Source organism: Ischnura elegans, chromosome 7 (genome assembly GCF_921293095.1).
Source record: "Ischnura elegans chromosome 7, ioIscEleg1.1, whole genome shotgun sequence".
Classification (NCBI taxonomy): Eukaryota; Metazoa; Arthropoda; class Insecta; order Odonata; family Coenagrionidae; genus Ischnura; species Ischnura elegans.
The window spans coordinates 106,540,803-106,601,750 of record NC_060252.1 but is presented as its reverse complement, the minus strand read 5'-3'; the positions used below and the strand labels follow the sequence as shown (position 1 = coordinate 106,601,750).

The following is a 60,948-nucleotide window of genomic DNA, read 5'->3' as shown; positions in this document are numbered from 1 at the left end:
CCATATGTATATCCATTGAAGTATCACATGATTTTACATGGTAGCTACTTCAGTTACCTTATGTATGAAGAATTAAAATTGGGCAAAAACCAAAAAGCCACTATCTACGCAGTTTCTCATTGAATTTATTCAAGGTTATGAAGGTAGAAGCAAGGTTTGCAGATTTTCAAAAAATGAAATGAACTTACATAAATGCCCAGGAAGGAGTCTGCATTGGTGTCACCAGCAATCATTAATGGAAAAAAACAGCACCATCACAGCATGGCATCCAAAAACTCTTAAGGATTTTCTATTAGAAGACAGCAAAAAACTGATAGAGAATGGAGACATCTTCCGAACTACATGAAAGCTAATAAAACCATTGCTCCAGAATGGGTCTTTGAGCAATATGTAAAGCAATCCTGATTTGGTCTTGTTTTTAATTGAAATTAGGTATTTGAGCTGGAATGCCTTAAGAAATTAAAACATGAATAAACCGAAAGTTGTTTGAAAATAGTCATTGTGCACCAACCAAGATTACAGCCTTGGTTGGCAGAGTAGTAAGTGACCGCAGGGATTTACCACAGCCTCTTAACAGGGAAACCACAAACCTCACTCACACAAACAGGCTAAACTGCTGGGAGAATGAGCACCAAAGCAGCATTGTCAGGATAAGTTAACCCTTTCAATGCTGTGAGCGTGATTTTTCTTCCTCCCGGTCATGCACTTTCGCCGAAGCACTTTGATTGAAGGGTCCCTAATCCAGGACCCTTTCCTCGACGAGCTCACCCTCACCAGCCCCTCTCTTCGAACCTCCGAGCGGGGAGACTCCATCCTCAAAAGTGACCGCTCTGACTGCATTCTATGAAAATCTATCAATCAATCCGATCATCAAAAAATGATTGTTTCCATCGCACTCCTGCCAATCAAGAAATCAAATACGTCTTTGAACCGTGTTTCTGCGATGAGAAATAACGATTTTGTTAACTTTGCTAAAATGGCCAATTTCCAGTGGTCTGCAGCCACATTTTTAGCAAAGTTAAAAAATCGTTATTTTTCATCGCAGAAACACGGTTCAAAGATGTATTTGATTTCTTGATTGGCAGGAGTGCGATTCAAACAATCATTTATTGATAATCGGATTGATTGGTTGATTTTCAAAATTGCCGTCAGAGCGGTCACTTTTCAGGAGGGAGGCCCCCCCCACTCGGAGGGTCCAAGAGACGGGCCAGCGAGGGTGAGCTCGTCGAGGGAAGTGTCCCGGATTTGCGACCTTACAAGAGTGTACCACGCCCATCCTGGAAGTACCTGCTCCATGGACCAACGAAACGTATTTTAACCTTTTTGCCGCGTGTGAGGAGAAGGTTTTCGGAGATTGAACAGCAGTGGAAGGGTTAATAGTGATGCATTGATGGAAAAATCTTCATAAAACCATCTGCTCTTACCCCAACTTAACTTCCATATTTATCCTGTAAATGCCCTTGCCGGTTCATTACTTTGACTCTGAATTGTTGTGAAGATTTTTCCTCCAATGTGTTCAAAGAACCTCATGGAGGTTTAAATAGCATTATTCACAATTAACTTGTCTCAATTTGCGACGCGACCTCACTCTTTTGGAGATTTTTCTCCTGGAAGTTTTGCTTCCCACTCAAGAGACTGTTGGGTCCCTCATGTTACGTGCTCCTTCCCTGCAAATCAAGGCACCAATCTTGATCAGTCCAAAACGAAGAGTTTCAAAAATTAAAGCTTTTGCAGCAATTTAAATTTCTAATTCATTTAAAATATCCGATACTCACCAAAAAAAGGCACCATCACCTTCCTCATGCAATAAGAAAGTAGACATATTTCACTCATGCTTGTCGTCTTTTCGAAGTTAGAGGTGATAGTTATGACTGAAACAGTATCTCATCAAACTCACAGCTGTCCTTGACTTTAAGGAAAAACCCTCGTCATTAACGATTCATTGGTGATTAATGGTACCTAGTCGCTCCTAAAATAGTCTGTCAAAAAACAGTGCATCTTCGAATGATATTGTACTCAGTTTCTTGATCTACTGTACATCATCTATCCCTTTCTCATTGTCACAGCCTAAAAAGCAATCTCAAAGATAACTGTCTGCAGGAGAGGTGCTCTGTAAACGATTGGCTGGAGCAGGATTCCCTGATGTAAACAGTAGTTTACATATGCAGAGGCAATTGAATTTCTTATACAGTGGAACTTGATTATAACGGCATCGGCTGTAACGTCAACTCGGGTTTAATGTCAAATTTTATACAGACCAGCCAAAATTGAACATTTTATGTTACACGAAAACCCGTTTATATCGTCAACAAATATTGCGACGCTCTGGTATAGCATCAAACATTTTGCGATTCTTAGGTTGCAATAGTGGTAGTGTGATTGTATTATGTCCCAAAGTTCATAGAAACCGTATATCGAAACATCAAAAGCAAAAACAGGTCACAAGGTGGACTTTGAGCTGGTGACGGGATGCAACTCTTGTTTAATTGGTGTCTGGAGGGAGTGGGGGGCTGTCCCGCATACCTGGGTCTTATCCCTTCCCACCCCTACATTCTACAAGGTTACTGACACAGGCACACTGTATTGTTCGTTTCGTTAGTTATGGTAAATCATCAGTCACATCACTACCTACCTCCGCGTGAGCATTGCGTATGTTGACAGTTGTTTTACACGTCGTTAGTTGTGTTTTGTTTGTGCAATGTCAAGTTGTGGTGTCAAACGGAATGTGCTTCCTATCAAGGAAAAAGTGCGGGTGATCAGAGCGATGGAAAGTGGAAGAAAAATCGCTGAAGTGTGTCCTGAGTTTGGTCTGGTAAATTCTACAGTAGATTCAACTTTAAAAGACTAAATTTTAACCACGTTTATGGAAGACAGAGAAAACGTTAAAAAATAAGAAAGTGCATACATAGTGATGTGGATGAGGCGTTGCTGAAATGGTATAAGCAATGCCGTAGAGGCAAAATTCCTATTGCACTCAGCGCGCTTCAAGATGTTTGTTGCACAGCGGAGAGAATTTTTATTTCTGAAAGGACCGTTCAAAAGATCACAGATTTTTTTCGACAGAAAAGTAAGATTTTTATTAGGCTATAAAATATTTAATTGTGAATATCATTTTTTTATTAATGTTTTTTTATTATACATATTCCAATGTACGAGTTGATTCCAATGAACAGTGTTGTATATAGCAGAACATTTGCGTCTTTACTTTGTCCTTTCACTCAGATTTAAGGCTGCTTTTTTTATAGTGTCACTCGGATACATATAACGTTAAAAATCTTCTGGTCCCTTTGATGACGTTATAACTAAGTTCCACTGTATATGCATACACATGGGAGGCATTTACCATAATATCATTGAGCTACCATGCAATTGAAATTTATCAGTTTTGTGTCGTTTCACAAACTTTTAATAACCGACAGCCTGTCAGGGTTGATCAACTGCTCTACAGTCATTATCAGCCTGATAATCCTGGGTTTGCTTATTACAAAATCTACAAAAATCACAAAGCCTATTGCTTCAATATTATTTTAAATGGAGTTTCGCCAAGTAGTGGTAACCACAGTGAAATCTACCATGCTAAGTTTATAAACGCCATGTATTAGTTGAATCTACATATAAAAATGAGAAGGAAGATTATAACTGTATTTATAAAGAGCCTAAACAAAAAATATATAAATTATTTGAACCTTTTATTTAATTACAAAAAGGTATTATTAACAATATAAACACATATACTAAGTGTCTGCAGGGTATTCCATACTGATAATCAATTATGTCAAACATATAACAGGCATTTTACACACCATTTTATATTGCAGAAGATATTATGCCCATTCATTTGAGTTTAACTAAAGCAAAACACTAAGTCTGCAAATTGTTTCTTAGTGGTGGACTTCAAAAAAGACAGGGAAAGGAATGATGTAATAATACCATGAAATAATGCATGGAAACTTTTTGTTACTGTAATACACCTAAAAAGAAATCTTAATCCATACCAAGACCTAGTATGAACATGCACATCAAATGCCAAAAGCACAAAGAGCTACCACAAACACATTTTGTGAACTTACCGATACCAACTCTGGTCTTGTTGAAATGAGAAATCAAGTATGCATGCACATGAGAATACAATGAAACTCATCAATACAAAAGAAGAATAAGCAGGGGAGAATGTTCAGCATTTCCTGAGTCAAAGTAAAGATTATCAATGGAATCTTCAGTTCAGGTACACTGAAAAAAAGATAAAAGCAACAAGTATGTGCAAATACTTACCTTATTGCTCCATCATGGGTGGGCCCTAAGGATTGGCATCTCTGTAAGAGACTGAAAATTTGCTATGGCAATCTGCATGGGAAAGCATTCACAAAGACCATAAATCAACTGCAAGAAGTAATTCCTGAAACAATTTGTATATTACTTTGTTGTCTGCAGCCTCCATCCAAGTACTGAAAGCTGATATTAAACACTAACAAATATATATAATTTAAGCAGTGAAATTTGCTGCCATGTAATGCACGAGTCATCTGTTTAAAATTGAAAAATTATTAGTTACACTCATTACTAGTTGAAGACAACAGGAATTAAGACACTACCTATAAATGGAAAGGGTCAATCATAAAAGGAGTTATATCATGACATGACATTGGGAAGGAAGAAAAAGATTTCATGCACTAAATTTGCTCACTTTGTGACACATGCACTATTAAAACTAAATGAACATGCAATTTATCCTTTCGGATTTACTTCCCAGCCCTCCCCCAAATCCAAAGGACAAACTAATCTTCTGGTAACCCCAAATAATTTGTTTTTCAGACCCCCCTGAAATGCTAATTTGGGCTACAACAGCATTATGATACTGCCCAGTGACAATTCTGAATGTCTACAAATGAACATTGCCAAATTTTGTGTAGTTTGAAAATAAAAATTCCATCGAAACTGAACAAACTCTTTTTAACAAGGGATGGTCAAAACAATTAATTTGTTTATAATTTTCCACATTAATTATTTGTAATCTTGACATTGCATTGGATTTTGTAAGTAAGGTTCAATTTACAACAGAAACTGGAGAAATATAGAGCAAATATAATGACACACACTGGTCTTGGGTGTATTGGGATGACTGAAGGATTTTCTCAGGATATTTTCATGAAGAACATCAGGACACTGCATTCACAAACTGGTGACTCTAGGCTGAACACACACGCAAACACACATGTCTTTTAGATTGTTCACAGAAGAATTTTTGTCCAACATATTAACAATTTGTTGGATACCAGGTAAATCTTCCTAATGGCAACAAAGCTACCATATAAAACTCCCTCAGCGCATCAAATGTTCAAGTATCTGATCAGTCTCCCCAGGGAGACCACTACCGGCATGAAGCATTCAGTCTCGATATCCTCTCCTCCAGCCTCTGTTTCCACGGGAACTGAATCCTCCCCGAGGACCTCCTCTCCCACGCCCCCTTCGCGGAGCTGTAAATAAAAAATTACAAGACAGTTCAGTAACAACATAAATGACTTAGATACAACAAAATGAAGTCATCAGGATCCTATTGATCCTATCCTAATAATAGCATAAGATGTAGAAACCCGGGTCGTGCTACAAAGTAATTTATTTTATTATGAAGCAGTTCCACAAAGTAATGCCTGAGACCATGTCTTATACTGATGATTAAGAGTGTGGTTGCTTGAGAGGACGTACGAGCAAGTAAGAGAATTGAAGAGACGAGACCAGTTGGCGTGCGGAGAAAGACGAGGCAAGCCGGACCATACGACAAGCTACGACATCCTGAAGTGGTCGCCAGGAAGGTTTTAGGGGCAGCCAGGCCACAGAAATAATAGCAGTTTTCACGAAAGAAGGACACCGCACCAAATAGACAAGTCTGCATCCAGCCCAAACCACGGCACCAAGGAAGGAATCATCCAGGTCACGTAACCTTATATTGCCCTGACCCCAGTTTCATAACACCCCGAACAATGGCCCCGTCCCGAACAATACGTAACTGTTAAGGCGGCTTGAATACTGCACCGACGCCTCATTGATTTGTCTTCAACCTCATTATAATTTATGTTCAGAATTAATCAGCATTAGCAAGAAGCAATCAGTTAGATGTGTTGTAGGGACCGACTTTACTAACTCCCAAATGTTGAATGTGTAACTAAGTGTAGTAATTGAGATGAGTCCGCTTAACAGCATGAATTTTGGTTTCTATTTAAATATTTTTTTTTTAAATATCGTAAGTTAAATTGCAAATTACATGACCAATTCAGCATTCATCTACTCATCACTAACCGCATCATTTTCACTCATCAGGGTAAAATTGCATGTAAGGTATTCTTGAATCTTGAATATGTTTTTGATAGGTTGTTGAATGAAAGGTCCTTTTTATTCTTTGGTGTCCCTACGAAGCCTGTTTCCCCACCCTCACCTGCCGCCGAGTCGGCACTCGCCCTATTTCAGCTCAGGATCTCTTCACCACAAGATAAACTCCAAACAGGAATCCCCCGCATTTTATTTTATTAAAATAAATCTTTTCGTAAATCGTCCTTTGTGGCAACTAGTCAAGAAGGTGATTTATTGCTTATGGATGGTTATCACGGTCTTCATCCGGGTGACCGACGGTTAACTATTACAATATAACACTCATGACACTGATGCTATTCCACAGCAAGACTACAAGAACGGCATATTGAAGAGACAAGGAATTTCGGCTAGGTATGTTTTTTTTGCAATGATTCCTAAAAGATACGCTCTCACAAAGTTTTAATACATTTAGCAGGGAATTGTAAACATGCCATTCATTGTCAGAAAAAACTTATTTCTTCAAAAATGTCCCAACAGGAGTCCAGCGACCTGTCTTTCATTCACGAGCATTCTATGCTCATCCTGTTAAAACATAGGTACAAAGCACATTCGCGTGCCTAACCTCCTCGAATTGAAGCCTCCATTTCACCAGTAGAGTCCAAATCATTGCATGGAAGTTTTCCTAATAATGAAAATAAAATATAAAATGATGCAAGCATGCAGCTAAATAGCGGCTTGAACTATCTTCTTTCAATCCTAAAAAGCATTTTACAACTTGAAAAACTCCAGCAATCTCTTTCTTGACGGCATCATGAGAAGAGGCTGGTAAGGGGCATCAATGAATGGAGAAGTTAATGGACAAACACTTGCAATGTATGTGAGATACAACTTGTTTTTCAGAGAGGAAAATATGAGAACATGAAGTTCCGACATGACATCACTTCACAATTCGTTTCCCTGATGGTGCAAAATTCGAATGACACAATCATGAAGGTGTGATAACATTGTCTGTATAAAGGTAAATGAAATACAAATAAGCAATAGTTGTCTGACAAGAATGTAAGATGAAGTTAAATAGGGATAAGAAAATCTAACTGATAACTTCAGGCTTTACTTTGTGAAACTCTCCATATTGGAAATAAAGTAATAAAAACCTGACAATGTAACCAAGTTACGAAACCCGGGTCGTGCCCATAATTAAATAACAGTGAACCTTACAAAGGGATAAGAAATTCTCATGATAGTGGCCTAATCCAGGGGGAGCTACAACTCATACACAGAACAACTATTCGGTGGAACCACTGAATGAGTGATACATTAAATTCATATACACAGACCTTGCTGCCACAGGTTTCTAATGCAGATATGGTCATATCAAGATACTCGTATATTTTATTTGGTAGCTATTGAATTCACTTCTATAGTTCTACACCATTTATCGACTCACAATGATATCACGCAAATGATAAGTAAAAACTAGAAAGCATTGGAAAGGAAACTTACTGTAGCTTGAGACTTTGTTGCTGTACTTTCCACTTGGTGGTTGGTATATTTCTCGCTCACTTTTCAGGTGCTTTGAATTTTGTGAATCTCCAAAGGTTATGGGAGTGTGTCTTTTCTGACCAGGAGATGGATTGCTCTTCTGCTGTAAACAGTTCCAATGGTGTGACACCAAAATTAAAAAAAACATAAGCAATAATTCATTCAATGCTTCAAGCAGAACATAAATATCGACATAACAGTTTTAAATGCATACTTACACTGACTGGAAGTGTTGGTTTCCAGGAAAGGCTAATGACACTTTTGTAACTTGGGGGGCTATGAAACAGATCCTTGATTAATATGTTAATATTTGACGTAGTTTTCAGAGCTACAACCTTAATTCTATTTTCATCTGTCTTCAGCTCGTCGCCTTGTTTCCCTTGCAAAGCCTCGCGAAGTTTTTTTATGTAACCTTGGATTCCACGGGCAAAGTACTGGAGACTGTAAGTGAAATATAGAGTATGGGTATAATGTTTTTGGGACATGCAGCAGAACTGATAGCAAAATTATTATAACAGACTTACCGAAAACGGAAATCTTTCAGCTGGTCTGGGTTGCTAGTTAGGAATTCAGGGCAATGCCGGGCTAAACGATGAAATGAATACATGAGGCATTCTACCTGAGAGAACTCCAGTGGTGGCTCAGTAGTCCCATTGACACCCTCAGCATCGTCAGGCGGTAAGGGCATGTTAGACTGAAAATGTATAGGCACAAAAATTGTCACTACTTGGCACACTCAAACCACACAATTTCATTCTATAACCTAAATAAAAGTTCATAATGCACGTATATAGACACACAATAATATAGGAGGAAATGAGAAAAACAAGAGATTCCCTACAATCATTCACTGCAAAGGAACTTTGACCACTGTTCAGTTTCTTTACTTTTGCTGCTATAAGTGGACTCTTGTTATTACGAAGCTTATGGAACCGAAAACCTGAAGCTCGTAGTTGCGCTGCTTTAGAGCTATGTGTATGATATATGCAATTATGTACCAATATTTTAAAGAAACAAGCATTTAGTTTGATTTTTATCAATAAAAGAATATGGCTGAAATCGGATGTCATTCCTCATTAATCCCAGCACTTCCTCAATCATGATATATCATTGATCTCTGCATTTCTCCAGGGTTTTCTTCCGCGTCAGATTGTTGGTTGACGTCAACCAACAATCTGAGGCGGAAGAAAACCCTGGAGAAATGCAGAGATCAAACCATCGCCGCGGAAACCTACGCACTAACATGATACATCATTTATGAAAAACTAAATAATATGTAACTGTTATTAAACTGTAAAACAATCACATCTACCAGGTATAGGTTGATGGAGATCAAACTGACAAAAGATGGATCTGAAATGACAATAGTTTCTCTTCAAAATACAATGGTTTCCATATGAAATTAAGCATCAATGGCACTCTCTAGAATTTTTTGTGATTTAAGACTTAAATGATATCTTCTAGTATTTTGGTTTGACATTGAAGTCATCTGCTTGAAAAGCGATCCTAAGAAAACAATTATCATAGAATAAAATAACTTTGTTTTATTCCAGAATGCAGTGCTGCATTAAAATTTTGCATTAACTCATGATCTATCTGCATGTGTGACGCAACTGGAGCCTAAAAAAAATTTGCCATCTGCGGAAAGTACCAACAGGAAAAATGCTGAACTGTTCCCAACTTTACAATGGATTAATTGATACTTTGTTCAGACTGTGCCCAAAGCGCGAGTTCTCTATGCCTCACTGTGTCGTACCAACCAACTACATAGGTGCCAAATTTGAAATTTCTGGCACGTTTGCAATGTTCGTATCTCTGAGTTCGTAAGGAGAGGAATTGCTGTACGGCAAATATACGAGCAGTAATGTGTTGGTCTCAGGAATGAAATGATGTTGCCTGGATACTGAAGAAAGAACCATCATTGACGCTCTTGGGCAATGCACACTAATAGAACTTAAACATAGCACAATAACGTAGTAGTGTAGTGTATATCCACCTCAATGACTGTTGTTCATCCATGGAACTTCGCAGTTAAGTTCCTTTTGCAACTGCCATGACTGGGACTGGGGCTCATCATTTCGTAATAACGTTTCTTTTACTATTGATTGGGTTTTCCTTTTCGCTGAGACCAAAACTTTTGCTTTGTAAAAATGAGAACTTTGTAATAAGGTTGTTTATATTAATGTGAGTCGACTGTAGTGCTTAGGTCACCATAAACCTTGTGAAAATGCAACTGACTATGCTGAGTGACATTCATGCCCTACAAGTTCACAAATCTATCTCTGAAAGACACCAGGGAATGGGCCTGGTTAAGTGTTCGTAGCACTACAAACCAGGCAAATAAATGATAAAATTTTCATCCACCTACCTCACTGATGTGATCACAAAGCCAATATATTCATATGATAACGCCACAAAGAATTTTGCTTTATAAAGCATAACTTTATTGAATCTTCCGCTGCTAAGTGATCTGTTATCGCAATGCCTCAAGAGCTCTCATTTGCTCCTGAGACCTTAGGGTTAATACAGTGAAACCTCTATACAACGAACCCCTATACAACGAAATTTTAAGAAAACCCCTCTATTTCGAAGTTAATGGCCCGGTCCCGGTTCCTTCCAATGGTTAATGCACGCAAAAAAACCTCGCGTAACGAACCTCTCTAACTACGAAAACTCCGTACAACGAAGTCCACACTTGGGCCCAAAACAGGAAAAGTGCCCCTCTAGAACGAATTATTGAGAATAAACGCAGTATTTTACATTTTATAATTTTTCCTTAGATATTTACGTAATAAGCAGGAAGTAGAACTACAGCGGAGGGTGCCGTTGACGTGTCTGCTAAGGCAATGAAGATAGTATCGACGGCAACATCGGAAAAGGCGCAAGCTCAAACGAGCCCTTGGATTTACATGCATATTTTCTAAACGCGTGAGAGTGTAACACGGCCCCGATAAGTCATACTATGTAGAACTGGCTCGCCACCATCTGCTTGTCTCGTATCAACTCACTCTGCGACCCCTGTTCCGAAAGTACGTATCAAATGTCTCTTCGGAGTTGTTGCCAGCGAAGTTGGGAGGGGAGTTGCCTTTTTCTACGTATCAAATATCTCTTCGGAGTTGTTGCGAGCGAAGTTGGGAGGGGAGTTGCCTTTTTCTCCCCCTCCCCCCCAGGTAGCTGGAGGGTGAGAGCGGGTCGGATGACTAATGGACCGAGAGGGGCGGGGGCGTAACAGTGGCAGCCGGCCAGCTGTAACCCAGTACAGAAAGGTAACCTGAGAAGATTTCTACGTAATGTGATCTTGCTCGGTGAAGGCCATAGTCAACTAAGATAACTACTGATTACTCATCCACTCCTCTATCACCCTTCTCAGCTAACGGGGAGCGAAGCATTGGCTTTATTTGTACCTACTTTTTCTTATTGTCGGAGTTGACAATGTATGTTTACTATGGCGAAGTATTCAAAACTTCATTGGTTGGTGTTCAACCAATGAGCGCAAATTTTTGTCTACTCTGTCCCCATCCCAGAGGAAAATCTGGAGAATCCCCTCCACCAAATATATATATATATAACCGTCTTTTCCTTGATGGATGTAGTCTGTTAACCTGCAAGTGGTGCGTTTGCTCGAGATCGTACATATATTTGCTCGATTGCGTGAGGATACCATCTTCATTGTGTTTATGGAACGCCCATAATTCGACGGGGATCTGGTCCAACAGGAAGAATTTCGAAGCTGATTTGGATTCCACGCCGATCGCCAAGAAATTTAATACTTGTGACACGGATTGGGCGAATACGTTGCGGAAGACAGGTAAGACTGAAAGCATTTTATTTGATGATTCTCTACCAATTTTTCTATTACGTCATGAAATTATTTTGCCCTTTAAAATCACTGATGTTTTGAAGTATTGCATCTCGTAAAGTAATTCATCTGTTGCAATTGTATAATAATTAAAGGCAATTTATTTCACAATTTTGAATAAAATTATCAGTGATCCTTCAAGATATAGCATTTTAACTACGTTTTTGATAACAAAATATTGGTACTCAAAAACTGCAGCTCCACTTTCACGGCTAATTATTACGTTCTAGCGCTTTATCCTATTCCCTTCCGTAAATTCCCATCACCTTTGGCAATAAACCTCTCCGTACCTTTACCCTACCCTTTCTCCTAGTGACATGGTATGACGAATGGCCTGAGGTGCCTTGCCTATCACATCATACCTTTCCTCTTCCCGTCCCCCCTTCCAACCCGCCACGTCCCTCCAGCGCACCCGTTCCCCACTTGACCAGTCACTAACTCCGACCAACCAAATTTTCATGCATGGTACATACCTGATGGTATCGCTAAGCAATGTCAAGTAACGTAAAAGAATTTATCTTTTACGTTACTTGACATCTTTTACGTTTTGCTCAAAACCAAATATTTTTTATCTATCGAGGAATCACTGATGATATAAAAAATTTGGCTAGTCTTCAACTTATTTTATCTTCATCGCAATGGATTCAGTAGTAACAAAGATGCGACTCTTCAGACTCGAATATCTTTCCTGTGTGCGAGGACAATTGAAGTCTGGAACTCATTCCCTGTTCGCTTTACTGATTATTAGGAGCTGAGAAAATATAGGAATAGTCTGTCCTAGTCTGCTTTAGTCATTACCTGTGGAAACGGCTGCACGAGTTGATTGTGACAACAGGACTTGCTTCTACGGTACGAACTGGAAAATATTTTGAGATTATTCTTTCTTAATTTTTCTATAAATTGAGTATTTTTCGGTTATTTTTATTCCTTCCTTATTATTATAATTATTCCTTTACAGTAAAATGGCCAATACCACCAAAAAACGCCGACAACTCTCCATTGAAACGAAGTTGCAAATTTTGGAATCGGTCGACACTGGAGAGAAAAAAACGGCAATTGCGGAGAGATTTAACATTCCGGCATCCACACTTTCCACAATTATTGCCAACAGGCACAAGATGGGAAATGGTATTGAGAAATTTGGTCCGGAAAGGAAGAGGTCTCGGTCATGCAAAAATGACGAATTAGACAGGAAAGTATTTGAGTGGTTTACGGAAGTGAGAAGTGCCAATATCCCGTTATCTGGGTCCATCCTACAGGACCGGGCGAAAACAATAGCCCTAAAATTAGGGATAGATGATTTCCACGCCTCTAATGGATGGCTCTCAAGATTTAAGCGTCGGTGGAATTTGACGACTCTCAGGGTATGTGGGGAGGAAGCAGCAGTCGACGTGGCCGTGGTGGAGGAGTGGAAGAAAAATTTGCCTTCCTTGGTGGCTGGGTATGATCCCAAAGACATTTTTAACGCCGATGAGTCTGGCTTCTTCTATAATCTCCTTCCGGACTCCACGTTAGCTACCAAGGGAGAAATTTGCCATGGGGGCAAACGAAGTAAAGAAAGATTGACCGTTCTTTTCTGCACTAACAGTGACGGGTCAGAAAAGTTGAAGCCTTTCGTGATTGGTAAATTTGCTAGTCCGAGGTGCTTCAAGCATGTTAAAAAATTGCCATGCCGTTATGGGAATAACAAAAGTGCGTGGATGACGGCAATTTTATTTAGAGAGTGGCTCGCATCACTTGACGCAGTCATGGGGGGTAAAAATAGAAAAATTCTTCTTTTCCTTGACGGCTGCACCGCTCACAAAACATCAGATATGAAACTGAGAAACGTGAAAGTCGTACATTTTCCCCCTAATTGCACGAGCAAAGTGCAACCACTCGATCAGGGGATTATTTCCCTCGTGAAGAGGGCATATAGAAGGCAGCTGGTTGAATATCTTCTACCTAGAATAGGAAACACGGAAGACATCAAGTCACTGAAGTGGAACATCCTGCAAGCCATTCAGCGTCTCTGTGTTGCATGGGATGGAGTAGAGAAGAGCGCAATCACGAATTGCTTCAGGAGGGCAGGCTTTCCCGGAGAGATGGACGTCCAAGACGACCCACAGCCGGAGGAGAGGGAGGAATGGGGCGAAGTCGCACAATTGCTAAACATTGAAGGGGTATCTTTCGAAGACTTTGCAAACATTGATGATGATCTCGCTGTTTTTGGCAAGAATGAGGATCCTGAAATAATCACAGAGACGCAGGATGTGAGCGATGAAGAGAGAGAAGAGTCCAGCAATTGCGTAGTGCGCCCCAGTTGGAAGGAAGTGGTGGACGCAGTAGATGTTTTGGAGCGAGTTTTTATTACTTCAGAAGATGGAATAGAAAATTTGAAAATTCTGCGGCAGGTTGAGCAAGCAGCCAGTAAAGAAATGAGAAAAAGGATGAGGCAGACAACTTTGCAAAACTATTTTAAATAGAATAATTTTGGATTAAAAAACTTAAAAACAGATACCGTCTCTTATTTATTAAAAATATTATTTAAACCCATTTTTTTCGAAATTTGTTTAAACTTCCTAAAATGTACTCATTTGAAAAGAATATGGAATGTTTCGGCTGAGGTAAGTCTCAAGAGAGCTGTCTGTATATACAGCGAGGACAGTAGACGATGTTGTATTTATATTTGTGAGGAGGTAAGTGAAGGAGAGATAAATCGAAAGGCAGATTACTAATACATGAATTTTGTCCTCCTTCTGCGTGTGTGTCAAATAAGTTGGGTTACTTGAAGAGCGGCAGACCACAGGGTCACGCACTGTCGGAGACGCATGAGATTTTGGTTAGGGGAAGGGGAATCACTGAGGAGAGGGATGGCTCCCCGAAGAAACGTGGAAGGGGAGGGGAGATAACAGCAGCATTGTAGAGAAAGTCGCCTAAGTGCGTAGTTCTTCTTCCTTTCAGAGGGGAAATGTTATTGAATAATAGACATTTTGGTATGAAATGTTTGGGAGTGGTTAGTTGTAAATCCACTCCTTTCCTCCTCATTTCAGTGCGTGCGTGGGGTTAGACTTCTTGCTGTGTCCAACTGGAAACATCTCCATTCCAAATTGTTAGCATGAAATATTACCAGTGCAACTAGAGTTTTCAGATTATCGATCTTCGCCTGGTTTGGGCTGAAGTCCTTCAAGTGTCATAAAAGACGCGAAAAAGAGTGGGATCAGGTTCTTTCACGTGTTTTTATTCTCTGCTAACGTAAGTCGTATTGAATTGGTTAGATAGTGCTTTAGTGACTAATTATCCCAGTTTAATAGTTATGGCCTGCAAATGGCACATACGAGAGATACGTTCGGTAAAGGACTTAAAAACCACAAACCTCGCTTAAAATTGACTAACAATAAGTATGAAGAGGTGAACTGGATGAATTCCCAGCGATTCCAACTGTCCTTATACTCGGGGAATACTTAGTTGTTGTTTTTTGTCTATCAGTGGGTAAAGTAATTGCGTAAGCTTGGTTTCGCTGAGCGTATGACTGAAGACGGTTCCGGGATTTCCTTCCTTACCTTCCCATTCTATCCTCTCCCGAGGGCGTCGGCGGGCTCCTTTGTCGCGACGACCCCCTCCTTTTCCCTACCTTTTTACCACCCCCTCCTTAGGTAACTCGGGCGTATAAGTCTCGGACTTGGTTCTCGGGCTAAAGTTGAAACCGTATGGAGATTTTTAGTCTCTCCTAAACACTGGATGAAAGGCGACAAAGCGTGGATTCAAATATTATCCTGGCTTACTCGAGGATAGTACTGCGTTTTGGCACCGAGGAATGGGTGTACCAGCGGAATACTGATCGTGTCCAGCTTCTATTAAGTTATACCTGAGAGGAGTATCGGTCATACTGAATGCATTATCATCTGAGATTGCCATTGTTACTTCGATTGCCGACTTCCACGATTTTACTCGTGGTAACTAACACGCCCCACCTAACTTCCATCGTCGTTTATAGATATTAGTACATACCGGTCACGAACATAGATATTTACCGGAATTTCAATAGGATGCCAACAATGCACTTTATTTCGTAAGTCTTTGGGCAATATTGCTCTTTCAGGCAAATTTGCTGCACAAAACTGCCATTTGATATCGACTTCAATTATTACACTCAAAGAATAATGCCGACTAGATACTCAGGAAAATTATGGATCACTCTTTAAGACGTGATCCTTTGACATTAATTTAAAAAAAAATTGTTTATCATCACTCTAGGGAAGGTTTTAATGGCGAATGAAGCAAGATTGATAAATTTACTCGACTTGCATCGTAAAGCACACGGAACACTTTGTGCCCCTGCGAAGACGCAACCCGCTCGTTACCCCTATACAACGAAACCCTCTACAGCGAAGTCATGATTTTCCCGGTCCCCTCAAATTCGTTGTACGGAGGTTTTACTGTAGTAGCTTATGATAATACAGCAACAACTGCATATAATGTGTCCCACTAAACCACAGTTTCAGATAAAACATGAGTCTCGGCATGTCCTGTAAGTCATAATATGTATGTACTATGATTTAGATTTCTAGTTTTTGGTACAACGGATCTGCCAACTTTTCTGCATTGTACTGCCTTCGGTGTTCTTTGAGTCTAGTGGATATTACTTGCCCAGCCTCTCCCACACAGACATCACCACACTCACAAGGGATTTTATAAACTCCTGGAGTCATAAGGCCAATCCAATCATTCACACAAATGAGGCGGTCTCTTAAACTTGACATACGTTGATGGATGACTTTGATGTTATACCTCCTCAAAACCCAAGAAATTTTGCCTGATATCACAAAAACATTGGACACAAAGGCCCTGGCTGTTGGTTTTGGTTGGTCCTTCTTCATATCCGAGATCTTCGTTGTTTCAGAGGAGTTTTGGAAGGTCAACGAGATTCGCTGCTCTCCATTCCCATTATGCCAGAAGGTATTCTTGAGATCAGGAAGACTATCCACGTTGGAAATTGCTCTTGCATGATGTATCAGAGAGGGAAGAACAGCTCGCATTGAGAGGGATGAAGGTGACTACGGCCATTGAGGCACACATCTGTCAGTGTGGGTTTCCGAAAGACGCTGTGACTCAAGCTTTTCCCCAATCCCCACAAAATGCGATGAGTTTTTTATTTTGTAGTGTTCATAACCACCTACAAATGGAGACAAAATACCAGTATTTATCCAAGATATACGTAGGAGATTCAATGGCACTCAAAATAGGTCGTAGAGGAACACCTTCCTTGCGTATTTTGGGCAGTCCATGCAGTCTTGGAAGAGCCGGAGCATTAGGACAGATAATTTTGGCTACTCCTTCCTAAACGCCTGTCTTTTTAATTAAGGATATGGTCTTCCTTGTGATTGAGTCCGTAGGATCACCATTCAACTTTCGGTATGTCTGATATTTAAGGATTTCTCCAATTTTTTTGTTGGTATTCAGAAGTTTTCACTGGAACAGAGGCATTTTCCTTATCTGCACTTAAGACCGTGACTAATTTGTTTTCTCGATGAGATTGAAGCATAGAAAGCTCTTCCCTCGAAATGTTTGACTATGGAACTACAGCAATCTTTAAAATAATAGAAATTTTGTCTCTCATCACCTCCGCCAAATCCCTGGGAAGTTTCCGAACAGTTTGTTACACTCCACCAATAAATTCCACGAAAGGAATGCATCTAGGAGTTGGCGTAAAATTAAGACCTCTGAATAGAACTGAAAAAGTAGGTTCAGAAGCACTCACTGGTTTGATTGATAACCACATGTTTGCGAGGAAACATTTTTGAATTTGCCTGTTTGGATGGAAGATTATGAATTTGAATGAACTTACATTTTTGCTTTTTGGTACGAGTGTACCATACATGAGTCAATGATTAAATTTACGATGCAGTATCTCTAAGGAACAAAACTAGAGGTGTGCGAATAGTATCCACGAATACTCGAATACCTCTGATACTAGAAAGTATTTGACAGGTGAGATCTCGAATAATTATGCCTAAAGAATGATCTCGAACACCTCGAATACTTTGAATTTTGCGCCATACATTGTCCAATGCACGTCGTTTGCAGTTGACTAGAAATAACGTAGAAGACTGTAGTTGTTTAGTGCATGCAGCGCCATTTTAGGCAAGTTGACGAACTACATCAAATTTTCGGATAAGGCCCGTTTCACAAGGACGCGGACGGCCTGTGGTCCGCGCTACGTGTGCGTGGGATGGAGAGTGGTCGCCATTGTTCACATAGGTGCGGACGTTATTCACATAGGCACAATGCTAGCCGTGTGTAGCCTGCCAAGGTAGAGGTATGTCACTCAGCCAAGATCAATTCATGCTGTATACCAGGTTAGAAAACACAGAAGAAAAGTGCCGGTCAAAGGAGGTTTTGGGAGCCCCTATTGTGGCACAAAGAACATTAAAACCTGCTTTAGTGACCACATTTACTGAACTATATGCTGATGAAAATAATTTTTTCAATTACAGTAAAACCTCACCTTAATGAATTCCGCTTAACAAACAAATGCTATTGGTCCGGCCAATTGTCTATGTAAACACAGTAGTGAGAAACCTCAACGAACGAACTCTTTTACGAAAACTCCCGATCAACAAAATGAAATTTTGGCACGATCGAATGAAATTCACCTCTCAATAACCAATTTTTCCAGTTAAATTTTCATTTTCATATGAATCCCATCTATATACAGCCCTTGTGGTGACTGACTCACTCATGGATACAAATTCCCGACCACTTCTAGAATTGCTGGAGAGCTGAAATTTGGCACGCGTGCGGGGAACCCGAAATGATCCGGAGGAAAAATCCGAAAACAGGAAGTTTCCGCCACGTGTCGTCGCTAGGACGACAAAATGGCCGAATTCGGGCTTTTTCCGGGGACCGTCTTTCGGTTTTTATTTTACTGCACGTGAATCGTGCGTGCCACACGAGTCGTTAATGCATTTTTTGAAAGCTGATGAACGAAGGCACGTAATTAGGTAAATTTATTAGTTTTCATTTGAGAAAATTACAGCCAAAATGGCGTCCAAAAATTGATTTTTCGAATAAAATTTCAAACTTTCCCCTCCCCTCGACTTAATTTAAGGTGTTGGGTAACGAAAATGATTATTATATATGCTCATAACATCATCTACGAAATGTAGGTAACAATTATCTTTCATCGTGCTTGGTTACTCAGAAACAAATTAAAGTATTCCGAAAATCACCGAAAATTACGATTTCCAAAAGATTAACACAAGGTTTTGTCAATTTTTACCCGACTGATTTCTTTCAAACTTTGTAGTTACATACAACTATGCATTGTCTTTCAGAAAACATTAACATCTAATAAATGATTTAATGGATTTAACCGCGAAAAAATAAAAATGGCGGGCACTACTCACTTTTTTCGGGGACTGGTTTCCTTTTTTTTGTATTACTCCTGAAATATGGATGTCATAGGGCACACTACTGTTAGGTATGACAGTAAATGAATGTGACCATATGGTATCGTCATCTTTAACCCCCCCGAAACCCCCTAAAAATTAAAATTTGCATATAAGTAGACTTTTCGGGTATTTTTCGCTACTCCATTTTTCGGATGCTCAAGCGGCGCAGCCGCTGTGGACTCCCCCCATCTCTGGGCGGCAAAGCCGCCCCTCAAACGAAAAACGGTGAAACAGTTCCGAAATGCCTTCGCCCTCTGGGCGGCTATGGCGACCTTAGACGAGTATTAAGCGGGGTGGGGCACACTCAACCCCTGGGCGGCGAAGCCGCCCTCAGCGAGGAACGGCGAAGCCGTTCCAAGGAATGAGTGGGGTGCCTCCCCACCCCCTGGCCGGCGAAGCCGGCCCCTAGCTGAGGTGTAATTATTCGAACTTCAAAAGTCTTCGAATGACCACAAAAGTAGACGGCGAAGCCGGAACCGGGGTTTTCAAGGGGCGGAGCCCCTTAACGAGCGCGCGGAGCGCAGCGAGTAATTTAATATACGTAGCGATTGATGGTCAATCAGAGACTTCCACTGAATAAACCAATTAGAATCATCATTATTAACCAAAACCTTCATTGTGGTGTGTTTCGGCCAACCCTAACTCGCGGCGAATTGCCAAAAATGCTAATGCTGAATTTCGTAAAATAACTCAATTTCCCAATATTTACACTCTCAAAGATATGAAATCTAGAGCCACGTACTTCGATCGCATTCTTTTGACCGTTGTTTAAGATACTTTACAGAATTGCAACGCATAAATTCCGATCAGCTTTTTTTTTCACTCTTCGCTATCTTGGATAACTTTATTAAAATACGGAAGATACAATGTGCGCGCCAGAAGATGAAAGCCAAAATTTGCCTCTCTTAACTATCTTGAATATAACTCAGTAGTAACTCTTGTTTCATTCTAATTGTTTATTTCAATATCATCTCAAAACTAGGACCAATGTTTGCCTTTGCCACAATCTTGGATAAATTCTCGAAAATAAAAAAATATTCGGACTTCAGTGATGAAAGTTAACATTTTACCATTGATCTAGACCCTTCGGCACCCCCCTGCCGCCCCCTTGTCACTTTTCGCCCCCCCAGGGGACGGTGGAACCCACTTTGGGAACCACTGCCTTAGACTAATGGACACTTACCACAAGCCTCTTGAAGATCTTTTCGACCTTAGATTCTGGATTTTCAATTGTATTGCAATGTGAACACAGCTCCGCTAGGAGCTTAAGTATTTCCAACTGCGGGTCATTGCCTTCATCTTCACCAGCAGGAATTTCAGAGAGCACTGGAAGAACATGCTCACACACGTAGGACACAAACTGTGAAGAATCTACTTGTGCCTGAAATACAAATGTTACACATAAAATAAACAATTACCTTGCAACTATAAAATTGGCGCAGCAAAGTAAACAACAGCCATACACTAAGCCATGAAAACAGCATGACAGAATATAGTAAGAAAATTTTGACTCCTTTTGAATTTTTTAACTGGGCACCTTTTATGAAAGACTGGTGAGAGGATATTTAATCTCCAATAAACTATTCAACCATGCCAGAACTTTCTCTTAAACTAGCATTGCGTTCAAGGCCTTAGGGGTCTATTACATGAATACGCACTGCACATTTCTTTAAAGTAAATAAATAAATATCAGGGATTCCATTCTAACTAAATTATAAAATTCACGGTTTTTTCCAGGTTTTCACGGCCTAAATTGTGTCAAATGCACAGTGTCGATAAGCCATTTTAGGAAGAAATATTGATCACATAAAAATCACTGGCCGCACGTTAACTAAAAATAAAGCAAACGCAATAAACACCGGGAATGCAAAACGCAGCAATGAAAGTGCTATTATGACGTCGCCAATCGTTAGCAAAATTTTGGGCCGGCTAAAGGTTGTGAGTGGGGAACGGAGGGTGAAAGGGAAGTGAAGAGGTGTGCGATTTCTCGCCAGGGTTAATGATCGCTTTGGTTAAAGGTCGTCGAATCACAGCCTTAAGGTCTGTGCATCGTCATGACACACGGACCAATATTTGCACTTCGAATATACGTGTGCAGATTAATGTGTGTATCAGTATCTGCGAGTGACTGTCCTATTTTTCTTTTGATCCGTCAATCGTAGATCTAAAATCAAGTTTGAGAGGTTTTTTAAGGTTTTACGACAAATTTCACGGCTATTTCCAGGTTTTTTCACAGTAGATGAAATTCACGGCTTATTCACGGTTTCAAGGTTTTCACGGTTGAGTGGGAACCCTGTAAATATTCAACATTTCTGGCAAAATAAATACTAACCGAAAAATATGGCAAGGCATATCTCAGGCATAGCAACAGCCTTTCAACATTTTCTCCATCTGCATCAGTAGGATTGAAGGATTCCCTTTCAAGCTCGGCCTGTTCAGCAATCAAGTTCACCAACTCTTGCTGACCAGAAGATGTCTTCCCAAGCCGCGTCATTCCAAGAATTTCCATAATCTGGCGGAATTCATCAGCAGTCACATCCTATAAAAAACAAGTTGACATTGCTTCGGTAAGTCATGAAAGACCACCACATTCTAACCAACACATTGGCCTAAAAAAGCATTCTGCACAAGAATGCAATCCAAATAAAACTGACAGAACGTTAAAATCCCAAAAAATACACAGCAAAAGATCAATGAATTATCAGACCTTAATTGAGTTAGTTTTGGTGCTTACCTGCAAAACTTTCTTGCACTCAGCAATTAAATAGTCTTCTGCTTCCTTTGTCATAATCTCAGAGGATAAAACCTTAAACTTTGTGCTGAGAAATTTGAGACACCTTTCACGGACCACATCCTCACCAGTTAGAACTTGAGAAAATATACCCACCAGGGCACCTGCTCAATAAGATTAAAGTTTTAGCATGGATTCGATTTTCAAGAAAATTATTAGAAACTAATTCTATAGTTGCAACACTTACTCTTTGCATCTATCTTGAAAATTGACATCAAAGAATTATGTACAACACTGAGTTCAGTAGGATCTTCTGCTTGCAACAATTGAGCAAGGATATCAGCAATTTTTTGAGTGTACTCCTTCATATCTTTACAAAGATTCGGCAAATCCTTGATAGCCTGTTTACGAATCTGTAATAATAAATAAGCATGGCAATTAATTAAAACAACTCCCTTGAGCAGGAAGCTAAAATGACATAGGGGGTACATTGAGAAGGTCAATTCAAATTCGATCAAGGACCTTATATTCTAGAAGTCATTATGTATTAAAGATTTAAAAACGTTTACGGAACGGGCAGGGAAAAATTAATGTCTATATGTATGCTTCGAGTACAAACAGACACTGGTCATTGCCACATCACGAAGACAAGGAGAGAGAAAAATATTGAGGTACGCCATAAAGCCTTTCACCAACTAATAGTAACGGCTGAAGAAAGTGGATACACATGTATCAAGAAATGTACATTTCTTTCATACGTAAGTAAATGAAACATATAAGGATCGTGAGCCTGAAATAAAGCCGACTGGACATCATTAATATAAGAGAATACGAAGAAACTATAGAAAACTTACTACACTGCAGAATGGCACGAGGGCGTAGAAAACGAAAACGGCACGACAATACGGTAACGAACAATGATTAAAAATATGCAAGCACGCGTAGCAGCATATATTCTGCTCTTATTGAATAACAAATACATAGGAATCATTAACGAGAGTAGGTAACGTACGCTAGGATATTCTTGAAGCTAAAGGCTATTAAAGGGAAAGGGTTGCATTATGATAGTATAATAATAACTGCATCATAAATCAATGCAAATTAATAAAAGGTTCGGTCATGAATGCAGGAAAGGATCTTTACGTTCAGAAATGAATTAAATACAGAAAATTGGAACGAGAGTGGAAATAAGTTTTTCCTTGTCGTGTAGAATTTATACCCGTTAATTTCAGATAATAGAAACGGAAAATTCTCCCGGAGTACTTACAGAAACATCTTCATCTTCACAAAGATCGAGCTGAGCTTCAATTGCTTGAGCCGACAGTTCAGGAAAATGCTTGAAAAACCGGGCTATAAACTGAGATGCTAATCTTTTCTCCTTATCCGATCCTTTCACGGCAGTTAATATTTCTAAATACTCCTTTTCATGCTGAAATAAAAGATTTTCATAAATATAAACACCAAGAAATGTCCACAGCAGAGGAATAGCAAAAAGTACAAACAGCAAAGAAAACATACCTCTCCGATCTTGTCTTTGGCGTCAGCCAATATACCGAAATTCTTGTACAATTTTTCAATATTGTCGGAAGACATTGTTGAAATTTGAGAGCCTAAAAAGACCTAATTCAAATAATTTCTACTATAATTTCCTGTAGCAGTCTCTATATCCACCAAATACTACAGTTTATCTAACCACGCTCCACAGAATTACTTCCTCACACGCTTGGAAACTTGCATTAAATACAATGGCGCCGACTTCTCCAGTTCCAACGGAATCCACCCGTTCCTCCAATTCATAAAGTGTTCCCCTCGTTTCAACCGTTCCCTCGAGTCAACAATTGATTCCATTTGCTTCGTTCCTTTGTCAAACATCATTCCGGAAAATATCCCATGCCCGGTCCCTAATTCAAAATTATTCGATCGATTCATGAGGACTGAACAGAAGCAACAGGGGCTTCATAATTTGATTTTCATGTGAAGAAATGGATGAAAGTGGCTTGGAATGTTTGGAGAGTAAAGATGTGGCTGCAGTGGGAAAAGTTTTGAAGGCATTTGTCGAAAAAGTAAGTATGCTTGTTGTTTTTATCACATGAACTAGTCGTTGTTGTCATTTTTCTGTAATGCAATGTATTGTGTAGATCATGGATTTTGTCATGTTTGGCTTTTTTATTAAAGGCTCTAATTGGAATTTTTTTAAAGAACCGTGCATAGCATGAAACGGTATTAACGAGAATAACTATATCTTTCAGAATTCACAAGTATTTACATTTCCAACTTTGAACGAAAACAGTTCAAGACGTCGCCTCTGGTCGAGTCTTTTTAAAATACTCGTGGATTCCAATGCTGCTCCCAACTATGCAGTGTGCCTGGAATCTATTAGAATATTGAGGTTTGCTCTAAAATTTATGGATACCTTTGGTGTTATGACACTAAGTACATCCTCTCAATTTACATTCACTCTATCATATTTTTCGTGAATTTTCATTTCTATTTTTGGTTTACAGCCGCGATAAAACGGAATTGAATGATTTAGTTTGCGAAGAGTGGCTTAATATCCTGTTGCAGCACGCTGGTTTGATGTCTCAAGAGGAGGCACTCCAGAGAATCAATCAGCCATTAGTGGAGTACCATGGTATGATCAAAAACTGTTTAGTATTAAGTCACTTAGTGCGTATTCAGGCATAGGCGTGAATTGTTTTTCGATTCTCACCTCTGATAATCATAATTGGTATTTTATGTGATTGATGTTATTTGATAAAATAATAAAAATAATACCTCGATTTTTCATGTGAAAATGTCTGGTTAAGCTTAAGTTTTGCTATCTGTTCTCCTTTTCAGTGATGCTGGAAGCGCAGAAATGTCTTTGTAATCTGATATTTAATAGCACAACTGCTCAAAAAGTCTGTGCAACAAACCATGCTGTCGAGGGAGTAGTAATGCGTTTGAGAACTTACAGAGATCCTGATTTACCTCATGACATAAAATATTTTGATATGAAGATGTTGTTTCTCATAACAGCATTGTGTGCTGATGTTAGGTATGCAGTTATATTTTGTTTCTTTTCATGAAAGTTTTAAGATTGGCACTTACACGTCAATTTATTTTAAAGATTAGTCTTTATGGCAGCTCTCTTTGTGGATCTAAATATTAAAAAAAAAATACTTTGTAATTGGTTCAATCTCTGTGGAAATCGATTTTCTATTGCTGTGTTATTTATGTATACACAGTATGGGAAGAGCAACCTTATGTATGAAGTGCCTCCCTGAATGTTTAGCATTAAAAGTACTCTGATGCTAATCCTGTGGGGGTCATGTTGAAGCTGGGGGTGGTGTCGGGTTCACTTTAATTATAATGAGAAAAAAATTCACCTACATAGTAATCACGCAGTGAACATCTTTATCTTTGGGCAACTGCACCTACCAGATCTATAATTCTCTTGTAATTTTAGCTTCTGAGCAGCTGCACCTCTTGGCAAAACTCGAGAAGTTGCACTGAATGAGATGTGCCAGTGCTAATTTTGTAAATAATTTTTCTAAAAATGCCTTTTGAACTACTAATACTTATCTATACTGCAATACCTTTTAGCTAATCGGTAGTTATATGAGACATTTGCTATATTTTCACATTAAACATTCAAATAATATTAAGAGCTTCCACTGCGTTGTGCTGCGTATCACACAAGATATCTTTAAGCAATCATAAACTATATCAATCAAGTGATAATACATTGGAAATAATTTCACTTATTTTTTTATCTTTTTATTACTATTATAAGTTTTTAAATATGTGTATGAAGCCAGAGGGAAGCTTACAAGGCAAAAGTGAATGCACATTTGCCTTAAGAATTCTCTTTTTTGCTATATTCACCACAGTAGCACCATTTTAAACCTTATAACAGCATTTTGTCAAAACGTTGTCATTATTATTTTTTTAGCATTTCTACAACACTGTTTAAATGACAAGTTACATTATACATTTACAAATGTGCAAATGTGTGAACCTGAGAATTAACATTGAAATGCATTCAGCTTGTGCGAATGGATGAACGGAGCAGCATACATGTTTGGTTCTGATCTACCAAAAAAACATTCACGCATGAACTTATGCTTGTTAATATATCATATAATAGATAAATGGCACTGTCAATTCACGCCATCCAAATAAGGAATTATATAGTCAACTTTGTCCTCATAATTTGAAAATGAGGCACTTGGAACACTATTCAAACATAGAAAACATGAAATGCAATCATTTGATGCTAGGTGCATGGAAGCGTGGTCAAATGGTCTCATGCTTTTTCACCCCAGCAATGAAACTGATGCACTCTAAGTGCCATTGCAACTGTGGTTTTAGAAAGTAGACCTATTTGCCATAGTTTGAATCCCATGAATATAAGGGCCCAATTCATACTTGGTAGGATAATTTTAAGAAAACTAGAGGAAGGCTGGAAAGTTCTTATAGTTAAATTTACGAGTGAATCACAGGTGTGACATTACATTAATTTTCAATTATATTTCTGTGTGTCATGGATGAAAAACATGCAGCTGAGAAAAAAAAACCCAAAGGCATCACAGAAAATATGTACTTAAACATCGAGGTGGTCTACTTGTTGAATATGCACACTATAACTTGTTGAGATGAAAATGCATTCATGTCACTCTCAGGCCTCACTTGAAGGAAGAGCTCCATGGACTGACCTACTTAATGGAGACATTGGATCTCATTGTAAAAGAAGCTGTGGGGACTGGTCATGACTCTGCGTCAACTAGAGAAAATAGTGAGGAAGTAATACAGGATCACCACCATCAGATAAGCAGTGGAAGCCAGCATCCAACCCTTTCTGTGAGTATGACCAACAAAATGACTAATACATACTGTTTGGCTGCTGGGAATATTAAATGCCTCTAATGATGCATAAATTTCTGATAACCAGTGGGTGTGTTTGTTTGTGTTTCCAACCAAATTTAGAGAAAGTTTTTGTTGGTTGTTTTTATCGTCCCTGTGCAAGTGATATTTGTGTGCTTGAAAACTGTCTCGACTCTGTATTAAGGGCTATTGATCTCACCCAATTATCTTGGTGGGTGATTTGTCTATTCACTGGGAGTCCTCAATGTCCGGCCATTCTCTCAACGTAGACGATAACTTTTTCAGCACTTTGGATGGAACACTTGATCCATGCTCTTTGCCTACCTTAACATAACCTCCAAAACACCTGTGACCTGGCAACGTTGGACCTACTCCTTTCTACCGTAACCCCTGAGGCTATCACCCCCAAACGAAATATTTCCGACTCGGACCACAAGTCCCTGGGTGTGACTTTCCTTTTTAAATGTTCTCGGAAGCTCCGCAGTTCAACCCACGACCCCTGCCCAGTCTGGGCAAAGGCTTGCTGGGAGGACATAACCACTGTGTCAACTTAATACCCTGGGGTGTTGTTTCCTCTTTGTCCCCTGAAGAAGATTTTCTGGATTTCCTCTACGCTGTCCTTGAGATCATCACAAAAGACTTTGTCCCGATCGCCAGCCCCAAGACGAAAAAATTCCCATTCTGATTTAAAACTGATACAATCCACATTTTAAAAAACAAGAACCGTGCCTGGTATCTTTTTAAGTCCTTTCCCAATGCCCACACTCGCCGTTCCTTTTCCGACCTTTGCGGTTATTCAAAAACCCTGATCCGTCGAGATTATGAAGAATATGCCCAAACCCACTGCTCATCCGTTACATCCAATCCAAAGAAATTCTGGTCCTTTGTCAATCGTCGTCGTAACCAGCCTCCTATTCTGAATACCAATTCATACAATGAACTCAGCGCAGTAGATTCAGAGAGATCTAATCTATTTCTTAGATTCTTTTCTGAATGCCTTAAACCCCCATCTAGTTACCCTCTAACCCATGATCAAGCCCTTGCACCGATCAAGCACTTCCGAGCACCAATCACTGCCTATCCCAAATTCCAACCGACCCTTGGGAAGTCTACTCTTATCTTTACAAGATTTCCCCCATCGTTACCCTGGTCCCGATGGTCAGCCTTATTCTCATACGAAACTGTGCTTTCTCCCTCGCACTACCCTTATCTATAATATTTAACTGTTGTTTTTCTCGTGGTGTTTTGCCACCGCAATTTAAATTTGCAAATGTCACTCCAATTCACAAATCAGGGTCGAAAGGCAATGTCTCCAATTACCATCCCATTTCTCTACTTCCAATTCTCTCATCAGTTTATGAGAGAATTATTCTAAATAGACTGTATTATTTCACGTCCCCTTTTCTCTCCTCCTGCCAACACGGCTTTCTCCCTGGGCAATCATGCTTAACTAATTTGTCAGTTCTCCAACACCATGCTGTTGCCTCAATATCTAAGAAAGCCCAACTTGATGCAGTATTTCTTGTCTTCTCAAAGGCTTTTGATTCCCTCAACCATAGTCTCCTCCTTCATAAAATAAGTAATAGGTTAAATATCCTTGGTGATTTTTTTCAGCCTCTAGTCTAGCTTTATTAATGACAGAAACCAGTGCGTCATTCTTTCTGGTGTCTCATCTAGTTGGTCTCCTGTAACATCAGAAGTTCCCCAAGGCAGGATGACTTAGCCTCCCTTATTCCCACCTCACAAGCCCACATGCTGTTTTACGCTGACGACTGCAAAGTTTTCAAAACCATCCACACTCCCTCTGACTGCCACGAACTGCAAAACGCTGTAAATACCATTTCACGGTGGTGTCTTACCTGGGAAGTAAAGCTCAATGAGCGTAAGTGCAATACCATGTCAATCAGCCTAAAAAAAATTCCCCTTAACTTCAATTACACTTTAAACTCAATACCCGTGAATCGCAAGTCGACAGTGAAGGATCTTTCAGGGGAAAGAGAACTTGCTATTCCTATTCATTCTGCCAAATAGTATCTATCTCATTCTATCATCTCTTTTGGGCATGGAAGCATAGTGGGGTTGTAAGGTGATGTTTTGTGCTGCTCTAAGTGATTCTCTTTATTATGTCCCCGAAAATTGTTCACCTGGATCCTTCAGGAACAGTGGTGAAGTGACTTTCCTCCTTGCTTCAATCTAACTCCTTTCCTTATTTTATTTTCCTCTGTAGGACAGCCAAGTGGATCTTGCATGTGAAGTTCTGAAGGTGTTGTTTAATTTGACTGTTGGCAAGAGCAAACAGGACGTTGGGGGCCCAATGGAAATGAGACGAGCCGGCGTGGATGAGGAGGAAGAAGCGCACTTCCTGCGTCTGACCACTGTCCTTCATGACCTGTTGCTCTGTGATGCAGTCTCTCTTTCCAAGAGGGATGAATTGCGAAAGTAAGTGTCGAGCCAGTTCTACCAAATGTTAAATAAACCTCAATCCCTCAGGGAAGAATGCGTGAGTTTTCTTGTGCAGGGGCTCGGCCAAACTGACACACTGGTTCCGAGAAGATCACTGTGTTAACCTGCAGACCAGGCCTTGACTAGGGCTTGATGGATCATTCTGAACTGTCTTTCTATGGTATCTAGCGATTTGATCGATGGATTTTTCTTCCTTATAGGAAAATCCTCTAAAATTGCTGGCACATTAATGGCTTTGCCTGGTTTCGCTATTTAGTTGGGCCCTCTTCGCTTCTATGGCGTTGAGGTGTTTTTTCCTGTCCCATCCCTTCCAAACCTATCCTACCCCAGAGGCGTTGACAGGCTCCTATAGCGGCGGCGCCTCTTTCCTTTTTCCTTCCTCTCCTCCCGGGCTGATTGGGTGTTTATGTCTCTGACTTGGTTCCTGGCCCTGGTGGGTTGTATCCCTGAAGGGCTCCCCTTGAGCCCTTAATCCGTTTGTCTTTCTATAGTCTTGAGTCTGTAAGTGGCAACCAGGTTTATCATGGGGCTGCCACAATGGATCACAAAGATCTATAGACCTGGTTACATGAATCACAGGCATTTACAAGTTGATGTTTAAAAAATATAAATGCAAAAATGCAGTGTGACCACCAAAATTGTTTTGAGCATGAACAGTGTATAGTACCTTATTCTAATTTGGTTCATGCATTTGTACATGTTCTATTCCATATCACATCACATCCAGATCACAAGCCAACATTGCTCATTCATTCACACATTAACTAGTGCATTTTATTGCCTCATGTAGCCAGGCCTTATGAGTCAGGGCACTTGTGTGAATCCTCTCTCATCAATTCAATCTATCAATATTTACTTTTCACATGATCAATTGATCCATTACTACTTATCTTACTAAGGTTGAGTCTTCTACCATCATCTTTATTACGATGAGTATGGCTTAGGATGAGTAGAGGCATGGCAGATGTGGCCCAGACAACTCAGCCATTGAAATGTTGGCCATGATAAAAGACCCAGGCCTTCACCATCATAACTTGGTGTCACATCTTCGGATATTTTCTGGTTCAAATGTTTTTTTAATTTCCTGCTATTGAATGAAGTAATTATTCAAGTTTCTTGAGCATGCATACAATAGAAGGAATGCTATTTTGATTGCCATACACATTTTAATATTTTCAAATTTTCCTCGCATATTTACCGTCAATTTTGCCACTTTCTTATTGCATGCTGACTTGTGTTTCAGAGGCAGGTGCTCCGGTAGTGGTGAGGTGGATTTTGCACTTCCTCACGATAGTTTCACGCCACAGTGCATGCACATGGCATATACATACATATTGAGTTCTCCCTATCAAAATAAAATGTTTCCACACTGTGAAAGACATTTTTATAAGTATAGTCATTCAAAAATTAAATTGCATTTGTGCAAACTGCAACACAATTAAGAGTGATATAGACGTCAACTGCGGTTAACTTAAACAGAACGAGACAACCACTCAATGAGTGGTTTAGCAGCAGAAGCACGTGCAGGAGAAGTGGAGGGGAAGGAATGCACTCCCTCTGTCTTTCAAGCAATGAGTCCATGAACAAGATGGTGAGGGGACCGACATGTCTGATCTTGCAACTTTGTGATGCCTTAGGCTTCAAGGCGAAGCCAGGCGAGCTACGTGATATACGCAGTTTAAGTTTCCAGTCTGCCTCATCTTGTGTGAGTGTGCTCATGCAACGCTTGTTTCTTTGAAAATTGTGCTGTTTGGACAGTTTTGAGTATTGATATAGCCTTGTTGTAACTAGAAAACTTTGTTTCTATCAATTGGAGCATTGGAAATCTAAATACTGTCAGTAATGCATCCAGTTTGGTCTTATTCTTTTTTGAATCTTGATCATGTCATCCAATTGCCAAAAGCTATTGTTAGAGACCATTGGGTCCAATAGGTGACTCATGTAACTTGATATTTTCCTTCAAAGCTAATGATTTATGGTCTGTTCGCTCTCAGAGAGGAAAAAAAGTTGGAGGCTTGGGCCGAGGGAGGGGGTCAGTGATTTTGTGAAATCTGCTACATAGTTACTTTAGTAGTGACTATTATCCTGCCGGGCTGAACCTCCCCCAATGGTTATCCAATCTCTTGGGAAGTTTCACGCTAAGTGCCTGTCATATTTTGCCTTAAAATTTTCCACAGCTGAAATTTTTCTACGTGGAGAGAGCTGCAAAAGCTTTTAAACAAAATGGTTCATGAGTAGGACAGGCATCGCAGTGTATTGGCACTTGTGAAGAGAGAAGCAGAACTCTTTTCCACTTGAATAGGGCATTGCATTCGCTGAAGCTATAATTTATAATTTCAGATCCAAATTCGATGTCTTCCGCGACTTCAGATCCAATAAATCGGATGAGGGGCAATATCCGCCGTTATTTGAATCCAATGTATCCAATCCGACCATCCCTTCTTATTTTCATGACTAGTTTTCTACTGACTGTGGTGGGATTTATTGTTCAAAAGTAGATTTGGTTTTTTTCTCAAAAATCACTCATCTACTTATCACGTCATCAAGTGATCCAATTAGCAAGGTTGAAAATTGCTGCATTTTATTGTTTATTAAGCATTGGGGATGGTCGGATCGGATACCACAAATCCAAATATCTGCGCATATTGCCATTCACCGGATACTTCGGATCCAAATTTGCTGAAGGCATCGGATCTGGATCCGAAATTTTAAATTAATGCTTCATTGAATGCAGGGACCCATAAGAGAGAATGGAAAGAGTTCCGATCCTCTCTTCGCTTGCACCATCGTACTATGATGCTTGCCCTACTTATGAACCATTTTGTTTAAAATCTCCCGTAGGGGTTATGCAATAGAATGTCAGCTTTAGAAAATTTTAATGAAAAATACAATAGGCATATAGTGTGACTCTTCCCAAGAGATTGAACTGGGGAATCTCAGCATTGGAGAATACCACATCAAAAGTAACTATGTACGTCGCAGATTTCAGAAAACCACCCTCGGCCCTCCATCAGCCTGTGCCTCAGACTTTTTTTTTCATTTCTGAGATCACACAGGCATTGTCTTTGAGGGAAAATATCAAGTTTCGCAAGAACAATAGAAGCATGTTTCATCCCTACCCTGTCTTACCAACGGACCTTTTTCAGCCTATCTGCTTCAATTCTCTGTTTCTGGAGGACAAATTCTAGGTGAGTGACTTTCTGGGCCTGAAGATGTCTCAATAGCTTAAAAAATTGGATGACATACAGGAGATAAAAAAGAATGAGACAAACGTGATGCATTTCTGATGATATTTTAGTTTTTTTTCAGCTCTAATTGATAGTCACTAAGTTTTCTACAACTAGACTACTAATACATATTTAAAATTGTGAAAACAGCCCAATTTTAAAGTAGCAAGCTGAACATTAGCCCCCTCAAGTGGAGACGGACTGGAAACACCAACTGCCTCTATCACATAGCTCGCCCGGCTTAGCCTTGAAGGCAAGGCATCACAAAATAGCAAGATCTGACATGTTCATCCTTGACTCCCTCATTCGTAGTCTCGTTGTTTGAAAGATGAAAGGATCGCACTCCTTCCCCTCCACCTTTCCTTTATACGCTTCTGCTACCCACCCCTTCCTCTCGAGATCGCTGAGTGGTTGTCTTGTTCTGTTCCCGCACCTCGTCACACGTGAAGTCAATGCTGTTCTAAATATTGTCAATTATGTCACAGACTGCGCAGTTGCAATTTAAATTTTTATTGAGATACAGAGAACTCAACGTATGCCATGTGCGTGCACAGTGGCATGTAACTCATCGCGAGGAAGTGAAAAATCCACCTCACCACAACTGAAGCATTTGAGGGTGGAATACAAGTCAGCATTTGATGAGAAAGCGACAAATTTAGGAGGAAACATGCGTGAGGAAAATTTGAATAATGTCAATCAACTTGAAAGCTTATAAAAATGCTTTTTAAAATGTTAAAATATTAGAATGTCAATGGAAATCCAAGTAGCATTCCTTTGATCGCACATACCCAGAAGAAACTTGAATAATTATTTCATTTTATAGCAGGCAATTAAAAATACATTTGCATCCAAAAATATCTGAAGATCTGACACTTGAAATCAAGTATCCGAATCCAAAAAAAAATCCTGAATCTATCCATCCCCATTAAGCATTATTATCATATTTTCTATTTCCTGGTCCATTTGGCATGAGTCTATTGGGCTGTATCTAAAGTTCCTATTGAATCTTAATCTGTTTAAAAAAATCTCATTTTTTTATTCATGATATCATTACAAGTTTCTTCTTCTGTATTGTAGTCACACAGTGAATCTTCTAGTCAACATTCCGAGTAATTGCTACGAAGAGTTGATGACAACTATCCCTAAAGATGCAAGGGACATCCCAAAAGATGCTGAATATGAAGGATTGAATATGCAAGCTGTTGCAGTTTTGTATGACTTCCTAAGTGACAGATTAAAGGAAGCTCAGGTACAAACAACCAATTCGTACCTATTGAGTTATTTGTAATTCACTGAAAAATATGCACTAAAAACAATTAATCTACATATTTTGAAGCTTTGCTCCATTGCTATTGTGCTTTTCTTTACAATTTTAGCTTTGATAGCCAATGCAGGATATATATTCAAGAAAAATATTCCTGAAGTTGCATCCTGCAATTGCTAAGAAAGCATGAACTATCCCGAAAGGTACAATTGACAATGTTTGCCTACTTTAGAAGCCTATGGTCCAATTTTTTCAATGTACAATGAAACTCCCCTATACTCAACCTCTGTATGACAAAATTTAATGAAAACCTCCTCATAGCAAAGTTTTAGTGCACGACCTAGGCCATCCCTATGCATAATCCATGAAGAAAAATCACCCGTCAAGAATTATCTTTGGGAAACCTCCGTACAAAGAAGTCTAACTTGGGGTCTCAAATATGAAACGGGTGTCTTTATAGCCAAATTTTTCACTTTTAAATTATTTGGCCATGTAATTATGTATAATTTCACTGTCAGATGCCATAGTATTCGTGGAATTTCTCCTTATTGTGGCCTATACCCTTGGTTTTATATACTGTTAAACCCCTCTTTTGCACTTTTGAGGGGGCATAGGGGAAAAAAGTGTAAATCGAGGGTTGGCATAATTTAATGAAAATAATCCCTCAAAGTATGGCTAAATGTTCTATTTTTCAAGTGAACCCTGTCTTAAACGAATAGTAAGTATCAAACTTGTAATAATGACAGCAAAAAAAAAAAATTAATGTAATTTCTCCTAACTTGGCCTTAACTTTTAACTACCATTAGCATTAGCACCTAATGATACTGTCAGATGAGCTTTACTATGTTTTCCCTCATTGCAATATTCTCTATTAAAGTCTTATTAGGAAGCACATTGAAAAAAGACCTGTCTCATCTAAATTGTAAACAGCTTTTGGTGCATACCCTTCTGTATGCTGACTTGCAGAATAAGACCTCCTTCCAATGTACAACTGTCTGCGGATCAGCATTGTATGACTCATCACAAATTGATTTGTGCACAACACTGTACCTAGTTTTAAGCTGGCTTAACCATCTATTTGAAGCCTTTAAGTCAATTCCTGACCTTATTGTCACCTGTTTTGCCTCTTCCTTAGGCGGAAAAGTGCATATTGTCCCTTCATTTCACTCAATTACACTCAAATTCTTCCCGGAATATAATAGGGTAGTTTCCTTCATCTAAGAAAATGAAAGGCATTGATTGTGATTCCTTACCCACCATTAGTGTATTCATACGAGGGTTATTCAGAAAGTAGGTTACGTTTTTGTCTAGCGTCGCAAGGGGCGGCCATCTTGGTGTGTGAGCATTCGGCAGCTCAGTGGGCATCTAGTTGTTCAAAGGGGAAAGATCGTAGTGTCGCTCGTTTCATTGCTGCAGGCTTTTGTAATGTGCGCCGCCATTGAAAACCCCGCCAGTTGTGAGGTGTGGTCGGATATAAGGTTTTTGTGTGCAAAAAAACTTAAACCCATAGAAATTTATCGGCAACTGTGTGAAGTTTACGGGAACAACGTGATCAGTGAAGGTGGCGTTCGTCAATGGTGCATACGTTTCAAGAATGGACGAAGTAATGTTCACGATGAAGAGAAGAGTGGGCGGCCAAGCATTGTGACCGATGAACTGGTGGAAAAGGTCAATGAAAAAATTAGAGGATACCGTCGTTTCACCATAACCAAACTTTCCTTCAATTTTCCGCAAATTTCATGCACTTTATTGTACGAAATTGTTTCTCAGAAGCTAGGCTACAATAAGTTTTGTGCCAGGTGGGTACCAAAGCTTCTGACAGACCATCACAAGGGTCAGCGAATGGCTGCCTCTTTGTCATTTTTGGAGGCCTACCACGATGATGGTGATTCATTCCTTGATCGAATCGTAACGGGAGACGAGACTTGGGTGAAACACGTGACGTGTGAGACAAAATTGCAGTCTATGGAGTGGGGGCACGCACATTCTCCCAAAAAACCATGAAAGTGTTTGCAAACGTTGTCTGCCAGGAAGTTGATGGCAACAGTGTTCTGGGACAGAAAAGGTGTGATTCTTGTCGATTTTCTGGAACGTGGTGCAACAATAAAATCTGTTAGGTATTGCCAAACATTGCGAACCTTCAGAAGGGCAATTCAAAACAAGCGAAGAGGAAAACTCAGCTCAAAAGTATTGTTTTTGCACGACAATGCGCGACCTCATACGGCAAATGTCACTCACAATCTCCTTCAGACCTTCAAGTGGGAGATTTTTCCTCATCCGCCGTACAGCCCAGATCTTGCACCAAGTGACTTCCACTTGTTTCCGAAGATAAAGACCTGGCTTGCAACGCTGCGTTTTGATGACGACGACGATCTCTGCGCGGGCGTGACTGACTGGCTCAACAATCAGGCGGCGGATTTCTATGAGGAAGGAATTTCGAAGCTCGTTCATCACTACGATAAATGTCTCAACTTGTTTGGTGATTATGTTGAAAAATAGTATTTTAGTTGCTCTTTCAAATGTATATAATAAAAACATTTTCCTGTGCATAGTTTTTTCTTAATTCCAAAACGTAATCTACTTTCTGAACAACCCTCGTAATGTACAAATTATTTGGTTTTAGAAATCCCAGTTTAGATGAATGTTAATGGTCAATTTTAACCGCATTTGAAAAAGGCCAGATTGGCACCCAGGCGATGCCACTCCACGTGATGACGTCACAGGGACCTAGGTGCTGTACTAGTTGTTGAGAGTTTAACATCATTTGAGAATACCAATGCATGCATGAGGCACAGAGCTCAGGGAAACGTATCTTAATATTCACCTATTAAAACTGCCTATAGTCGGAAAGTTTCCTACGTTTGATAGGGTATTAATATTCATTATTTAAGCCAAATGCTACCTGCTAGTAGGGTACTCTACGATACCGCAATGCTCGGCAGCAAGCAGCCTGCATCGTAGCGGTGCTCATAGCCGGCACCCAGGTAGCCTCACACAGCAGCAGCCAGACATCACAGGGGCTTTTCCCAGCATTCATATGTAGCCATCTTGTTTTCGCGCGCTTGAAAATTTTCACTTTTCATTTAATCGCGAAAAATATATATCGTCATTTAAAAACCTAAAAGAATGAAAGACATACTCCAGGAGTAATAATCTTTTGATTTAGGCAGTAAAAAAATAATAGGAAACCACCCTATTTTACGACAGAAAACAGATCCTTTACGATTTTACTGCATAAATGCCACTTGTAAAATAATTTTTAAGGCATTTGGGGAACTAGTGCTAGAGTTGAGGACCTCAAATCTGCAATCCAGAAACCTGGAAAACCAGAAATCTGGAACGTTTGAAAATTCCTCTGCGTTGCGTTTCGACTTGCCACCTCGTGGCACCACTTGCCGAGTCTTGTTCTGGGACAAGAAGGAAGTTAGCACACATTATGAACATGCGCTAACAACCTAGGCTGGGATACTTAGGGATCTCAAATATTGAGTGCCACAGCCTGAATACATTTATAAATTCATTAATTAACAAAATATAGAAGCATTTGCACAGATTTACTGTCCGACTAAGGAAGGTATCGATATACTTCGCAACGTCTGCTAGCGAATGCTATCAACAAAAGCTATTAGGCATGAAGAAAAAGATGCACTTATTGCTCGTACTCATGATGAAAAGTAGGAAAAAAAGTTCTCTTGCCACTGTTATCCTGGCACATAAACAAACTTATCAAAATCCCAAGGTAACCCAAATCATGGGTAACCTGGACTAAAATACGAGGCGTGTTTTTAAAGTAAGTACCGTTTTGACATAAAAAAATAACAAGTCATTTTTTTTCAAAAACAGTAAATTCACTTGAAAGGCCATACTTTACTCTACTTTTCCACATAATTCCCATTACTATTGAGGCATTTATCGTATCTTGGGACCAGCTTTTGTATGCCATCGTCAAAGAAGCTTGTCGCCTGATTAGACAACCACTGCTTCACGGTCGTTTTCACTTCGTCATTTTTGGCACCCAGCGTGAACACAATTTCCGATAATTTAAACGTTCGGACACAATTTCGTAAAGAAGACTTCTTGAGACAGCAGGAAACTTTTCAGCTGAGGACGAAATCGTGAATCGTCTGTTCTCTTTCACTTTACAGTCCACTTTTTGAATCAGTTCATCGGTAATGACTGAAGGTCTACCACTTCGTTCCTCGCCATGAATTTTTGTGCGGCCATCTTTAAAGGCCCTAACCCATTTCCGCACCATTCCATCACTCATAATGTTTTCACCATACACTTCACTGATTTGGTGATGAATGTGAAGCACTGGTTGTCTAATCAGGCGGCAAGCCTCTTTGACGATGGCATACAAAAGCTGGTCCCAAGATATGATAAATGCCTCAATAGTAATGGGAATTATGTAGAAAAGTAAAGTATGGCCTTTCAGGTGAATTTATTATTTTTGGAAAAAATTTACTTGTTGTTTTTTTATGTCAAAACGGTACTTACTTTAAAAACACGCCTCGTACATTTCTTGGATGGACATATTGTCTTTTTATTTTAGTGCCCAGTATAGTAATTAATGGTGAAATGAAACTATATCCTCTGACAAACTCACGATTATAACTGGGAGATGGAATACACCAATCATTATCTGTTCCAGAAGCACCTGTTGTGTTACGCAATGTATCGCTTCGTTGTACCCTTGAATGTAGCAGCACCGAATGTCACGTCACACAGCAGTGGCCACATGCCATGAGTGCTGTTAGTTGAATCTCTAAACTGTGCACTGTGCCCGATATTGATGTGCAAAGATGTGTCAAATTTATGATATTGCAACGAGACCAAAGGATACTAAATCAAAAGGAAGGGAAAAAGCAAAATTTTCATCTAAAGTATTGGTCTCATTTACCAATTTTTTTGTCATGTTGATTCATGTCACTGCTTCTCAGCTGAATGCAACCACCTTGTGTGGTTCATTGTTTTATACATTCTTTAGAGTGATTCTTTTCCTTGATGAGGTTTCTCCATTAACAAGTTAATGAACCATTTCTAACAACGTCACCAACTCAGGAAAAGTGGACAACAACTTGTGTTATCTCTGTATCAAACTACGAGGTGTGTGAGAAAAGAAATGAGACTGGCAATACTGCAGGTAACTGGCAACGTTGTTTCTACCGACCTGTGATGTACCAATTTGTTCATCTTTTCCATCAAAAACGCTCATTGATTTTTCACTCTTCATCAACGGCGATTTCCACTGTATAAGATAATTATTCTCACTTCACATTCTAGCCCCAGCAATGCAAGCGCTCAAATATATTTTCATTTGAACCTATCCAACTGCTGAATCAACATATGTCTCTCTTCCACACCTTAGGAACGCTAAGCAAATCGGTGTCAAATATGTTCCGTTTTATTTCTTCAAAACGTTAACTTCACATACCTATTCTAATATTGCACCCAGTACACATTAAAAGCAATGAGTAAATGACAGTAGTTAAATGAGATACAAAACGAGCTCTAGATTACTGTCGAACAAGGTAGTTCATTTAATTATCTTACATTTCAATTTCCCGGCTTCTCAACTTTGCACAGCGAAATCTCCATTGCTGGAGAAGAAATAGGCGACCATGAATTAATCTACACCTTCAAAATGTTCCTAGAATGCGCCATCACGAAGCCATCACACAATATGCGCATCGTTAAGTCTTTAAAACCATTCGCTGCTGTTTTTGACACACCCTTAATATTATGAATCAGTATCGTCGTAGCTGTTTGTTATGGTCGTTACTGTTTGTTACTGCCATGGAGCAAATCTGCTTACTCGCACTCTGACATCACAGGACGTTTTTGTAGCGCGAAATAATTAAGTGATTTTTGCGGACTTTGAAGCTTTGTAGTAACAAGAATATTAACAATTATAAAGTCATATTTTGCAAACCTTAATAACTTCACCTTACTTATCGATACATGTAAAAAATTGCTATTTTAATTTTATGAGAGCACCCCATTCCCTTCCCCAGGCTCCCAGAATGCAACAGGAAAAGCTGTGTCCAATCCTTACTGTTCTGGTGGAGGGAGTGAGAGGTCACCGGTCGGTGAGGAAGTTTCTTCGTCTCAAAATCCTCCCTCCGCTCACGGATGTGTTGCACAGGCCCGAGGAGGGTGAGACAGTGCGGAACCACCTTTGTCGCCTCCTCACCACTCCTGCCTCGGACGTCCACAAGCTCGTAGCCGACTTCTGTTTCGTTCTCTGCAAGGAAAGTGGTAAGTTCAGCAGCAAAGAAGTTACATGCTAATGCTATAGAATCTCAGTCTCAAACAGTGTTCAGGGCCAAGGTTTTGTAGGTTCATATTAATGAGCTTCATACAAGTTTCTTTTCAGAAAATCTAGTCAATGATTTGTTGTAACGGCATCGAAAAAGATATGAGCATGAATATTGTGTTACTTAATGGTGACTTTTAGAATAGGCCTAAAGTAATGCACAAATATATTGTTTTCACTTATTGGGAATGTGCTACTGCTAGAAGTAGCCTGCACACATGTGTGGAATTTTGTACATCTATTGTCATCAGGTCCTATGCCGAGGCCAAGACTCGGATATCTTCTCATTTGTTGGCCTAGAACTAAGAAATTCCTCTATATTTTTTGGCATGGCATTACAAAATTGTCTCACAAATGCTAGGGACTTATTTTTACTTAACTATGCTGCACTATATCGTAAGGCCCAGAAAAATTACGTGCACTGTGATGGTGATCTTGAACCATCTTCAGACAAGCTTGAGACCATGTCATATTTGATGATAGCTTTGATTATACTATATTTGCCACAAAATCAAGTGGAAGTCAAGCAGTAATTTTATCTCACTTGAATCTTGAAATATCAAGACTAGCACAGCCCTACTTTTTGTCCTTAACTGCTTATTTGACAAGTAAACTCTCTAATAGTTTAGCTAACCTCTAAACTCGGGGATCGGCCCAGCATTGTACGTACTGTATTTCTCCGAATATAGTCCCCCCCCCTAATTTTGTGGCTTCAGTTTCGGGAAAAGTTAAAAAAATGCGTTCGAATATAGTCCCCCCCTTTACTTTTACCACAGGCATTTTTGGAAAAAAGGGGGACTATATTTTCAGACATATACGGTATTTACATTTGGTGGCCTTAAGCTGGACCAAGAGATTAAAATAAATAAAAAGTAAAAACCACAATTATGTCATTATTATTATGCTATATTTTATTAAATATTACCTCTTCTCTCCATAACTACTCTGAAGCTTGCGGTGAAGTTAATAAATGAGCTGGATGAGACTCATGTTATTGACAAAATAGTCTGTAATTCTTTAAATCCCTTTTTTTATTTCAGTGAGCAGAATGGTTAAATACTTTGGATATGGAAATGCTGCTGGGCTGTTAGCTCATCGAGGTCTAATGTTGGGAGGTAAAGGCTCAAGTGGGAACTATTCATCAGACAGTGAGGACAGTGATACAGAGGAGTACAAGAAATATCGAGATAAGTGAGTACCACAAAATTATACATGTCTGCTTTTTGAGCTCTTGCTGATTGATGAAATCACAACTATGAAATTTTGACACCATATCGTACCACTTCCCACCTTCCCTCTTGTTCCCATTAAAAAAAAACTTTGATATCACCTAAAACACCATGGGTAACATATCAAATTCGCTGCTACTCTGTTTTCCTCAAAAATCTCCCTGCTGAGTTAAACATTCTAATGATCCTCTCCTATGCAATGAGTTCACTATCCAAAATAAAGGAAATACAGGAGACTCTTGGAACATGCCAAAACATAACAATAATTGGGTACTTTCACCAAAAAATGAATCCAAAGTGTCTTGGTGTATTATACGTGAGTCAACAAGGAAATTCTGTGAACACATTCACTCTAGAATTGCACAGTCAGAGGATGACTTACACATTAAATGTTCAAACCTAGCAAATGAATTTAACCCCTTGTGCTGTAATGACGAGACTAGCTTGTCATGAACTTTCGATGCCAAAACGCTCAATGACGAGTGTATCTCGTCATCGGATTTACGTAATTTTAGCACTATTTAGAGGAACAATATAATTATTTTGAAAGCTTAACAATGTCAAAACATTCATAGTATACATAAATAATTCATATTTCATGAAGCATGATGCATTGAAAGGATTAAAATTATTTTATTCGATTAGCGATAGCTGTGTTCTCCATGTTTAATAATCACATTTTACTTCATGGTTCTACGTTGAATAGAAAATATCATTTCGCTACCTATCATTTTCCAGAGAACCGCCGAAAAAATAAATAGAAAATAGGGGCACGATATTGAGAAAATTAATGAAAGTGGAAGGGGTTAATGACATTTTTACAGTGAAAACAGCAACCACCTCACCTTCTACCTCTACCAATAACTCACTCCATCGTCTAACCTCCCCTTCAGCCTCTTCATTCTTCATTTGCCCCAGTACGGAACCTTAATTAAGATCCATAATATCTACGTTTGCCAGCAAAAACTTCTCAGGCCCCGATGAAATCCCAGTGAAAATATTATACCTCTATAAAAGAACCTCTCTTATTTCTTGTTAATGAATCCCTCTGGCAAGACATCTTCCCATCTTTTCTGAAACATTCAAAAATTATCCCTCTTTATGTAAAAAAGGTATGGTCTAATAACTTATATAATTATAGATCAATTGCATGTCAAGATGTCCTTTCGCAAGTCTTTTAAAAAACTTTCTGTAACCAATTTCAGTGGAACTGCATTAAAGTTGGTACAGGCTATTGCGGGACCCCCACCATTATGAGGGATAGCAGATGCTGTATCAATTGACCCAATGATTAGTATTAGTATCTATTAGTATAAAAAAATATGTTTATTATGAGGCTCTTTTGGCATTGGCTTTTGCCACAGTGAGAGTTTCCATCGCCAGAAAACCTTCACCTAGAGTCCCTAATCTCTTTAATTGCTGTTGATATGTTAGAAATGAAGTTAACATGTAGTCCTCAGTCTTAAATTCATGTGGTAAATTGTAATGCGATAAATATGTAGTTCATTTTGGTGAAAATATTGTGGTGTTAACGTTCATGAATACTCAGTCTTCTTTTGTTCCTTGGACGGCACAAAGCTGTCGATAGCATACCCGAACGTTGGTGAGTTGCGTGAATAGAGAGCATTTGAAGGTAGGCACCATGGCCAAAAAATGCAAAATACGTCAAGTGAGAAACTGAAAATAATAGAGCAATACAAGAGTGGCATACACGCCTTTCGATGCCTTGCATAGGTTTATCAACTTATGAACAGGCTCTTGGAACGCATCGTGCTTGTATGTCGCAGAATTACTGTACATGAACATGATTCAATCGTAAGACCACTTTCTGACGAAACTATCTTCCGCTGGATGCCGTTGACTGCACGGCAGACTGCGTTGGAGACAGTCGTCTGTCTCGTCTGAAAGCCGCCTGAATTTCACGTGAATTGCTGCCGACGAAAAGGCCTTTCGCTTGCCGTCAATGGTGGGATTCGACTCGTTTGAAGACGTACATAGAGACAGATAGTTAGTTGAAAGAATGACGCCGCGCTGTGGAAGGCGGCAGGCAAAAAGTCAGCTCGTTTGAAAGCGGAAAAAAAGGGGCTACAGAAATTTTACTAAGTTGGCTAGAGCGACAAACTGACGAACCCTTAAATGTGCGAGTTAGCGAAAGAAAAAAACGTGGATGCCATGAAATCCCTAAGTAATACATGCATTTTTTAATCACTGTTCACTTTTTGGCCTTAAATATGCTGCAGACCATTTCAGCTTTGCGCACCAAATTCTAATCTTCACCACCGTTCCAAGCCGGTTCCAAAGTACCGACTTTATGCGACCGGTTCTCGACACCAGCTCCACAGCCAAGAACTGGCGGTACCGAGAAGTGGCAGTACCGAGAAGAGGCAGTACCGAGAACTGGGTACCGGAACCGACCCATCTCTAATAATAACATGTGTTTGAACCATATTGCCCAATGAAATGAGCTGGTGCTTATTTTCCTATGAAAGAGTCAGCCACGTTTATTCACCTCGGATCATGCATTGTGTTCCTAAGTTTCCTAAGCTATATCTGGAGAAAGGTCTGCTAATTCATGCATTGTTTAGTGTTATGCAATAATAGGGTGGTTTCCTATTATTTTTTTATTGCCTAAATCAAAAGATTATTACTACTGGAGTACGTATTTCATGCTTTTAGGTTTTTAAATGACGATATCTATTTTTCGCAATGAAATGAAAAGTGAAAATTTTCAAGGGCGCGAAAACGCGACGGCTAAGTATGAATGCTGGGAAAACTCCGTGTGACGTCGTTCTGGTTCCCGCTGCCGCAAGTGAGATGACCTTGGGGCGAGGCTTTGAGCCCTGATATGACGCTGGATGCTAGTAGGTAGCAGAGTACCATGCTAACTGTAGCGCCTGGCTTAAATAAGGATTATTAATACCCTATCAAACGAAGGAAACTTTCCGAACTTAGGTAATTTTAATGGGTGATTGTTAAGAGATGTTTCCCTGAGCTCTGTGCCTCATGTATACATTGGTAATCTCAGACGATGTAAAACTCCTATTTACACGTATAGAAACTAGGCCCCTGTGACGTCACGTGGAGTGGAATCGCATTGGCGCTAATCTGGGCCTTTTTCAAATGAGGTTAAAATTGACCATTGCCATTCGTCTAAACTGGGATTTCTAGAACGAAATAATTTGTATATCATGAATACACCAATGGTGGGTAACGAATCGCAATCAATGCCTTTCGTTTTCTTTAATGAAGAAAACTACCCTATTCATAATTTTAATGAGTTTTGTGTGATGTCCTTCCCGAGCAATATCGCGAGGCCTGCTAGTTGCTAATAAATATTTATTTTACTTGGAAATCATATGGTTTTAAGTGGTGCCTTGTCTTGAGCTTGTCATTATATCCCGTACTGATTATTTGGGACTTCTCCTGCATTTATGTTAGGACACACAAGGTATATTATAGTATCGAAGTCTCATAAGTGGTAGATACCACATGAAAAAAATCAACTTGTGCCAATAGATGTAAACAAAAGTTTGTCATGTTCACGGTTAGAGACTTATGATTTCCCACTCCCAGGATCTTTCTAAAAGAGTCATACTCATACAAAATACTAAATCCCTCTTAGAGATTGATTGCCCTCTTACTTTCTTATTCTTTATTACTGCTTATTTTGAGGCAAATATTAGTTTAGTGATCCTTAATATATTTTAGTTAATTTTCTCAGGTAAAAAATTGCAACCTATCATTAATACTACATATTTTTTTAATGCTAAAAGTGGGTGAAAATCTAGAGGGAATTTTCCATTACTTGTGGAAAACCTTTTGTGTTTGCTTTTATGAGATTAATAATATTGGGTGAAGGCATAAGAAATCGGCAATTTATGTATTACGTTTAAGATTGGGTTAAGATTGCAAATGACTAATATTATTCGTAATGGTTAAACAAAGGTGATTTGGAATTTATTTGTACTGTTAACTTAAATGGAAACTCTTTGTAGTTATTTGGTCTATTACAACCTATTTCAGTATCAACCCTGTTACTGGGTGCTTTGAGCCTCCCAGACCCAATCCGACTGAAGGGATGTCAGATGAGCAGAAAGAGTTTGAAGCCATGCAACTTGTTAACATGATGGACAAACTCACAAGGTAAATATTATAAAAAAGTAAAATGTGTGGAAATTTATACATATTTGTTTGTACTTGGTTGAAATTCTTCTTCTGAACCCTAGGTTTTCCCTTAGTTTTTATTGTATTACAGCTATTGTTGTCTCTATCTGTAAAATTAGTCAATCATATCCATTACCAGCAGTCTAGTCCTCAATGCTATAGTCTGTAAAATATTGCCATGCATAACTGATTTATATGACCATAGAGTGTACTCTGTGATGTAAGTGATGAATAATTAACCATTTCAATTCCCTTATGCTTAACTTTGAATTCAATGAAAGATTTATATCTATGAATTAATTTCATAATGCATATTCCAAACATTATATATAATATGAAATTCACTCTCAGACTATCTCTAGCTCTCATTTGAAGGTGAATTAACAAGTTTTTGCTTCTGCTCGTGGACATTGTATCCATGATCAATACTGACCCAAGATTCTCGAAATGTTGCCAATTACACCCTACTTTGATTGGATATCCCAGTTGAAGAAAATACAATAGAAATTGTTTTAAGGCTCATGGCCTTCCTAATTTTGGCAAGTTATCTTTCAAATGAAAGGATATGCCTCTCACCACTTGATGCACTGAATTCTTGCCAAAGTTTGAAAATGTATGTGAGAACTTCAAATAAAAACATGGAATATACTGTCACTGGCAATTATAAGTCAAATTGAAGAATGAAGCATCTAAGTATCTGTAATTGCTGTTGAGATAAGGGATTGAAAAATAGTATCAAGATAGTAACAATGTTAAATGTACGTCAAATGCACTTAAAGTGTAATATTGAGATAAAAGTCAAATATGATTTCCATTTTGACTTGGGGAATAGCTCGCTCAAACTGTCTTGAAGGCATACTAGTACTTAGTGTGGTGTGGAGAGTAAGGGGAGACCACCATATCCTTATCTAACGAGCCAGGAAACAAAGCTGAACCTAAGTGAAGTAGATGTAGTTTCAACTTAAATGAAGTTCTTGCCGTTAAAAATGGGTTGCAGGATGCTGCTTGAAGGGCCAGCAGAGTTTTCAAATTCAACCCAGTGGAAGACGTAAAAAGACTTCACGAATGCAATCTGTAAACTCATAAATATGTATCTCGATCTCGTTATCACTTACTAATGGTTGTTGATTAATCATTCCTTGCTTTTTAGCTTAATTGCTATGCTGCATAGAATTCAACCTCTCAGGAAGTTCAGCAGAAACTTCTCTCCTTATACCTCTGTAACAGGGGTGCAGCTAGGAATTAAGGCTAGGGGGCGTTTTAGGCACAACTAATACTGGGGTGTGTGGGGGTGTGGAATACCCACCAGGGTAAGCGGGAGGTTCGGGGACACTCTTTCAGAAAAATTTCAAGATAAACAGTTCAAAATGGTGAGTTTTACGGCTTTCAGAGGGATATTTAATAATATATTAAAAATATTAACACTATTTTGTAAGTAATACTAATCCAATTAAGTAAAACGGATTACACTTAAAAACGTTCTGAGCTCTGGGGGGTTGTTATCCCCCAAAACCCCCCCCCCCTTGCTGCGCCACTGGTATGTAAGGAAATGAAACCTTGACATATTTTTGTTGAGCATCAACATCTCACTGTTAATTTTATAACTCATTTTATTTATCGTACAAAAGTGGATGAAAAGGTCTCAAATGAAAGTGTCCAAACATTAGGGACCATCGGTGTTTTGAAATTTTCAAGAAAAAATAATATTGGATTCATCTGTCTGTGGTGCATCCATAAAAATTTGACTAGCTAAATGTTTTTCGTGTCTTTTCTTAGGGAAGGGATTGTCCTGCCGGCCCGAATCGGGGAAGATGGACGGCCTGAACCATTGGAACATGTGCTTCAACTGCAAGAGGAACTTCCTAGACAACAGGTCAGGCAGCCGCAACACAATGCCTGCGACGGCGATGACTCTGATTGAAATTGACGACGATTGACTTGGTGATAACTCCGGTTGGTGTGTGTACTCGATGGTGTAACTGCTCTGTGTGTTGACACAGTGGCTTGAAATCCGAGCTTGCAAAATCTTGTGAAGTACATAATGTTTGAGTAATTTTAATTGTTGCATTTTGGAGTGAAATTGATGCTGGCGAATGAAGCTTGAGTGGAAAGATATCATGTGCCATTTATTTCTTCCTTGTGAAATCATTTTTCCTCTTCATTGTTGATTGTCATTGAATCTATCTTTCTGAAACTTATCTTCCATCTTTAAAGGTACCGAATATATGTCTGTTGTTGGTTTTCCTCTCGTTGTGCATCACGTTCAAAGATTGGTCTGATTGTAAGAATAATGTGGCAACTTTGGAAATCTTGAAGGAGTTCTAGTGTTTATAAATGCCAAGCATCTTACACTCATGTGAAGCTATCTGTGTTAAGAGTGCCAACAGCATTGTTCAAACGAATACATTAGCCTATTTGAAAGATCATTTTGCTTCCCAGTAATTTTTTTGTACCAATTTAACCTTGAGTGAAGGTAGATAGCCATTTTCAACTAAATACAGTGAGTGATCAGTCTACAAGTGAATTGCATGCCTTTGAAAAGCACTGTGAACACAGTCTAACAATTACTTTAAGCTTTTTACATTTATTAAAGCATTACCATGGATTTTATACCTTTGATGAGAAATTGTAAAAATTCAGTTTTGTAAATAGTAATGAGCTACCATGTATTGAACTTGGGATGATATGAATTTTCAACTTGTAAGAATGTTTATGTATTTTGAATGTCTGTTTGATTTCGGTGCTTATGTTTTTGTGGAGCAGGTGATTTCTTCCCATGTACCCAGGTTGCCTCTGAATTTTTTACGTAAGTCACTAAAATCTCAGTAAAGCTGTGACAAGGCATTGTCATGGGAAGATTATTTATTAAAAACTGTTTTGATCATGAAATTAAGCACCATGCCTTCTTTTTTATGATAAAAGACTCAGTTATTTAATTAAAATATGTTGGTTCAATTGTTTCCGATGAAGGGCACTCATCATGAACATGAATATTTGTCTTTGCTATAGATGTGTTAAATGTGAGTTAATACATATAAATTTTAGTCAGTATTATTTCTTATTGTAGAAACTTCTCCTACAATCTAATGACACTGTACAAATTCTTGTAATATTTGCAAACTTTAACTATTGACTTTGAATAAAAGCAAGAAAGTAAGGAAATATGGTTTCCATATGGTACCTATGTATTTCTCCTATCATCCCCATCAAACCTTCGTATTGACTAGGGGATTGGTACCAAGGTTGTTCTCTTTGTTGGCTTTCAAAGCCATCACTGTGAAGGATATGGTTTTTGAATACCTAATACCATATCATCAGCTCTCCCCATGTCATGCCACTTGTAGTGAGAGATCACGGAGCGACCTAGTGGATGTTTGATGCCATACCATAAATCTCTGGGTTAGTTTGAGGTTAGAACAGAAGCCCATGAAGAGATTTTCATTAAAATCTGAGACTTTAAGGGACAAATTGTTGTTGATTTGAGGTGGTATGACCAATATACAGCAGACTCCCGATTATCCGGCTGCGGTTTATCCGGGTTGCGGATTATCCGTGCATGAATTTGCCTCTCGCGCAATTATTTCCGCGATATTTATTTTTTAAAAATAAAATCGGACGCAAAATCATCGGAATTGCTGCATTAATGGTAGGATAGACCGGGCTTATTATTTCCGTTAGAATCTCCTTCGTAAAACGGAAGCGATCGCGCGCTAGCTGCATTCACGGGAGTACCTTGTTCCCGTTTTCCAAGCCTTGCAGTGCGCGACCGCGCTCACGTGATCACGCAGCCACGGATGTCTGGTTTTCAAAACAAGGCCTTCCATGGAGCGTTAATAATACGAGTACAACCATGTTATTACCGCTAAAAAGATCGCGAACTGGTGAAGAAAGGTCTCAATGAGTCCGGAAATCACTAAAATAACAGAATAACTGCAATAATAATAATATATTGTTTGTTTTACGTACATTATGAACATTGCAAGACATTTAAGTGAAAGTTTGGGTAATAAGTGTTTTCCGATTATTCGTGCCATCCCTTCCCATCATTAGACCGGATAATCTGGAGTGTACTATATAATAATATTTAAAAATTCCTCTAGTGGTGACTCACTCTCCAACTCACTGATTTAAACAGCAAATAGGGTGGTTTCCTATTTTTTTTATTGCCTAAATCGAAAGATTATTACTCCTGGAGTACGTATTTCACGCTTTTAGATTTTTAAATGACGATATATTTTTCGCGATTAAATGAAAAGTGAAAATTTTCAAGCGCGCGAAAACGCGACGGCTAAGTATGAATGCTGGGTAAACTCCGTGTGACGTCGTTCTGGTTCCCGCTGCTGCAAGTGAGGTAACCTTGGGTCGAGGCTTTGAGCGCTGATACGACGCAGGATGCTTGCAGGTAGCTGAGTACCCTCTTAGCTGGTAGCGCTTGGCTTAAATAAGGATTATTAATACCTTATCAAACGAAGGAAACTTTCCGACCATAGGCAGTTTTAATAAATGATTATTAAGAGATGTTTCCCTGAGCTGTGTGCCTCATTCATTCATTCATTGGTAATCGACAATGCAAAACTCCTTTCTACTCGTATAGAAAGTAGATCCCTGCGACCTCATGTGGAGTGGCATCGCATGGGCGCCAATCTGGCCTTTTTTAAATGAGGATAAAATTGACCATTGGCATTTATCTAAACCGGTATTTCTAAAAACAAATACATAATTTGTATATTATAAATACACTAATGGTGGGTAACGAATCGCAATTGTTTTCCACCTTTCGCATGCCTTTCGCTTTCTTTGATGAAGGAAACTGCCCTATTGGATAGGTTAGACCAGAGGTCTCTTTGGACTAAACCACAAGCAGGAGATTGTCTGGTATTTAGGAAAGGAGGGTCAGTTCCTTTCCCTTAACTATCTCTCATCTAGAGGATCCATCTGTTTGGGGAGTCTGAAGACTTAATTTGGAATTTCAACCCAGGACCCTTTGGTATACAGCCGAGCGCACCACCATTTTCCATTAGTGCTCCAGTACTTTGAGGGTACCTCAGTATGCTACTTTTTACTTGGAGCGAATAGGGTATTTGCCTTCATCAAAGAAAATGAAAGGCATTGATTGCGATTCGTTACCCATCATTAGTGTATTCATAATATAGAAATTATTTGGTTTTTAGAAATACCGGTTTAGACGGATGGCAATGGTCAATTTTAATCGCATTTGAAAAAAGCCAGATTGGCGCCCATGCGATTCCAGTCCACGTGACGTCACAAGGACCTAGTTTCTATATGAATAGATAGGAGTTTTACATCGTCCGAGATTACCAATGGATGCACGAGGCACAGAGCTCAGGGAAACATGTCTTAATAATCACCTATTAAAACTGGTTAAGGTCGGAAAGTTTTCTTCGTTTGATAAGGTATAAATAATCCTTATTTAAGCCAAGCGCTACCTGCTAGCATCCTGCGTCGCATCAGCGCTCAAAGACTCGCCCCAAGGTCACCATATTTGCGGCAGCGCGAACCAGAACGACGTCACACGGAGTTTTCCCAGCATTCATACTCAGCCGTCGCGTTTTCGCGCGCTTGAAAATTTTCACTTTTCATTTAATCGCGAAAAATAGATATCGTCATTTCAAAATCTAAAAGTTTGAAATATGTACTCCAGGAGTAATAATCATTCGATTTAGGCAATAAAAAATAATAGGAAACCACCCTATTCTAATATTTAACTGGTTTAACTTAACTACATTCATTCATAATACAGATTTAGTTTTTTCCAAATTGATTATTATCTTTGCAAGAATTTCGGCCTCAAATTTTTGGAATATGAAAATGAAAGAAAAAAATTGCCATTTTTTTCAACTATGTTGACCATATTTTGGAATGTGGAGATATCAATTATTATGGACAATGTAATATGGAGGAAAAGTAAAAGTGCAAGGAGATATTAGTAAAGTAAAATGGAGCCCACCGAAGAAGCAGTATCTGAGCTACCCAACACTCTCATTTTACCTTTTTAGAATAACCTGTAAATGATGTAAATGTCACATCTGGTTGGCAACATAGATTTCCCACAGAAAATGGTAAAGGTATGACAAAGGGATGACAGTTGCTCCACTATGCCAAAGTTGGTTGACTTTGCCAAAGGATTGTGACTATCCCAGTGTTGGCCCCAAAATATAAGGATTAATTTAATCTCTTTAGTGAATCATTTTTTCCTCAATAATAAAAAAATTAATTTTTTAAATGTATGTACTGCATGAAGCAAGTGACTTTGTACGTAGTCATGCACGCGGGAGCAATACACCAAAGGACTAAGATCGCAATGAATTGAAAATATTTGACTTAACATTTGGAGTGCCGGCCGCTAATTTTAAAGCCCTACTGATAAATCCAGCCATTTTTACTGAATTCGGATTTTTTTAACATTAGCATAAAAAATATATTTATATCGATGTGTATTTCAATAAAAATAGAATAGACTTTGCTCTTCTTTATTAATGAGTTGAATAACGTTTATTGCTAACTTTTAAATATATACTATATTTTTATAATGAAAACCTACTGTTTTTGAAGAACAAAAAAGTTGCAACAAATGATGTACCGCCATAAAATGCATAATATTTTTATTACGCTCGATTTGAACTATTTAAACCATGGAAATCATACCAAAGCATTGTTCCCAGCAAATCATTCAAAATCCTGGATGACAAAAAGGGTCACTGCACCCTCAACGGACGGTTCTTTCCTCCAAAGAATTTTCACACAAAGTAGGCTGAGATAAGGGTGCCGGTAGCTACAGAGGACTTTTCGTCCTCAAGACATTTAAAGAACTCTTTTTCCATCGAAAATTGAATTGAAAATCCATTTTTGAAGTAACAGAACCACTAAGCAGTAAACTGGAAAAGTATCATGGGCGAAATATTACAGCTTCACGCAAACAAAGTCAATAAAATAGATAGACGTAATATTACGTCCATGGCAATCCTCACAAGGATTAGCAAGACGTAATATTACGCCCATGGCACGCAAAGTGTTAACCGGAATTCGAACCCCGGCTAAGTCGAATATTTTCTATACACGGCGAACAGCGTCTTTTGGTGTATTTTTCAAATAATGTTTTCCCATCATTTTTCTGCAATTAGTCCGTCTTCGTATACAAATAGGTATGAGATTGTTTGGGGGGTTGCGTTGGAAGCTGATTCTGTGTCCCTTTCACAACGCACGTCTATTCACCATATAGACACGCCTGTGGTTCTCGGTTCGAGTCTTAGGTAAAGCATTCGGGGGACAGCCTAAATAAAAATCCTCAAAGATGACCCAGGGAAAGGAACTTGCCCCTCTACCATGAGAATTTGAGATTCACACGTCTTTGGTTTGATCCAGGGTGAGCTCTACCCTCGCTCTGACACCTAGCGAGGAGGGTGCTTCAGAGGGCTTTCTCCCCCCCAAATATTTTCCCTTTTTGGAGACCACCCGCGATAACACCTGCTGGGGAGAAAACTAGGCCACGAGTACCTACGCTCAAACTCTCCGTTTTTCTATTCACACAATGGCATTTCATAACCTCTGCCAATAGCGAGAGATGAAGTTAACTTTCAGCATCATGCAAATGAAATATATACCGATCTGATTCGGAGAAAAGTATGCTTTTTCGATGCGTGCGAATTGAAAGCAAAACATGAGTATAAGCAAGCATTATTGAGCGAGAGTTAAAATCATGCACGGATAATCCGCAACACGGAAATACCGCAGCCGGATAATCGGGAGTCTGCTGCGTGTATTTTTTATGATAAAAAACTGGGTAGAGGAGATTTTCCATTGCTCGTGGAAAACCATTCGTGTTTGCTTTTATGAGATTAATGATATTTGGTCAAGGCAGAAGAAATTGGCATTTTATGTATTACGTTTTAGATTGGGTTAAGATTGCAAATAACTAATATTATTCGTAATGGTTAAACAAAGGTGATTTGGAATTTATTTGTACTGTTAACTTAAATGGAAACTCATTGTAATTATTTGGTCTGTTACAACCTATTTCAGTATCAACCCTGTTACTGGGTGCTTTGAGCCTCCCAGACCCAATCCGACTGAAGGGAAGTTAGATTGTTACCTCTCAAGCTACCTACCTCTCAAGCATCACCCGAAGCAAGTTCCTGCTCCCTCTCGTATTAAAAACCAACCTTAGGGTTTAACCACTCCGTGAGAAAAGTTGAAAAAAAAAAATGAAATTAAATACTGAGCAATGACATCTTATGCTTAAGGGCTGGGGCAGGCATGAGCATCCTCAGGGTACCCACTCAACCGTGAAAACCTTGAAACCGTGAATTTCGTCTACCGTGAAAAAACCTGGAAAAAGCCGTGAAATTCGTCGTAAAACCTTAAAAACTTCTCAAAGTTGATTTTAGATCTACGATTGACGGATCAATATAAAAATAGGTCAGTCACTCGCAGATACCGTCCACGCATTTATCCGCACACGTATATTCGAAGCGCAAATATTGGTCCGTGTGTCATGACGACACACAGACCTTAAGGCCGTGATTCGACGACCTTTAACCAAAGCGATCATTAACCCTGGCGAGAAATCACACACCTCTTCAGTTCCCTTTCACCCTCCATTCCCCACTCACAACCTTTAGCCGGCCCTAAATTTTGCTAACGATAGGCGACGTCATAAGAGCACTTTCATTGCTGCGTTTTGCATTCCCGGCGTTTATCGCATTTGCTATATTTTTAGTTAATGTGCGGCCAGTGATTTTTATGAGATCAATGTTTCTTCCTAAAATGGCTTATCAACAGACCGTGAATTTGACGCAATTTAGAGCGTGAAAACCTGGAAAAAACAGTGAATTTTATAATTTAGTTAGAGTGGGAACCCTGATTCTTTACCCGAAATTATTCACAGCCATCACAGAAAATGTTAAAACGGCGGAGTTCTGCGTGCGAAAATGCCTCTAAAGGCCACGCATCCGCGTTTTTTCCGTCCAATGAAAAGGTCTCCGCTCGCCTCGAGCTCAGCGGCGTAAATACAGCCTCGTGCGGAATCCGATGAGTCGGAGAGATAAAAGCGACGCGCGTTGAAAGGATCGTCCGCAGCGCGGCGTCACCATGTCCCTCGCATAATGGCCGTTAACAGCTGTGATGATGGCCGCGCGGCAACACTTCATTTCGCTCCGCCGTAATGACTGTGTGAGGGCGTCGTGTCACGCGGACTCCCTCTAAATGCGCGATTGATCGTGTGAGGAACGACTCGAATTCGATAGGAAAAGAACCGCTGACTCCATTTACTGCGCCTGAATACAACATTATCACCACCGCTCCCGATACAATGGAATGGCCATCTCCGTAGGCACTCACGGGCTCCTCTGAAGCCAGACCGGGATTACTTAATGCGACTGATGGACATAGGCAGTGGAGTAGCCAGGGGAAGGGTCCAGGGGGTCCGGACCCCCCCTTAACATACGAACAATTATTTTCCTTCACAAAAGGATATAAAATATTGAAAAATCAGGAATTTGAAAAATATTTCTTTAACCCTTAACCGGTGACGTGCGGTCTGAGAGACCGCTGCGTTTATAAAATTATGAATATTTTCGAAATTGCTATTTCAAAATATCTATAATCCTCGTGAGCGTCATAATTTTGTATAATAAGGTCATAGCACTCTTAAAAGTCAACGTTCTTATTATATATTTCTTATAAATTGAAAGTGAATTTGAGTAACGGTCTGTGAGACCTCACGTCACTAATTTGGAAAAATCCATAAACGTAATGCTGGTGGAATTGAATCAAAAAGTTGTCAAAAACAATTCCTAGTGATTTTTCGAGAATAATAATTATATTATAAATTTGTAAGGAAACATTTTAAGTTGCATAACGTGGATAGTTAAGTAGTTAATTAAAAATAAGTACCATAGAAAAATAATGACTCAAGTGTTTTTGATATCAGCTTTTTGATCCTGTTTCAAATAACAATTTTTACTGAAAAAGGTGGTTCGTATTTGGAATGCATAATGTTGAAAGAAGTTTTATAATAGTTGAGAAGTCTTAGAGACATTAAACTAAGCAATAAAACATTTGCAACTCTGCAAGGTGAATTTTTATTTTATGAATTTTTGTTTTACTGCGGTCTCCCAGACCGCACGTCACTGGTAGTGTAACAAGAATTGCATGTCACTGGCTAAGGGTTAACAAATGAAATTTTTTCGCTTGTAAAAAGTGTTAAAATTAGTTAAAAAGCCATTACTTAGTTCTCTGTTTTTAAAAAAATTTCCCCCCTGGTTTTGGACAACCCCCGAACGAAATTCTTGGCTACGCTACTGGATAAAGGTACATTCATTATGAACGAATCCGCGCAAAATTCGAATGTGACGTCAGCGATTTTTAACGTAAGTACATTAGTTAAGGAGGCTCCACAGAGAAACGAAGGAAAAGCTATTTTCATTTACATTTTAAAATACACTTGTGGCGCAACTGCCTCGACTAGCGATTGGGAAACTTGGTTTTCTGAGTTCTATTTCCTGAAAATTGCATTTAGAATGAGAATTTTGTAAAGGCTCTCATGGCAATAGTGATTTATGCATTGTTAAATGTTTGTAAAATTTTGGACTTATGCCTTACCTTTTGGACCAAAGCTGATTAAACTTGCATCACTCTAATAATAATGACAAGTATAAAAGTTGAAAGTATACCGGGACTAGCCGCGGTGATAACTTTTACGGGAGTCACCCGCAATGCACAATCGTGCGAAAGATCCACAGAGAAAAAATCATCAGCCTTGACCGGAATTCGAACCCGGATCCCCCGATTTCCGGTTGAGTGCTTTAGCCAGTTAAGCTACCGAGGCGTCATTCTTCGCTGTGGATATTTTCGGACACTACCGGACAAGGTGCTACTGGACTGCTGAGCATATGATGCCACAAGCAGTCCAAATCGTGCGCACAGCGCCACAGCCGGAGAGCAGGCCCGGGCATAGAACACAAGGGGTGTTCGCTATAGACTAGTTGAAAGTCGCTCTAGACTAGTTGAAGTTGGAAATCGGGGGATCCGGGTTCGAATCCCGGTCAAGGCGAATGATTTTTTCTCACTGGATCTTTCGCACGATTGTGCATTGCGGGTGACTCCCGTAAAAACTAGTCTAGAGCGAACACCCCTTGTGTTCTATGTCCGGGCCTGCTCTCCGGCTGTGGCGCTGTGCGCACGATTTGGACTGCTTGTGGCATCATATTCTCAGCAGTCCAGCAACACCTTGTCCGGTAGTGTCCGAAAATATCCACAGGGAAGAATGACGCCTCGGTAGCTTAACTGGCTAAAGCACTCGACCGGAAATTGGGGGATCCGGGTTCCAATCCAGGTCAAGGCGGATGATTTTTTCCTCTGTGGATCTTTCGCACAAGTATAAAAGGTAGGCATTAGGCACTTCACAACACCACTTCTTGAGTTACAGTTTGCAAATAAATGCTGTGATTTAAGGAATATCACGTTAGTTCTATGAAGATAGCGCTACCGTCCGCCCAAAAATTTGGGAAACGCAATCGCTTAAAATGATAAGATTTGAATTACCGAAATTCCGTTAACAATTAACTTTCTTTTTGTGATCGATATATGTTAATTAAGAGAAAATAAATTTCTCTCGACGAAAATTTGAAGTGGATTATTTGTGAGCTGTTCCGTTTTATTCAAACCTCTTTAAGCGGAATTTTTCAAATTGTCAATCGGGTTGAAATATGTTTCCTACGAAAAAGAGTGCACAATTTTGAGAAAAAGTTCACCACTTAAATACACATGAGTGTATGATTCTCCGCTTTCCCAGCGAACACAACAAATAAACTTTTCTCGGCATTCCGCGCGGGTAAGAAATAGGAGTGTTTCCTTCATAAAAAAAACGAAAGGCATTGCAAATCGTTACCCACCATTAGTGTATTCATAATATGCAAATTTTTTTGTTTTAGAAATCCCAGTTTAGACGAATGGCAACGGCCAATTTTAACCGCATTCGAAAAAGGCCAGATTGGCGCCCATGCGATTCCACTCCACGTGACGTCACAGGGACCTAGTTTCTATACGAGTAGATAGCAGTTTTACATCGTCTGAGATTACCAATGCATGCATGAGGCACAGAGCTCAGGGAAACATGTCTTAATAATCAACTATTAAAGCTGCCTGAGGTCGGAAAGTTTCCTTCGTTTGATAGGGTAATATTAATCCTTATTTAAGCCAAGCGCAACCTACTAGCAGGGTACTCTGCTACCTGCTAGCATCCTGCGTCGTATCAGCGCTCAAAGCCTCGCCCCAAGGTCACCTCACACGGCGACAGCTGGAACCAGAAATACGTCACACGGAGTTTTCCCAGCATTCCTACTTAGCCGTCACGTTTTCGCGCGTTTGAAAATTTTTTACTTTTCGTTAAATCGCGAAAAATAGACATCGTCATTCGAAAATGTAAGAGCGTCAAATTCGTACTCCTGGAGTAAGAATCTTTCGATTTAGGAAATAAAAAATAATAGGAAACCACCCATTCCACCCCGCAAACTGTCTCAATCGACGAGTGGGGAGGAGGGGTAGTTGCTAGGATACCAGACTTAAACAAATGAATAGGAAATGCTCCGATGAAATAACGCTTACCATTTGTTATTATAGTCCTTAAACGTTCAGGGGAAAATACGAATTCCTCCACCAATCCGTTCGGCAAAATATCTCTCTTAATTTATCGTTTCCTTCGGACCAGGAAATATAGTGTGGCTCTAATATTATGATCTCTGTGTCGCTCTTAAAGATATCCATTCTCAATGGCACAAACAATCTAAGCCTTGCGCGTAGCCTCAGAGTATCCAGCGGCTCCCAGCCTAATTTGATAAAAATATGCCCCGGATCCTATATGCTTGCTGCATAATCAAAATGTGGCCGAACGATAGCGAAAAATCTCGATGACAAACGTCTACGTTGTTCCTTGGGTCTCCTCGCACTTCTAGGATTTTATTTGAACGAAGGCTGCTTTTGAGATTCGACTCCCTTCCGACAAGTTTCCTGGATGTCAGACAATTACTTTGCAAGCGTTAGTGAATTTTTTCTCTTCGGACAGTTGCCTAACGCTGCGCCCACTAGCCCACTAGGCCCACTACAATAAATTTCTCAAGAACCCTGTAAGTTTTGCGTTGTATTTTTTGTATTGTATTTTTATTATGTTTTGCATTGTAAGGTTCTTGAAATTTCTTTTAGAGTTGAATATATTTCCCGAACTCCACCCACAAACCAATGTCGCATCTGTGCCTATTTTAAATGGTGCATATAAAAAGTATATGCGACAAAGTACAAGTACAATTGTCCAAAAAGGTTTCCCAACAGATTGAGCTTATGCACTTGGACTAAAAATTTCGACCTTCTTTATTGTTGTAAGTTAATTTGATGTCACGCATATAAAGCAGAGATGGTAACTAATGTTTTTGCTTTCTATTCAATCAGAAAATATGGGAAAGTGTATTAAGAAGAATGCGTCTTTTCAGATATCATGCTAAATCGCACTGAATTAAAAAATTCCAACTACCGAAATTTTCTCGTTATCTTGATTCCTATAAAAATATTCCATAATGGTAATAGCATACTAGGTAAGCATTGAAAATGATTTCATGGCAAATAAAATACCAGAAAATGATAGAGAAAGTTAACTTTTGTCCAAGATAATAAGTGGCCCAACTCAGTTTGTAGGAACACAGTTTTCACTGATTCTATATACGAAACGAATTGACGCAATGTTCGTTTAACATGCATTCGTTTTTTGTTTCCTCGTCGAAAAATCAGCCCAAAAAAAGAAATATATTACAAATCCCTTAGATGGGGAGGTATCATAGCGAGGAATCATTTCAGCGTAAGAACGAATCTTCAAGTCTCATTCTTGGGCAGACTGTCAACTTTGAAATCATTTGATTGAATCTAACTATTGGATGGGAGCCGAGACGAATTTTCTGTGGTCTATTCTAAGGAAAGGAGGGCAAACTCGGCGACGCAGAAGTTGCATTTCTTTGGCTTAATTTTGCTCAGCTAATTGGAATCGATGGATGCGAAAAGGAAACGTCTTTGGAGCTCACTGATTTCATTTCTTTCCAGAGCTAGGACGTAAAAAAATAAGATTAAGATCAAGACTTCAAACCCATGCTAGTCAAGAAAGAGAATAAAAGGGAGAATTTAAAACTGAAGCATCATATATTCGCTATGATGCTGGACAAGAACAGGAAGATAGTGGATTCGTTGAAATATTCTGTCACTCGAGTTTGGAGACCAAACTATGTGTTTATGACCTCATCAACTTAAGGCTGAATGGTAATACTTGGTGGAACTTGATAACATGAAACATTATAAAAGATACACCGTTGGGTGTTCCACAGAAGTTTTACTTAGCCGACCCAGGTTTCGACATGTCATTTTCAAAGGTGAAGATAAACAAATTTGCGAGCTTATTTATAACAGGGAGGGGGCCCTAGGGCAGGGAGTTTTATTATAGCAAGTTTTATTATGTTTTATGACCTCAGCTTCTACTCTATAACGAAGTACATCAAATTAAACCCTGTGATAATTTATTTGATGCACACCTATTCAATTTTTAAATTATAATTTAATAAAGCATCCAGAAACAAAGATCAACGTATTTTTTCTGGTTTCCGCTCGTATAAATTAGGTTGACATCTTTGCAGAAACAAAATAAAATATGACATCATAATTTCCTTTCCATAGCCTAAGGCTTTCACAATGGTCGCATGAAGTTTCATGCTGATCTGCTGATAGGCATTCAATTTATCGCAATAATTGTAAAACCGCGATATTTTACTTTCCGCAAATACAACGACGTCGCCGATTGAAATCCTCTTCATGTCTAGTCCATCATTATAAATCCACTTATGATACCTTAAAAAACTTTATATGAGTCATATATTTATTTCGAAATATAAGACACGGTATCAGGTGTTATTTTGTGGAATTGCTTCATTATAGAATAAAATAAAATAGCTTTGTTATATTCCACACTTTATTTTAAACAGCAAGACTCGGGTTTCAACATCTAGTGTTATCAATGATGCCCGGATCGTGCTATTTAAAATAAAGTGTGGAATATAACAAAGTTATTTTATTTTATTCTATAATGAAGGTAGTATTTATTTCGAGTTACGGGTGCGCTGAGGGAAACCACTTCGCACGGGGTAGGCGAGCACAGAATTGTAGGAGATCCTGAAAGCAGGCTGCATTACACAGCATTACTGTCCACTTTTTAGGATACCTTTCAGGATACGGGATATTTAAAATTCGGCGAGAAGAGAAATGAGGCAGAGGACCTTGTCTGACTTCAACTGCCGCTACACCGAGGCTGAATGCCACCTTAGATTCAGGAAATCTATTAAAATGAATTCTACAGTTTAGCGGTGGGAATTCGCTCAAGGGGCAGGCATTTGGAGGAGCATACCGACAACTTACGTCATTTGTATCATCAGGGAGGAAGGTAACGTGGAAAGAAACCTCTGAGACGAAAATTTGTGGATTTCAATTTTTTTTTAAATTTA

General features: G+C 39.3%; 3 protein-coding genes across 4 annotated transcripts; 2 read left to right on the top strand and 1 right to left on the bottom strand.

The window, feature by feature from the left end:
* Positions 1-3,670: 3,670 nt before the first annotated feature.
* On the bottom strand, positions 3,671-23,630 carry LOC124162819 (apoptosis inhibitor 5). 2 transcript variants are annotated; one of them, XM_046539481.1, is made up of 10 exons: positions 23,390-23,630; positions 23,139-23,300; positions 22,119-22,284; positions 21,875-22,035; positions 21,473-21,679; positions 20,324-20,521; positions 8,373-8,542; positions 8,067-8,289; positions 7,810-7,951; positions 3,671-5,474 (listed from the first exon to the last, which is right to left on the bottom strand). In XM_046539481.1, exons 1-10 carry the CDS (start codon positions 23,462-23,464, stop codon positions 5,386-5,388), a joined length of 1,593 nt encoding a protein of 530 aa, XP_046395437.1. In that variant the 5' UTR covers positions 23,465-23,630; the 3' UTR covers positions 3,671-5,385. The 2 variants fall into 2 exon arrangements, with proteins under 2 accessions (XP_046395437.1, XP_046395438.1); XM_046539482.1 differs by having other exon boundaries at positions 7,810-7,948.
* LOC124162820 (tigger transposable element-derived protein 6-like) lies at positions 10,753-14,193 on the top strand. The gene is made up of 2 exons (XM_046539483.1): positions 10,753-12,556; positions 12,666-14,193. Exon 2 carries the CDS (start codon positions 12,670-12,672, stop codon positions 14,170-14,172), a length of 1,503 nt encoding a protein of 500 aa, XP_046395439.1. The 5' UTR covers positions 10,753-12,556; positions 12,666-12,669; the 3' UTR covers positions 14,173-14,193.
* Positions 23,631-23,744: 114 nt separating the features above from the next.
* Positions 23,745-48,557, top strand: LOC124162818 (synembryn-A). Its single transcript, XM_046539480.1, has 11 exons — positions 23,745-23,934; positions 24,121-24,260; positions 24,376-24,503; positions 24,710-24,908; positions 26,536-26,713; positions 28,965-29,176; positions 33,505-33,676; positions 39,706-39,949; positions 41,048-41,198; positions 45,260-45,379; positions 47,177-48,557. The coding sequence occupies exons 1-11, from the start codon at positions 23,854-23,856 to the stop codon at positions 47,319-47,321; spliced, it is 1,770 nt and encodes a 589-aa protein (XP_046395436.1). The 5' UTR covers positions 23,745-23,853; the 3' UTR covers positions 47,322-48,557.
* Positions 48,558-60,948: the final 12,391 nt, after the last annotated feature.

Bases quoted from the DNA above. Each gene is read 5' to 3' on its own strand.
- LOC124162820 (XM_046539483.1), top strand. From the start codon at position 12,670: ATGGCCAATACCACCAAAAAACGCCGACAACTCTCCATTGAAACGAAG.
- LOC124162819 (XM_046539481.1), bottom strand. From the start codon at position 23,464: ATGTCTTCCGACAATATTGAAAAATTGTACAAGAATTTCGGTATATTG. The intron at 23,301-23,389 runs GTATGTTTTCTT...CTTTTATTTCAG, and splicing joins CCAAAGACAAGATCGGAGAG to CATGAAAAGGAGTATTTAGA. The intron at 8,290-8,372 runs GTAAGTCTGTTA...TTTCACTTACAG, and splicing joins CTGAAAGATTTCCGTTTTCG to TCTCCAGTACTTTGCCCGTG.
- LOC124162818 (XM_046539480.1), top strand. From the start codon at position 23,854: ATGGATGAAAGTGGCTTGGAATGTTTGGAGAGTAAAGATGTGGCTGCA. The intron at 23,935-24,120 runs GTAAGTATGCTT...TATATCTTTCAG, and splicing joins TGAAGGCATTTGTCGAAAAA to AATTCACAAGTATTTACATT. The intron at 24,909-26,535 runs GTATGCAGTTAT...TGTCACTCTCAG, and splicing joins GCATTGTGTGCTGATGTTAG to GCCTCACTTGAAGGAAGAGC.